Genomic DNA, 72,089 nt, shown 5'->3' on the forward strand with positions numbered 1-72,089 from the left:
CATTGATTCTCTGCTGCCTGTCTCTCATATACATGAATATATATGTATACACATAAGTATACATACATATTAATATAATAGCTATATTGATAATCTAAATAGTTGAGAACCTTAAATGGTGATTTATGATCAATTTTATGTAAGTATTCACAATTTATTTTCATATGTTTTCAGCTTTTATATTGTATATAGCATTGATTCTCTGATGCCTGTATCTCTCATATATATGAATACATAAGAATACATATAAATATATATGCATATTAATATTAAAGTTAAAATCAACTATCTAAATATTTGAGAAGTTTAATGATGGTTTCTAGATTTTAGCACTTTCAATGGCAATTAGTAGAAATATGTGCAGCATAGGTCGCTTTCCTTAAATTACACTTATACTTTAGAAGGACATGTGGACACTCTTGGTATTGGTATCCACAATATGTTTAGATACCTGTAAAGTATTTGTGCATTTCTCATGTAAATTCACTTGTGAATCATTCTTAGAGATCATTAGCATACTTTGTGAACATGTTGCTTGATACCATTATTTGGTAGATTTTCAAAAGGAATTATTAGGCATTATGAAACCATGAGAGCTTCCCCGGTGGCTTAGCAGTAAAGAATCCACCTGCAATGCAGGAGTCACAGGAGACATGAGTTTGATCCCTGGGTTGTGAAGATCCACTGGAGGAGAGCATGTCAACTCACTCCAGTATTTTTATCTGGATAATCCCATGGATAGAGGAGCCAGGTGGCCTACAGTCCATAGGGTTGTGAAGAGTCAGACATGACTGAAGTTACTTAACATACACATGCCTGGAACCAACAAGTAAAAACATGAACTTAAATTTTCATGTTAAGTAATGCAAAAAGAAATTTAGGGGTTCAGAGGCCTCATTAATATATGTGAAAATGATATAAGTATTTGGTTACAGAATATTTTGTTATTTATATAAATCATTTTAATATACATAAATGTTCTGAATACATTAGAATGACTTATACTCTAAATTTTAGAAGAAATGGGAAATATATGAACAAGTAAGTGTATGATTGGCTATTTTCTCAGAGAACATTCAGAATGTCACTGACCTATATTAATTAGATTTGGGTTGACCAATTATTTCCATCATCAGTTAGTACTTTTAATCCTAAAAAGCTTAAATAGCAAAAGAGTAATGTTCTCTCCATGTTAGCTCAACAGTGAAGCATGAGAAGAGCTCATGTTCAATGACTAGATTTCCCAAGTAGCAATTATAGTAAGTGAAAGCAGAGTGAAACATGTGGCAAGAAATCAAAGGACATTATGCAGAGTAATAAGACTGATATTAAACAAAAGACACAAATCTAAGATGAATAATGAAACTGGAAGAAATGAAGAATGTACATACTTTTGGTGAAGATACAATTATTACTTTAAAAACTGGAAGTTAATATTTATTCTTGTCTAACCCATTTATTGTTGTCTGTCTTGATTATGCCACAAGATTTGCCAAAAATCAATAGCCAGAAATGAGAAACAGATCATCAGTGACAGATTTAATCCTACTGGGTCTGACTGATAATATAAAAATACAAGCTGTGATTTTCTTCTTTCATTTCTCACATATGTGCTGAGTGTTAGTGGAAATCTGACTATCATCATTCTTTTACTGCTGGATTCTCATCTGAAGACTCCCATGTATTTTTTCCTCAAGAATTTCTCCTTCTTAGAAATCTCATTTACTTCTGTCTGTATCCCTAGATTTTTGATGAGCATTCTAACTGGAGACGATTCTATATCCTATAACACTTGTGTAGCTCAGCTATTTTTCTTGATTCTATTCAGTTCAACAGTTTTTTCTCCTGGCATCTATGTCCTATGATCGTTACATGGCTATCTGCAAACCTCTGCATTATATGACCATCATGATTAACATATCTGCTACCAGCTTGTAGGCGGCTCTTGGCTGGCTGGATTCTTGGTGATCTTTCCTCCACTGATCTTGGGGCTGCAGCTGGATTTCTGTGACTCCAATATCATTGACCACTTCACCTGTGATTCTGCTCCTTTGCTGCAAATCTCCTGCACAGACACCAGCACACTAGAACTCTTGAGTTTTGTTTTAGCTGTGCCGATGCTCATGTCCATCTTGATTCTGGTAATCCTCTCCTACTTCTATATCCTCAGATCAATTCTGAGAATCTCCTCTGCTCAACAAATGAAAAAGGCTTTTTCAACCTGCTTCTCACATATGATTGTTGTCTCAATCTCTATGGAAGCTGCATCTTCATGTATGTGAAAACCTCAGCAAAAGAAATGATTACTTTGACAAAGGGGGCTGCTGTACTTGATGCCTCCTTGGCTCCTATGCTGAATCCATTTATTTATACCTTATGGAACCAGCAGGTGAAACAAGCATTTAAGGATATTGTGAGAAAGATACTGTCCTCCAAAACATTGATTTCATGAAAATTTATAACAAACACACAGCAACTTTTACCAGAGAAATGATAAATAATTGTTTTATCTCTTCTGTCTTCTTTTATTGAGTCTTAGAAATATAATTGTTTATGGTGTCTTGGATCCAATATTCTTAAAATACAATTCTCCAGATATGTATATAAGCACAAAATCATTATGGAATGATCCATAGCATTTCCCTATGATATAACATAAGGAAATGGCTGAAGCTAGTCTTCTATTAATGTAGGTACTTCCAATAATATTCATTGTGATGATATTTATCACAACCTAATTTATTCAAACAGCATATGGCATTAGTATTTTTAGCTATAAATGTATAAAAGGATCATTTAAGTGTATTAAGTCATATAAATGTATAAAAATGATGTACCTACACAATGTGGATGATGACTGAGGCCATAAAATGAAAAGATGCTTACTCCTTGGAAGGAAAGCTATGACAAACCTAGACAGTGTATTAAAAAGTAGAGATACCAGTTTGCCAACAAAGGTCTGTACAGTCAAAACTATGATTTTTCCAGAAGTCATATTTGGATGTGAGAGCTGGACCATAATGAAGGCTGAGTACCAAAGAATATGTGCTTTTGAACTGTGGTGCTGGAGAAGACTCTTGAGAGTCCTTTGGAAAGCAAGGAGATTAAACCAGTTAATCTTAAAGGAAATCAACCCTGAATATTCATTGGAAAGACTGGTGCTAAAGCTGAAGCTCGAATAATTTATCCTCCTGATGCAAAGAGTCAACACTTTGGAAAAGACCCTGATGCCGGGAAGAATTGAGGGCAGGAGGCAAAGGGGGCAACAGAGGATGAGATGTTTGAATGGCATCTCTGTCTCAGTGACATGAGTTTGAGTAAACTCGATGAGACAGCACAGGACAGGGAAGCCTGGTGTGCTTCATGGTGTGTTCATGGAGTCACAAAAAGTTAAATATGACTTAACAACTAAACAACAACATACACATGTACTTACATTGTATATATATTTACTTGTATATGTTTTTCTTTATTTATGTAAATATATATATCCATTGCCTTAATTTTTTCTTTAAAAGAACTTGGAAAAAATTTATGGAATATAGTAATATCTGATATACAAGCAAATATCAAATTTTATGTGTCAAACAATGTTAACTAGAGAAATATGAAAACAGGAAAAGCACCATCTTTGCTATGAAAATTACCTGAGATAATTATCCTAGTGATGAAATCAGATATGGAGATTGCTCTTACAAACCATCCTTTCCACATGCATGTCTGAAACTGCCAGCATTAGCAAACTATGCACATCCCATGGGCTTTCCAGGTGGCTCAGTGGTAAAGAATCCACCTGCCAATACAGGAGACTCAAGAGACATACGTTTGATCCCTGGGTCTGGACAATCCCCTGGAGAAGGAAATGGAGCCCTACTCCAATATTCTTGCCTGGGAAATCCTATGGAGAGAGGAGCCTGACAGGCTATAGTCCATGGAGTCAAAAAGAGTTGGACATGACTTAGTGACTAAACAAAAACAAACAATGGAAGAACTAGAGGCAAAGGAAGTGATTGCTGTCCAACTTTTTACTAACCCCGTGGTCTGTAGCCTGCCAGACTCCTCTATCATATAAAGTTATGAAGTATCAAATTTGTAAGATACAGAAAAAGTGATGACTAGCAGCATATTTGGAGTCCAAATCCCATTAGAAAAAAAAATTAATACAATCTTGAAACCAGTTATATAAGCATTAATGCAAAGGAGATAAACAAGACATTAAACTTAACTAAACTTCAAAGAAAAAAGTAGTAAAGAATAAAGCAGAAATTATAGAAAAAGAAAATAGAGAATAAGCATAAAATGAAGGACAGCAAGGCAAAAGAAAATAAGTGGACTACTGGGATAATTAAATCTTTTTTGAGTGATTTAAAAAAAAAGAGAAATCCAAGCACTGTATTGAGAAATAGCACATCACTGCACATAAATATAGACATGAAAGTAGGATAATTATAATTTTTCCAATAAGTCTGTAAATAGTGTTGTTCTATAAAATATAACTGGTACAGAAAAATATAAAATTTGAATACTTGTATAGTTATTACAACTCATTAAAAATTCAGAATCTAGTGGTTTCTACAAAGTATTTAGCAAATGCATACAAAAAAAAAAATAATACCACTTCTACACAGAGCTCTCCAGGCATAACTAAAAGAGTATGTACAAATTTCAAAAAATGAAAGCAGTATAATCTTGATATAAGACTTGACAATGATATTACAAGGGGATCTCAATGGTTAAACAAAGTCAAGTCCACTGGAAAAAGGAGCTTGTGCCTAGTCCTCATGGGTCAGCCTCCTCCAGTACAGAGCAGGTTGAAGAAGAGTGCAAACAGTAACTAAGTGGTCCATTACTTCATCAGTCAGCAGTTGAGAAGGATGTGATTACAGAGGACAAACAGGAGGTTTCTAAGGTACAGGGGATGTTCTGTTTCTTAACCTGTAGTGTGGATACCTCTATGACTGTACACTGTTTTTCACGCATGATAGATTTCATAAAAAATAAAAGTTTCTCTTTAAAGCTGTACAATAATATAACTCTATGGTAAGGTAAATTCCATTGGCAAACCCTTATAAAGAAACTATAATTTATTCCTAATGTGGTTACATGTTTTTGAAGAATCTTAGAGCAAAAATATAACTTGTTATAAGATATATTTATTAAGATTATGGTCTTTACTAATTGCAAAAATACTGATTAGATATATCACATATATACATTAGCAAAAAAAAAAAAAAAGAATAGTAAAGGGGATAAAAATAGAATAATAAAATATCTAAGACTAAATCCGTGTGTAGTTACATAATAGTACTTTCTCAATATGATTCATGCTCACATTAAGTTCTACATATAAAATCGTAACTTTTATAAATTTTAATCAAATGCACTGTTTTTCTTTAACCTCTTCTATGGCCTAGACCAAAAATTTGAATAGTTCTTGACATGATAATAGCCAAATCCTATAATATAGTCTTCAATAACATAAATCCTAATAATAAATAAAACTAGATTACATTAGATTGATCAAAAATTTCATAAGATGTTATTGAAAATCCAAAATGAAAGCAAAACAGGTTAATTATTAAAACCTCATATTTTTAGGAAATGTAGTAGGGGGTTAAATCTGTTTGTCTGTTTGCTTTTCTATTAGTAAAATGGGAACCTGCCCTCTGTATGATGCTGTTTTTCCATCTACCCTCTTGAAAAACAGCGTCCCTGCTGTCGCCTGTTTTTCTTGCTTTGCCAAAGTTCATTAAGCAAAAGGTTCGTTAGTGATGTCAGAACCTACGTTACTGAGGATTTTTTACTTTATTCATTCAGATGATCCCAAAGCACCTCCAGAAGATTGAACAGAAGACTGTGGATATCCTTAATGTTGGAGTAGGAAAGCCAACTCCCTGCTTAGAACTGTCAGAGTTCTTCCAAATCCCAAAGGAATTCCTTTTGTTCTCCTTCCTTAATTCTGGTCCTCCTTGCCTCATGACAAAGTCCAAAGGAAAGTGTTTCCAAGGTTTAAAATATGAGAGTCTCTAATGAAAGTCTCTATCTGATATGAAAATGGAAGATGCAGTATTGAAGACCCTCCAAAGATGACCAGAGAGAAAGTGTACAGTGAAGATCCTGTGAGACCAGTGCCGAGGGGCATCTTCCTTATCACACACAGGCAAACACAGTAAGGAGCTGCCAGCGGAAGCCAGGAAAAACTGTCAAATGAATAAGGACCATAAGGAAGCTAGGAGAACTACTTTCTCTTTTGAGAGATAAGAGTAAGAAATATGTGTTGTTTTTTTCTTGTATGATGTGCTTAAACTTATTTCAGTTTGTAATATGGAAACTTGCAGCAGACATAGTATGAATTATCCAATAGTCCTTTGTAAAATTCAGGTCATAACCAGGGCTATATTTTTACACTGAGAAGTTGGCAACCATGCAGTTTAATTCAAGAATACACAGAAATACACCTTTCAAATCCCTGGGATTTATAGCCCGAAAGAATATTTAATGCTTAAAATATCAACATTTTCTCATGCTCTGCTTGCTGTGGGGAGTTGGACTTCAGATAGATGTCCACCACCTCCCTCCCACTTACCAGCATCTGAAATAAAGTAAACTTTGCTTTCAAAAAATAAATAAATAAATTATAAATCTAAATTCTAGATTGTATTTTATAATGAAAAATTTAACCAGAAATATTTTAATTTTTCCTCAGCATGTATTTTCTGCATGCTAAGTCTCGCTTCAGTTGTGTCAGACTCTAGGCGACCCTATGGACTGTAGTCTGCCAGGCTCCTCTGTTCTTGGAGATTCTCCAGGCAAGAATACTGGAGTGGGTTGCCATGCCCTTCTACAGGGGATCTTTACGACCTAGGGACTGAACCCTAATTTCTTATGTCTCCTGAACTGGCAGGCAGGTTCTTTACCACAGGAGCCACCTGGGAAGCCCTTTATATCTAACTTATTCAACAGACAGTAATTTGATGACTCAGCAAAGAGATACACTTTTTGCTGTTTATGAGGCACTGCAGAGGATAAAGCAAGGTTGAGGAGAGTATTTCACTAACAATTTTGGCATGGTGTATATTCAGAAGGAGAAGTATGAAAAAAAGACCACAGCAAGGATAACAGATTTTAGTACTTCACAGCTTATTCTACTTATTATGGCCTTTTTGCTGTCTTGAAGTAGTTAAGAGAAAATTAATTCTTAGCGAAACCACAATCAAGGACAAGTCAAAGAATAAGGCATCATGGATTAGTAGTATGCTGTTTTATTTGCTTAAAAGAGAAACTGTGAATAAATTGATCTTACTTAACAAAGGCAAAATAGGAATTACATAGCAAAAAAGGATTGAAGAGATAGGAAAAACCTCACAGAGTTTGAAAACAAATAACATTTTTTTTTTTACTTTACAATATTGTATTGGTTTTGCCATACATCAACATGCATCCGCCACAGGTGTACACATGTTCCCCATCCTGAACCCCCCTCCCACCTCCCTCCCCATACCATCCCTCTGGGTCATCCCAGTGCACCAGCCCCAAGCTTCCTGTATCCTGCATCGAACCTGGACTGGCGATTTGTTTCTTATATGATATTATACATGTTTTAATGCCATTCTCCAAAATCATCCCCCCCCTTCCCTCTCCCACAGAGTCCAAAGAACATTCTTTTACTCTCCTTGTATAAGCTATTGATTGGTATGAGAGGCTCACAAAGAGACCACTCCTTTGGAGGGCAGAAGGGTCACCAAAGGAAACAGTTTCCATTACTTATTGATGTATTGAAAAATCTTGAGAATTTAAGAGCTAGGGTGTCACTAAATGATGTTGGCCATTAGCTTTGTTAGTGTCTTCATCTTAGTTGTGCCAGATCTGCACTTTTTACTTTTTAGAGTTTTTCATTAGTTTCTTTGCATGAATGTCCATTTTCCTGTGATGATTCATTTAAAGCAAGATTGGCTTTGCCATATGTACCTCAAGGGATTTTATAAGGCACATGTCCAAAGGAAGAGAGGACTTAGTCTTTTCAGATGCAGAGGTTCATATGATTTGCAGGAAATATTTTAAAACTAATGGAGTGAACAATTGTAGATATAACCAATTGATGTCTCCAGGGAGATACTATTTAATTCAATTATGGAGAAACAGCAGGAACCCAGAGACTGTTTTCAGATGGGACATATTTTCCTAACTGTCACTGTAAATAATTAATACCAGTTATTGTTCCCTGAACAGAAATATAATTTTTTCTTCTTGCTGAAGAATATACATAATTGTCACAGATAATATCAACAAAATAAAACTTATAATACAGGGGAAGAAGCTACCTTGTCCTCTTTCATGTGTATCTGAAATTATAATGTATATATATATACATATATATATATATATATGTGATTGCATGTGATATCCGGGCAGCCTGATTGGAAGGCAAGTGTAGATAGATGTAAGTGACGATGTCCAAGTAAGGCAACAGACTTCCTTAATTGTCTGGGTATATCTCAAGCATTAATATGCATATAAAACCCTTGATCATCATACCAAAATAGTCTTATTTTTATTCTTTCATGGGCACCTAACCTCTCCACCCCACTACCTGGTTAAAAACATTTAGGTCTCTCTGAGAAGAGGAATCTATACTGTGAACCTCCTGATGAATCCTATTCAGAGTAACATATGTTAAATAATGTAGTTAAATGCAAAATTTTTATGGACGAAGCTGCTAAGTCACTTCAGTCATGTCCAACTCTGTGCGACCCCATAGACGGCAGCCCATCAGGCTCCTCTGTCCATGGGACTTTCCAGGCAAGAGTACTGAAGTGGGTTGCTATTGCCTTCTCCAATGGAAGAAGAGGATAGCACATTAATAAATAGCTACAGTGAGAATTCTAGTATAAGTTCAATGAGTTTTATAATACAGAATCTAGCTCTGTGCTTGACAGGTAGTAGACACTGGATGGAATATTTCCATTTAAAATAGGCTGCCTCAGATTTCCCAATAACCAGGTGGAAGCAACTCCTGACATAGAAGTAAATGGATGTGCTTTAATGGAAGGCAGGGTGACAGAAAAGTTTGGTGTTGCTTCATTATATAAAAAGAGTAAGTTCAGGAGAATTTCAGAGTGTAGGAGTACAGGCGTGGTTTGCACAGGTCTCAGCCTATGGATAAGACTGGACCTGTGGCTCTTATGATTACAAGACTCCCTTTAGCCATAACCATCAGAAAACTTAAAAAATATATATTTCTTACAGATCCTAGAAAGCATACAACACACTTGCAGCCATGCACTGAGGTGATGGGAAGAGAAATGGAAAAGGGTTAGAGGATACTAGGTATTCTTCTTCTATCGTGGTTCAAGGTCAGGACTAGAGTCTCAAGGGCTCGCTCTTTAATGGTGAACTTAAGACACAAGTGAGGAATTTTAAAGCCTGAGAAGAGAAAAAACAAGAGAACCAAATGATCAGTTATTCAGACAGTAAAGAATCTGCCTGCAACCTAGGAGACCCAGGTTCAATCCCTGGGAGGGGAAGATGTCCTGGAAAAGGGAATGGCTACCCACTCCAGTATTCTTTTATGGAGAATCCTATGGACAGAGGATTCTGGTAGGCTACAGTCCATGGGGTCACAAAGAGTTGCACAAGATTGAGTGACTAACACTTTCACTTCACTTTCAAGCTCTCTAAAACAAAAGAGCCTGACAGGAGGGGTGGAGGGTGATGTTAGCCTGGATTTTTACCTAGTCTGGTGGCTGGCAATGTGTTTATTGAAGCCTTCTTTGAAATAGATGTCCTGACTGTCAAAGCATAAATCAGGCACTTGCGTTTTGAAAAGAAAAGTCAACAGTCAGGGCTTACTTTACAATACCATCAATGCACAGCCCAGTAAACCACGAGAAGTCAGGCAGAGAGAGGTAGGGCTTTCAGGAGGTTAGCTGGGAGGACAAAGGCCATTAAGACAAACATCACCTTTGCCCTTGCATTTGTGGGAAGGTTTCTGAAAGGATAAGACTAGTATAAAAAGGATTCATTTCGATATTTGGCAAAACTAATACAATATTGTAAAGTTCAAAAATAAAATAAAATTAAAAAAAAAAGACTAGTATAAATTAGGAGAATGACAAGACTCTCATCTTCTGAAAAATGAGAAGATATATTCATACTTATTTAATAAAATATGAAGATGGAAAACATGACTAAAAGTGATATTGTGTTTCTGAAGAAGAAAAATAGAACAAAAGCTGGTTAAATTTAAAGTTGGGATAAAGGATCACTTAGAAAACAGGAAAAATTAAAAAGCAAACTACAGGTCAAATAAGTAGGTAAATTTTGCCATTAAGACAGTCAGTGAAAAAGCTGGCTTAAAACTCAACATTCTAAAAACAAAGATCATGGCATCTGGTTCCATCACTTTATGGCAACAGATAGGGAAACAATGGAAACAGTGAGATACTTTATTTAGGGGGGCTGCAAAATCAATGCAGATGGTGACTGCAGCCATGAAATTTAAAAAAGAAAAAAAAATGCTTACTCCTTTGAAGAAAAGTTATGACCAACCTAGAAAGTGTATTAAAAAGCAGGACATTACCTTGCTGCCAAAGGTCCTGATAGTTAAAGCCATGGTTCTTCCAGTACTCATGTATGGATGTGAGAGTTAAGCTATAAAGAAAGCTGAACAGCAAAGAATTATGCTTTTGAACTGTGGTGTTGGAGAAGATTCTTGAGAGTCCCTTGGACTGCAAGGAGATCAAACCAGTCAATCCTCAAAGAAATCTGTCCTGAATATTCTTTGGAAGGACATGCTGAAGCTGAAACACCAATACTTTGGCTACCTGGTGCAAAGGACTGACTCATTGGAAAAGTCCCTGATTATGGGGAAGATTGAAGGCAGGAGGAGAAGGGAATGACAGAAGATGAGATGGTTGGATGGCATCACTGACTCAATGGACATGAGTTTGAGCAAGCTCTGGGAGTTGGTGATGGACAGGGAAGCCTGGAATGCTGCAGTCCATGGGGTCACAAAGAGTGCGACATGACTGAATGACTGAACTGAACTGTAAACAATCAGAATTAACATCCTGTTCTTCGTTCCAAATAATATTGCTTCTCTAATAAGAGAAGAAATATTAACTGTGTAGCTGTGATTTAGTCACAGTCGGTTCATAAGATAATGAGATCAGTAGCTGTGGAAATTGAACAGAAAACTATTTTGCAGTATGAATAACAGCTTAATAATAACTATGACATTTATAATTTATTGAATGTTATTATGGATCTCTGTATAAGTCAGAGTTCTTTTTTGAGTGTGTCTGATTCCAAACTCTTGATATTTCTACTATATTTAAAAAACTCAACCGTACTCCCACCACCTAGGGGTAATAGAAAGGCCATTCTATATTTGGCTTCTAATCGAGAATCAGTGCAAAAGAAACCAATCCAGTGCTAATATACTGCTAATATTGTTCAGTTTATTCTTGAACAACAAAACTTTGAACTGTGTGGGACAATTATAGGCATATTTTTTTCAATAAATATAGTGGGAACACTTAGGGAGATTTGCTACAATCAAAAAATTAAAAATTCACAGAGGAGCCACGTACCCTAGAAATAAGACATTTACAAAAAAGTTGTGTGTGTCATAAATGCAAAAATATATATGGATACTAGTGCATCTTTGTATATGCAGAAGGCATTGTTGTTGTTCAGTCACTAAGTCATGTCCAATTTTGGAAACATAACCCACTTACCAAATTGTTACTGTTCAGTTACCAAGTCGCCTCTTTGTGACCCCATGAACTACAGCACACCAGGCTTTCCTGTCCTTCACTATCTCCCAGAGTTTGCTCAAGCTCACATCCATTGAGTTGGTGATGCCCTCCAACCATCTTGTCCTCTGTCACCCTCTTCTCCTCCTGCCTTCAATTCTTCCCAGCATCAAGGTCTTTTCCAATGAGTCAGTTCTTCGCATTAGATGGCCAAAGTATTGGAGCTTCAGCTTCAGCACCCAATGAATATTCAGTGTTGATTTATTTTAGGATTGACTAGTTTGACTTCCTTGCTGTCCAAGGAACTCTCAAGAGTCTTCTCCAACATCACAGTTCAAAAGCATCAATTCTTCGGCTCTCAGCCTTCTTTATGGTCCAACTCTCATATCCATACATGACTACTGGAAAAACCATAGCTTTGACCATCCAGACCTTTGTCAGCATAGTGATGTCTTGCAACATCCCTGCCAGTAGGCCACTGACCCTGTCCCTCAGGATCCAGAGGGCAAAGCCTTTCATCCTCATAGTCTATGAGGTTTCTGTGAAACATCTAACTGGTGATATGAACTTAATAATGATTTTTATTTGGAAAACTCCTGACCTTTGTAACCCACCAAATAAAAGACAGATCAATTCTACTAACTGAAATGTGCTTGGAGAATATGCAGAAAGAAGAATACCAAGCAGAAAACAAAAAGGAAGAGCTCTCAAGATCGAATACTAGGAAACAGCGATATTTCATAGATGAGTAGAGAATGAAAAGACTGTGTAAGACACTAAAAAAAAAGAGATTCAAAATTAGAAAAATGAGAATTATGGTGTGGGATCCCTTTGAAAAATGACTAATTGGGTCCCCAGTTTCTTGCTATGATCATATACTGGTTAGTACTCTTAGATGTGAAAAATGACTAAAATTTAAAATTTATTTATTTATTTATTTTTCCTAATTTTATTTTATTTTTAAACTTTACATAATTGTATTAGTTTTGCCAAATATCAAAATGAATCCGCCACAGGTATACATGTGTTCCCCATCCTGAACCCTCCTCCCTCCTCCCTCCCCATACCATCCCTCTGGGTCGTCCCAAGAACATATTGACTCCAGGTAAAATAGCTACAAAAACGTGCCATTGATTTCAAACGTAATAAAAGTTTTATAAGTGTTAGAAGATCAGGGGGTCAATGGAATTGAAAGTCAGGTTGAAGAAGCTTAAAGGATAAACTGAGCAGGGATGAGATAAGATAAGACACTAATATCTTTTCAAAGGCATTGAAACCATAATGAAAACAGGTGCAGCATAGAAGAATAATTTTGATGATATTAAAAAAGTTGTCACTTCAAAGCTTTAGGAACCACAGTCAATTACCCGAAAAATAACATGAATGCACATGAGCATATTTCTTTTGCTAATAGCACAATCTTACTTCACACTATAGGTAAAACGAGTGCTCAGTCATCTCCGACTTTTTGCAACCCCAAGGACAGTAGCCCACCAGGCTCCTCTGTCCATGGGATTCTCCAGGCAAGAATGCTAGAGTGGGTTGCCATTTCCTTCTCCAATAGATAAAATAGTAGTGCTTGAAACCAACTATGAATTAAGAATAGGAAAACAAGTAGAAAAGAATAAATGGACAGCGGAAAGTGTCAGGACCCAGGCTTGTGTTTTCTTATCATTCTTTTTTGTTTTCCAGGAGAGATACATCTTACCCTTTAAAGAACCCTTATAAAGTAACAGTTGAAGATAATTCATCTTCATCATCTGGATATATCCCATATCCAAAGTTTGTCTTGGATAAAAAAAAGTAGTATTATCTTTAGTAGTAGATAATGAAGTAGTATTATCTTTTTTCACTACTTTTTTGTAAATTTAGTCCATGTCATGAATTAACAAACATTTGTAAATTTTGAGGGGCCAACAATGATCTTAGAAAGAGTTGGTTTGATAATAAAATAAATCCTAAAGGAATAATCCTCTCTCACGCTTGTAAATTCAGAAAGACTGTCAGAACAGTGATGATATTGATTATAATGTGAAGGGCTAACTAAATGTAGACCAATGTGAAGGGATAAATAAATGTAGACTGATGAGAAGGGATAAGTAAATGTAGACTGGTTTGTTTGGCTGTAACTGCAGTGTTTTGGTAAAGAATTCATTTATGAACCTCCTTATAAAATCTCTTTGATTTTCTTTTGTCAATTGGATAGATTTCAAAACTCAGTGATGAAAAACCACACAGCAATAACAACTTTCATCCTTCTGGGACAGACAGATGACCCACAACTGCAAATTCTGCTTTTCATCTATTTCTCACTTACCTGTTGAGTGTAACAGGGAACTTGACGATCATCACCCTCACACTGGTAGACGCCCATCTTAAAACTCCTATGTACTTCTTCCTCAGAAATGTTTCCTTCTTGGAAGTCTCATTGACCACTGTCTGTATTCCTCGGTTTCTATACAGTATATCAACTGGGGACAATACCATCACCTATAATGCTTGCGCAGGTCAAATTTTTTTTGTTATTCTGTTTGGAGCAACAGAATTTTTTCTGCTGGCAGCCATGTACTACAACCACTATGTGGCCATCTGTAAATCCCCGCATTGCACGACCATCGTGAACAAGAGAGTCTGCATCTTCTTAGTCCTCAGCTGTTGGGTTTCGGGTTTGATAATCATCATCCTACTCCTTAAGCTCCAGCTGGAATCCTGTATTTCCAATGTCATTGATCATTTTAGTTGTGATGCTGGTCCCCTCCTAAAGATCTTGTGCTCAGATCGTAGGTAATAGAACAAATAGTTATCCTTGTGGCTGTATTTGCCCTCATTATCACCCTAGTGTGTGTATTTCTGTCCTACACATACATCATTAGGACAATTCTGAGGTTTCCCATGGTCCAACAAAGGAAAAAGGCCTTTCTACCTGCTCATCCCCCATGATTGTAGTTTCCATCACCTATGGAAGCTGTATCTTCATCTATGTCAAACCCTTGGCAAAGGAAGAGGTGGCCATAAATAGAGGTGTCTCAGTGCCCACCACTGCTGTGGCCCCTTTGTTGAACCCCTTCATTTACACCCTGAGGAGTAAGCAAGTGAAGCAGCTTTCAATAACTCCATAAAGAGGATTGCATTCCTCTCAAAAGAATCCAAGTTTTCATCAGAGTAGAATGAAACTCTTCTAAATATTTAACTACAGCTTCTAATCGACTTCACTTTCGCTTTTCACTTTCCTGCATTGGAGAAGGAAATGGCAACCCACTCCAGTGTTCTTGCCTTGTGAATCCCAGGGACGGAAGAGCCTGGTGTGCTGCCGTCTATGGGGTCGATAAGAGTTGGACAGGACTCAGCGACTTCTCCTTCTAATTATTTCATTGCTTTGTATCTATAATTTCATCATTTTATCCTTCTCAAAGTCATTTAATACTGCTTCCTAATCTCACTGTAATCAAACTTCTCTCAAACCAAACTCATATATGTTTTCTTTTATTGTGAAACTATAAAATATACTTCCAAGTAATTAAACTTGTCTCCAGTTCTGACCTAGTCTTTTCTTCAATGATCTAAGAGAATTAGGTGAGTAATAATATTTAATGTACATAAATTATACAGAAGATACATTATGTAATAACACTAATTTTACCAATAGTACCTTAAAATACTAATAATCAAATAAAAGAAGTCAACAATAATAAACATGTATTAAAAATAAATTTGTCCAAACAGGTATTCCAGGCTAATTAAAATAATGAAACAGCAAACAGGAAATAACTATATCAATGGGAGTTTCAGAATGATCTGAATTCTAAAAAATGGAAGCATTTTCACAATCACTAATAAGAGGCATTAGTTATATAGTTTCTATTCACTTAAAAGGGATGCATCTAATTTAAAATAAATTTAAACATGACATCACTTATTATGAGTTACAAAATTAGATGTATGAATGATTTAGAATATAAAATGTTAAATGCTCATAATACAACTACACATTAATACAAGGGCAACAGAATGATTTTAAAAGATATCAGAGATATCCTAAACAACAGAAATAGAAAGTTATAAAAGCAAGTAAATATTAGAATTATGATCAAGGGACAATTGAAGATAATATTGCTAAATTTGATAACTTAGAATTTAAAGCAAGTAACAGGTGGGCTTGTCAATTAAAAAGAAAAAGGAAAGAAGGAAGGAATGAAGAAAGAAAGAAAACCTTTCTTGATAATACATTCACTTTTTCATTATTTTCATTGAATGTGAACAATTACTTCTACTGGCTAAGAAACAAACAAACAAAAAAAAAACTGTTCTAAAAATTTGAGAAATTGTGCCTGATATTAAATGAAAACCTCAGAAACTATTTATTTTTAAATGTAAAGTGGGCTTTGAAATTGCCAATATTCTTTTAAATTATTTCTATTGGCATAATTCTGCCTTTACCAATCCCATAAATATTTCAGTTATACTAAAATGTAGACGGAAGAAGACTGAGTAAATTAACCAATATATTACAAGTAGCAAAGAGTGGAGTCTGGATTTTAATTTCAAGTCATGTTTAATCTGCTGCAGTACATAACCTATCAAGAAGCAATGTGGTTTTGGTGGGGCAGGGTTGGCAAAAGACATTGTAATTGAAAACTAAATGAAAGTAATTGAAAGACACTGCAATTGAAAGTATACACACCAGCTAGTAGGAGAGATCTTTACCTGCAATAATACACTCTTAAGTTATGTATGGTTGTGAGAGTTGGACTACAAAGCAAGCTGAGGGCAGAATTGATGCTTTTTAACTGTGGTGTTGGAGAAGACTCTTGAGAGTCCCTTGGACTGCAGGGAGATTCAACCAGTCCATCCTAAAGGAAATCAGTCCTGGGTGTTCATTGGAAGGACTGATGTTGAAGCTGAAATGCCAATACTTTGGCCACCTGATGTGAAGAGTTGACTCATTTGAAAAGACCCTGATGTTGGGAAAGATTGAAGGCAGAAGGAGAAGGGGATGACAAAGGATGAGATCATTAGATGGCATCACCGACTCAATGGACATGAGTTTGGGTAAACTCTGGGGACTTGGTAATGAACAGGGAGGCCTGGGGTGCTGTGGTTCATGGGGTTGCAAAGAGTCGGACACGACTGAGCGACTGACATGAACTGAACTGAAGTTATCAATATGCCTAATTATCTCTGTTAAATTTCTTTATTGACATCAAAGAAAAATATTGTTGTCTAAACATTTCAGAATTTATATAATAGACTTTACATAGCATGATCTGTCCTATTGCAGCATATTTGGAATTTATGTTTTGATAAGAAGGAACATGAGATAAAAATGGAGTTATCACCTCCCTGCAACTTTGAAACATAAACCATTAACATGACCTCATGATACATACAACAGAGAGCTCTTATGTACTAAAGTCACTGTAAGAAATATTGGAATAAACAAATCTGCACAAGAGACACTAAAGTAGTCATAATTGAAACCTGAGTAATTATGTGACACTTAGAAATGTGTGGCTAATAAGTCAATAAATGATGAATATAATTATGATATTATATATAATTCCAAAAGAGACAAATAATTTTAATTACTTAATTTAGATTAGGCTTTCCTGGTGGCTCAGATGGTAAAGCATCTGCCTATAATGCGTGTAGACCTGGCTTCGATCCCTGGATTGGGAAGATCCTCTGGAGTAGGTGGCAACCCACTCCAGTACTATTGCCTGGAAAATCCCATGGACGGATGGAGCCTGGTAGGCTACAGTCTGTGGGGTCACAAAGAGTTGGACACGACTGAGTAACTTTACTTTCTTTCACTTTCACTATAAAAGCTATATGTTAAAACAAGAACAAGTTCAGGACATCAATATCTAAAATTCAGAAAGTACAGGAGTCAGAGACAAAAGTTGCTCTTTTTCTTTATATGTGGAATTTTAAGTGTCATATGGGCAGTGTGTGCTCAGTCATGTCTAACTCTTTGCAACCCCATGGACTGTAGACCACCAAGCTTCTCTGTCCATGGGATTCTCCAGTCAAGAATAAAAGAGTAGGTTGCCATTTCTTCCTCCAGGAGATTTTCCCCAACCAGGGATCAAACCTGTGTCTCCTAAATTGCAGGCATATTCTTTACTGCGGAGCCATCAGATAACCCATCAAAACAATGATAATAAGCAATTAATATTTGAGCTACTGAGATTTTATTGTCTTGAAAAGTAGCATCCTTTTAAAATGGAGGTGAAAGAAGTGAAATGGTGGCAGCATTGTAGTTTGAAAGGAAGAAGGCTAAAAAAGCTTAATACAGAGAAGGTCCATTTGGTTAGGATTGCTTACTAGCACTGTTTTTTTTTTTTTTTCTGGTGTTATGTTTCCCTAATTGTTTGTAATGTCTGTGGCCTTTGTTGATGTCTGTACATTTGAAGAAGTGAGCACCACTTCCAAGCTTTACAGATTGGCTTTGAGATGGAAAGCCCGTGACCACTCAGCCCTCCCAGAGATCCTGGACTCACCATCTGGTAGAGTTCATGGATGAGATTGATGCTGAAGTCCAGTACCACTTATTGAAGAGTATTGTCGATCAAAAAAATAACACACACGTGAGAGTTGTGGGTTATGTTTCATTTGGGGCATAATGAGGGCTGTAGCCTGGGAGACAGCATTACAGATAGCACTGAGAAACTGACCTCACTGTGGACCCCAGCATTAGGGTCACCCAGCTACCTCCTATGCCAGGCTGGGCCCATGGCCCAAAGCTCTAGGGCAGTGCCTGCTCCAACACCACCAGCCCATGTGGATCCAAGATCCAGACTTGACCTTGTGTTCCCATTCTCCAGGAATGTCCCCCACAGACTTAGGCTGAAAGTCCACCTCCATGTACACAGGCTCTAAAACCAATACCACAGTCTAAGACCAGGCATACTTCCAGAGACACAGGTGCCAGAGCATCCTAGTGGACCCCAACACCAGGCTGGTCCCCACAGGCTCCAGAGCAGGTCCATCCCCAGGCACCAGGCTCAACACAGCATCCCATCACCTCTTGCAGATTCAGGCTCTTGCCCCATCCTGCACCAGATCATCCTTGGGCACCTGTGTACCAGGATTGCCATAACAGATTCAGATGTCAGACCTGCCTCAGTAGACCCAGGCTCCAGGCATACACCTGCAGGCACAGACACCGGATCAGCCCTGGTGGACCTAGGCAGTAGGCCCACTTGATGGGAATGGAAATTAAATGGTAATGGAATGGACATGGTAATGATAATGGAAATTAAAACAGAAATAAACAAATGGGACCCAGATAAATTTAGAAGATTTGCATAGCAAAGGAAACAATAAACACAAGGAAAAGAAAATCAATAGAATGGGGGAAAATATTTGCAAATGATGTGACCAAAAAGGGATTAATTTCTAAAAATATATAAATAGCTCACATAGCTCAATATCTAAGAAACAAACAACCCAATCAAAAAAAAAAAAATGGGCAGAAGATCTAAATAGACATTATTCCAAAGAAGACACACAGGTGGCTAAAAGGCACATGAAAAATGTTGAAAATCGCTGATTACTAGAGAAATGCAAATAAAAACTACAATAAAGTACCACCTCATACTAGTCAGAATGGCCATCATCAAAAACTCTACAAACAATAAATGCTGGAGAGGGTGTCGAGAGAAGAGAACACTCCTATATTGTTGATGGGAATGTAAGTTGATGCAGTCACTGAAGAAAAGTATGGAGGTTTCTAAAAAAAACTAAAAATAAAACTAATGTATGAATCAGCGATCCTACTTCTGGGGACACGCCCAGAGTAAACTAAAATTTGAAAAGACACATGTACCCCAAAATTCATTTCAACACTATTTACAACAGCCCTTACATGGAAGCAAACTAAACGCTCATCAGCAAATGACTGGATAAAAAAAAGCGTGGTGCATATACACACAATGAAATATTATTCAACCATTAAAAAAGAATGAAATAATGCCATTTGCAGCAGCATGGATAGACCTAGGGATTATCACAATGAGTGAAGTAAGCCAGACAGAGAACAACAAGTATCACATGACATGGCTCAAGCGGTAAAAATCCACCTGCAATGCAGGAGACAGAGGCGACGCAAGTTTGGTTTCCCAGTTCAGAAGATGCCCTAGAGTAGGAAATGGCAGCCCACTGCAGTATTCTTACTTGAAAATCGGGTGCACAGAGGAGCCTGGTGGGTACAGTCCACAGAGGCACAAAGAGTCGGACACAACTGAGCAAGCAGTCATGACACACAATTGCTTATATGTGGATTTTTTTGCTGTTGTTGTTGGCAAAGAAATGTCTCTACTTTTTATTTTTTTAATGTAAATTGATTTATTTTAATTGGAGGTTAATTACTTTACAATATTGTATTGGTTTTGCCATACATTAACATGAATCTGCCACATATAAATTAACCTACTTACAAAACAGAAATAAACTCACAGACACAAAAAACAAACTTATATTAACCAAAGAGCAAAGGAGGGGTAAATTAGGAGTTTGTGATAAAATATGCACACTACCATAATAAAAATATATAACCAACAAGGACCTACTGTACAGCACAGGAAACTGTGTGCAATACTTTGTAATAACCTACAAGGAAAAGAGGCTGAAAAAAAGAACATATATAACTTAATTATTTTGCTGTACACCTGAAACTAATACAACATTATAAATCAACCATGCTTCAATTTAAAAATAGGAAATTATACATGTTTACTAAGCAAAGGATAAAAGGAAAGATATAAATATCTGAATGCAGAGTTCCAAAGAATAGCAAGAAGAGATAAGAAAGCCTTCTTCAGAGATCAATGCAAAGAAATACAGGAAAACAACAGAATGGGAAACACTAGGGATCTCTTCAAGAAAATCAGAGATATCAAAGGAACATTTCATGCAAAGATGAGCTCGATAAAGGACAGAAATGGTATGGACCTAACAGCAGCAGAAGATATTAAGAAGAGATGGCAAGAATACACAGAAGAACTGTACAAAAAAGATCTTCACGACCCAGATAATCACGATGGTGTGATCACTGACCTAGAGCCAGACATTCTGGAATATGAAGTCAAGTGGGCCTTAGAAAGCATCACTATGAACAAAGCTAGTGGAAGTGATGGAATTCCAGTTGAGCTATTCCAAATCCTGAAAGATGATGCTGTGAAAGTGCTGCACTCAATATGCCAGCACATTTGGAAAACTCAGCAGTGGCCACAGGACTGGAAAAGGTCAGTTTTCATTCCAATCCCAAAGAAAGGCAATGCCAAAGAATGCTCAAACTACAGCACAATTGCACTCATCTCACATGCTAGTAAAGTAATGCTCCAAATTCTCCAAGCCAGGCTTCAGCAATATGTGAACCATGAACTTCCTGACGTTCAAACTGGTTTTAGAAAAGGCAGAGGAACCAGAGATCAAATTGCCAACATCCGCTGGATCATAGAAAAAGCAAGACAGTTCCAGAAAAACATCTATTTCTGCTTGATTGACTATGCCAAAGCCTTTGACTGTGTGGATCACAATAAACTGTGGAAAATTCTGAAAGAGATGAGAATACCAGACCACCTGATCTGCCTCTTGAGAAACTTGTATGCAGGTCAGGAAGCAACAGTTAGAACTCCACATGGAACAACAGACTGGTTCCAAATAGGAAGAGGAGTTCGTCAAGGCTGTATATTGTCACCCTGTTTATTTAACTTATATGCAGAGTACATCATGAGAAACGCTGGACTGGATGAAACACAAGCTGGAATCAAGACTGCTGGGAGAAATATCAATAACCTCAGATATGTAGATGACACCATCCTTATGGCAGAAAGTGAAGAGGAACTAAAAGGCCTCTTGATGAAAGTGAAAGAGGAGAGTGAAAAAGTTGGCTTAAAGCTCAACATTCAGAAAACTAAGATAATGGCATCCAGTCCCATACTTCGTGGGAAATAGATGGGGAAACAGTGGAAACAGTGTTTGACTTTATTTTTCTGAGCTCCAAAATCACTGCAGATGGTGACTGCAGCCATGAAGTTAAAAGACGCTTACTCTTTGAAAGGAAAGTTATGACCAACCTAGATAGCATATTCAAAAGCAGAGACATTACTTTGCAAACAAAGGTTCATCTAATCAAGGCTATGATTTTTCCTGTGGTCATGTATGGATGTGAGAGTTGGACTGTGAAGAAGGCTGAGTGCCGAAGAATGGATGCTTTTGAACAGTGGTGTTGGAGAAGACTCTTGAGAGTCCCTTGGACTGCAAGGAGATCCAACCAGTCCATTCTGAAGGAGATCAGCCCTGGGATTTCTTTGAAAGGAATGATGCTAAAGCTGAAACTCCAGTACTTTGGCCACCTTGTGCAAAGAATTGACTCATTGGAAAAGACTCTGATGCTTGGAGGGATTGGGGGCAGGAGGAGAAAGGGACGACAGAGGATGAGATGGCTGGATGTCATCACTGACTTGATGGATGTAAGTCTGGGTGAACTCCGGGAGTTGGTGATGGACAGGGAGGCCTGGCGTGCTGCGATTCATGGGGTCGCAAAGAGTCGGACATGACTGAGCGACTGATCTGATCTGACTAAGCTGACAAAAATTTTAAAGTTGATTCAAAAAACACCTTACAAAATAAGACTCTACATTACACTTTTAAAGAATAAGTTCTCTTGGAGAATCTTAAGCATATTTAATAATTCAGTTTAAGAATTTTTAAAATTATGGCTTTTAAATGAATCATGGAACATTCATTTAAATTACTTAGAAATAAAATACTCCAAAAATTTATATTCCATAATACAACCAAATCCCTCCATTCATTTTATTCTAACATTTTATTAGAGAAAATAAATTTTGCAATTTTATATTTCTAACACAGAAATACTTCATTTTGAAGAACAGAAAGTTAAATTTAGATGTATAGAATGGAAAGGTTTTCTAAGCTCAAGTAAGCACAAGTTATATAATAAATTAAATATTAGAGATCAATTCTTGTACTAGAAACATCAAAAGAGTTTTTGTTCAATGTTTCTTTTATGCTTTCATGTTGATTATTTCAATAAACAGTATTACTTGTCTGAAGCAGAAAATATCTTTCTAAATACATCTCTGAAGGTTTGTTGAACTTGCTGGTTCCTCTGAGTATAAATGAATGGGTTCAACAAAGGAGCAATTGAAGTATTTAATACAGCCACTCCTTTGCTTAAAGTGATCCTTTCATTTGCTGAGGGCTTTATGTAGATGAATATAAAACTACCATAAGTGATGGATACAACAATCATGTGAGAAGAGCAGGTAGAAAAGGCTTTTTTCTTTTGTTGAGCTGAAGGAAATTTTAGAATTGTCTTGATGATGTAAGAGTAAGAAAGAATTATCAATAACAGTGTGACCACGAGGATTATCACAGCTAATAAAAATGCAATCATTTCTAGTAAATATGTGTCTGAGCAAGAAAGTTGTAGAATAGGAGAAATATCACAAATGAAATGATCAATAACATTTGAATCACAGAAATCCAGGTAAAGACCCAAAATCAGTGGAGGGAAAATGACCAAGAAGCCAGATGCCCAAGAACTGAGTACCAGCTGATGACAAATTGTGCTGCTCATGATGGATGTATAATGCAAAGGCTTGCAAATGGCAACATAGCAGTCATAGGACATAACCGCCAGAAGGAAAAATTCTGTAAGTCCCAAGAATATGTAAAAAAATAACTGAGACAGACAACCAATATAAGAAATCGTCTTTTCTCTGTTTACAGTGGTGATTAGGAATCTGGGGATGCAAGCATTTGTGAATGACATTTCCAGGAAAGAGAAATTATGGAGAAAGAAATACATTGGGGTCTTGAGATGGGACTCCAACAGAGTGAGGGCAATGATGGTTAAGTTTCCAATCATGCTCAATGTGTAATTTAGAAGCAGAAACAAAAAAATTAGGATCTGTAACTGAGAATCATCTGTCAGTCCCAGAAGGACAAACTCTGTGTGCCTTGTATGATTCTTCATGTCTCCTCTGTGATTTCAAACAATGTCTTGTAATAAAAAGGTATAAAAATAAGAAACTACAGGAATAGATTTATCTTTAAGATATGATATATTAAAGTATACATAGCACAAACATACCCATTTGCCTGAGTTTGAAGATATGCTCTAGAACTGTGCTACAAATACTATTATTACCAAAGTCAACTCAGTTTTGGAAATTGACCTATAAAATCCATAAGAGTTGATTTTTTCAGGCTTATTTACAAACTTCCAGTCAATTACAACTGCTTCCAATCTGTCCATTGTTAAATAAATTAAATAAATCCTTGGTTCAGATTTCAAAATAATTCATTAATTTTTAATTAATTTTATCAAAATAAAATTATACCAGTGAAGTGAATTAAAACCTACAGTTAAATTCTGATACTTTAAATTTCATATTAAAGGGACATTTGATTCAGTCCCAATTAGTCACCTAGAGAAGTAACTTCTCTAGAAACTACTGATGAAGGCATAGAAAGGACAACAAGAGAAAAAGAGAATATAATTTGTAGTACTCCAGCAAAATAAATAAAAGTTGAATCTAGGAAAACCTGAAAATGAATATAAAGCAGATATAATCACATTTACAAAAAATTAACAATGCATTTAGAACTTCAACATTTTGCCACATGTAATAGCGAACAAATAATAAAAGAGAAAACACAGAAAAGACAATCACAATCTCCACCCAGTTACACATATTCAGAGTCTAACATCACTTGCCATTAAATTATCTTTTAATCAGATATTAAATTAGAGTGGAAATCTTTCAATAAAATGTATTTTTATTCTCTAATTTTGTATAAAAGCAAAAGAATTTTAGTGAAATCAGAGTACTAATTGGTTATATATTTTAGAGGCATATGTTCAACTAAAATATACCCAATGATGCACTTCATTTTCCTCTTACTCTGAAGAAATGTTTGTCAACCATTTGTGAAATAGGTAGACTATTTCCAAATAAACATAGTATATAAGCACTGAAAGAAAAGGAAAATAGACTGCATCATAGAGTATACAATGTTTTCTTCATTTTAAAATAAAATAATGTACTTTGCATTCCTTCTCAGCAATTATTTTGCCAATCAATATCTTTGCCTGTTCTAAAACTTTTCTTTTTCTTATTGAATACATAATGTTTTTCCTTCTACATGATTTAGCCTGTTACTTCACATAGGAATTCACAAACCCCACATTATTTAGATAAATAATTTTATTAATAATCATTAGCACATCTTTGTTTTTCATTTCACGTATATTAGCATATTCTTCTCCTCTTAGATTAATACTCCAATGAATTAGCTCCAGGCTGTTAATGGAAAAGGCAGCTCTTAGAGAACCACAGATGAATCTAAACCTTCCTTCCTTGATCTGGTCTTCATTTGGCCCTGTTTGTTTTGTTAACATGCTCTTCCCCTAATTTCTACTTTTTTCTGAAAAATATATTAAACTTTTTTGTAGGTTAATTGTTGGTATCAGAGTAATTTCAAAATCAAGAAGCAGATATTTGTTCTGCAACCAGTACAGATTTGAAAATCCATAATTATAAGTGATAAATTGTCATACATCAAAGTGTTGGTCAGAATTAGTACTCCTCAGGGAGTTAATTTTTCTGTTTTTTCAAAAATGTATTAAAACATGTGATATAAATTCTCCAAGAAAAAGATTCCCCAACCTTTTAATGTTTGATTGACATCTAGAGTTGCCAAGGTTCTCTTTGTCTAGAGCAGTACAATAATCATCATTCCCTTCACATTCCCACACAGCACAGTGTCTGGTGTAATCCATGAAGTACTGGAAATGTAAGTGCAAATACATATCTCAAGCTTCATGTTCTTGCATTTACAGATTCATAAATAGATGAGAAATAATCAATGCTTTATTCAAAGAGAATTAATATCACCTTTAAATCACTGTTATTTATTTGTATGTTATTTACAGGGTAGCAATAATTATTCTTAAATATTTAAGAGAAAAGTAAGACACTACTTACCACCATTAGTAAAATATGTTGGTATCTTTTTTTTCTCTAGACTATGTAAATAAACATCAACCATAATATAGTCAAACATATTTATTGGAAAATAATATTAAATAAACTCTCATATTAATTCCAATCAGAGAGTAAAGTGTGACTATATTAGTAATGGAATTTTCTTCACTATCACATGAAACTGAATATATGTCTTGAATAATAAAGATTTCTAGTAAACTTCTCTCTGTTACTAGAAAATTTATATCTGTTCAACCAATCCCACTGTACCAACATCCATAATAATTATCACAGCTGAGGTGACTAGCTAGTTTGATACTTGAGAAATATCTGCCAGGTTATTCAAATTATTTAAATGGAGTGAGTGCTTCTTTACAAGAAACCTCAGGGGATAGTGTCTCTATGGGAAAGTAGAAAAGATGAAATAACACTGAAAAAGCCACACAAAACACCATTTATCCCTTGTTTTTATCATTTAATTAAAAATAAGCTTATTGATTCAAGCATGCTGATATGAAGTATTATGAGACTCATCACATTAAAAAAATACTCATTTCAACACAATCATGTATACCCTGTAAACCAGCAGTTACCAAGATACAAGGATAAATCCTCTTGAGGTTTTTGTTTTTTCCAAAATGTGAATTGTCACTAGAAGATCAGCATGTTGCTACCTACCACAAATACTTATTGTTTTTTATAAAAAAACAACTCTATTCAATATTAAAAAAACTGAACTTCTGTTTATTACTATGATTTGAGAATGGATATTTTATTTGGTGATTTGAGGGTGTGCACTTACATTCAAGCTTTTTGAAATATTACTAATTATTATAATGTCCACCTTTTGTTGAAAATTTAGTATGCATGAATCACTGCTAATTTTTGTGTTTACAGTATTTAAATTAGTCATCAATAGACGATGGAGGAGCCTGGTATTTGCAGTCCTTTGCTAAGAGTCGGATATGACTGAGCGACTTCACTTTCACTTTCATGCATTGAAGAGAAGGAAATGGCAACCCACTCCAGTGTTCTTGCCTGGAGAATCCCAGGGATGGGGGAGCCTGGTGGGCTGCCATCTATGGTGTCACACAGAGCTGGACACGACTGAAGTGACTTAGCAGCCACAGGCAAAGTACACATATTTACGACCTTTGCTTTTGTAAAAACTAATACTTAGGGAAATCATTTCACTAATTTACACTCATGACAAAGTTTAAAACCCTATGCAGGATACAGAAAGCTTGGGGCTGGTGCGCTGGGATGACCCAGAGGGATGGTATGGGGAGGGAGGTGGGAGGGAGGTTCAGGATTTGGAACACGTGTACACCCGTGGCGGATGCATGTTGATGTATGGCAAAACCAATACAATAAAGTAAAATAATAATAATAAAATAAAAATAAAAGAAATGTAGTAGAAATAAAACAAACAAACAAACAAAAAAAAAAAATGGAGTCATGATTGCAATCAGATTCATGATTCCAAAGTGTAGCTTGTTACCCATTATGCAATACTTCCAATTAAGTAAATGAGTGGTTAGTTGACAGCAGACTATAGCTAGATATTATGATAGATAGATAGGTAGGTAGATAGATAAACAATCTAATGGTTTAAATCAGACCCAGAATTTGAATGCTTAACTTTTGAGTGAATAAATATATGATAAAAAGAGTGACATTTTCATATCACTGTCAACGGAAAAAAAAAATGCACATGAGAGTTGTGAATTAAGTTTTACTTGAGGCAAAATGAGGACAATAGCTCTGGAGACAGTATTTCAGATAGCTCTGAGAAACAGCTCCAGAGAGGTAGGGATGAAGGTCATCATTATACATGATTTTAGTGAAGAGTGATACCTGCAGTCAAGCACACATTTTGGGCAAGGCTTGCTGCTAGTCCCAAGGAACAGATGTCACCAATAATGATTTTAGTGCTGTCTAGATACAAGGAGATGCAAAAAGATGGGCTCATAAAATCTTTTGAAAATATTTATCTGAAGGCCTGTTCTATTGGTTTTTTTCCAGAGCTCAGGGTGCCTCAATCCTGATCTCCACCCTGAAGTCCTTTCAGGGGTGTTGAAGGTCAGCAGCTGCAGTGGCTCATGATTTAATCCTTGTAGAGGTAAATTGCAAATGCCAGTTTGTAGTTGTCATCATACATGCAAATATTTTGTCAGGAAAACGTTTTTTTCCTTTTAATCAAAACTGGGATTTTTTTCAACCATATCATTATTTTATGTAAAGTTTAAAGTATCATATTGCAAAAAAAAAAACACTGAAATTGAATAAAAATCAAATGAAATAACAGTATTATGCTGTGAATAAAACTGGGAGGACCCAGAGGGAGGGTATGGGGAGGGAGGAGGGAGGAGGGTTCAGGATGGGGAACACAGGTATACCTGTGGCAGATTCATTTCGATATTTGGCAAAACTAATACAATATTGTAAAGTTTAAAAATAAAATAAAATTTAAAAAAAAGAACCATAGGAGTTGAAAGCAAAGAAAGAAAAAAAAATAATTTAGTATGTGACTTTTTAAAATATCATGCTCTGATCATGGACCCACTGTGGGGCAGTCTAAAGGGTAAAAGGATTACAAACATAGCTTTAAATTCATACATTTTGTATTTTATCATTGATAGTACTGACTAATTCTGATTTCACCTTGTCTGAATTTTAGCATTGGGTAAACTAGTAAATATACTGATGTTGAGAACTAGGAATTTGACTGAAGGGATAAAAAGGAGGGGGGGAGAATCAAATTGATGAGAAAATAGTTCAGTGGTGCTGAATTAAAATTAAAATTAAAAGCAACAGTGTAAACTAATGATTTCTTAACATGTTTTTTTCTTAGCTTTGTCTTTTGAAAGATTGACAACACTACTATGCTCCAATACTAAGTGGGAAATTCCATGATGACATAGAAGACTTCTTGAAGATCAAATTCGAAAAATAGTGAATGCTGGAAAAAAATCACCTTAGAAACAAAGAGTCATAACAGCTAAGAAAATAATTCATAGTGACACCAGTACTAATATACGTGGATAGTAATGTGTATGTGTAATGTTTATGGATAGTAATGTGTATGTGAATTTATAATGAAGAAGGAAACTCTATAGGGAAATTATAATGCCAAATTATTCACATATAAAGAATGTAAAAAATTTAAAAATCAACATTTCCAAACCTCATGGAACATGAAACCCTTTACATTTGTTTTCCATGATACCATGCTCACCTAGGGTTTGTCTCTCCTACCTCACAATGGACTTTTTCTATATATTTTCTTTTGATACTGCCTTATTTTATTGACTTCTGCATGTTGGATGCTGATGTTAATGTAAAGAAAATAAATAATAAAATAATAGGAAGAAAATGTAAGCAAATATATGACAACATCAGAAACAGTAAACCATAATGACAAAAGATTCAGAAACAATAAAACAAAAGGAAGCATATTTTACTACAATTCAACTAAATTTTCAGGATACCACCAGCACCGTAAGTACTGGTTTGGCCAAAACATTCCATTTTTTTTTTTTTTTTTTCTGTGAGCTGACTCTACTAATGCTTAGTTATCTTTAGCATCATTCAAAACAATTAGATTGTAATGTGACAGCTATTATATCAATATGCATTTTTTAAAAAACATCAAAATTGGTGAATTTTTGTGAGGTATTTTAATACTGATGATTGAAGAAAAAACATTTTCAGCATATTATGCTTTATTATATCAAGAAAGATAAAAATGCAACTGAAGCACACACACAAAAAGATTTGTGCAGACTATGAAGAAGGTGCTGTGACTCACTGAAGGTGTCAAAAGTGGTTTGCAGAGTTTTGTGCTGGAGATTTCTCACTGGATGACATTCCACAGTCAAATAGACTAGTAAAGTTGACAGCAGTCAAATAAAGACAATAATGGAGAGCAATGAATGTTACACCAACAGGAGACAGCTGACATACTCAAAATATCCAAATCAAGCACTGAAAATAATTTTCAACAGCTTGGTTATGTTGAAGTGAAGTGAAAGTCACTCAGTCATGTCTGACTTTTTGTGACCCCAGGTACTATAACCTGCCAGGCTCCTCAGTCCATGGGGATTCTCCAGGCAAGAATACTGGAGTGGGTTGCCATTCCCTTCTCCAGGGGATCTTCAGAACCCAGGGATCAAACTCAGGTCTCCCGCAGTGTAAGTGGATTCTTTACCATCTGAGCTCTGCTGCTGCTGCTGCTAAGTCGCTTCAGTCATGTCCGACTCTGTGCGACCCTATAGACGGCAGCCCACCAGGCTCCCCAATCCCTGGGATTCTCTAGGCAAGAATACTGGAGTGGGTTGCCATTTCCTTCTCCAATGCATGAAAGTGAAAAGTCAAAGTGAAGTTGCTCAGTCGTGTCTGACTCTTAGCAACCCCATGGACTGTAACCTACCAGGCTCCTCTATCCATGGGATTTTCCAGGCAAGAGTACTGGAGTGGTGCCATTGCCTTCTCCAATCTGAGCACTAGGGAAGTCCATATTGGTTATGTTAATCATTTTAATGTTTGAGTTGCACATAATTTAAGCGAGAAAAAACTTCTTGACTATATTTCCATATGCAATTCTCTAATTAAAAATAATGAAAATTAAAACAAATTGTGGCAAATTTGCCACAATTGTGGATATTGTACACTGGAATCATACAGTGGATATTGTACAGTATCCACAGTACAGTGGATACTGTACAATAACGTGGAATGAAACAGATCATAGGACAAGCAAAATGAACTACCACCAACCACAGCAAAGACCCATTTCAAAGAAGGTGATGTGTATATGGTGAGATTGGAAGGGAGTCCTTCTATTATGAGCTCCTTCTGAAAAACCAAACTATTAATTCCAATAAGTACTGCTCCCAATTCGACCATCTAAAAGAAGCACTCAATGAAAAGCATCTGGAGTTAGTGAACAGAAAACCCATAATATTCCATCAGGATAAAGGAAGACTATATGTTTCCTTGAATGCCAGGCAAAAACTGTTATAACATGGCTGGGAAGTTCTGATTCATCTGACATAGTCCGTGGATATTGCACCTTCAGATCTCAAATTATTTCAATCTTTATGCAACCCTCTTAATGGAAAAAATTCCAATTCCCTGGAAGACAGTAAAAGGCACCTTGAACAGCTCTTTGCTCAAAAGTATCAAAACTTTTGGCAAGATAGAATTATGAAGTTACTTGGAAAATGGTGGGAAGTAGTGAAACAAAACAGTGAATATGTTGTTCAAGAAAGTCCTTAGTGAAAATGGAAAATGTGTCCTTTATTTTTGCTTAAAAACTAAAAAAAACTTCTTGGCCAACACAATAGTATTAAATGTTAAATAACAAAGAGTGAAATAGGATTTACAGCATTAGACTTTCAAAGATTGATAGCCTTGAATGTATACAAATATCTTAGAAAAGCGTAAGTCAGTTCAGTTCAGTTGCTCAGTTGTGTCCAACTCTTTGTGACCCCATGAACCGTGGCACACAAGGCCTCCCTGTCCATCACAAACTCCCGGAGTCCACCAAAACCCATGTCCATCGAGTTGGTGATGCCATCCAACCATCTTATCCTCCATTGTTCCCTTCTCCTGTCCTCAATCTTTCCCAGCATCAGGGTCTTTTCAAATGAGTCAGTTCTTCACATCAAGTGGCCAAAGTATTGGAGTTTCCGCTTCAATATCAGTCCTCCCAATGAACACCCAGGACTGATCTCCTTTAGAATGGACTGGTTGGACCTCCTTGCAGTCCAAGGGACTCTCAAGAGTCTTCTCCAACACCACAGTTCAAAAGCATCACTTCTTCGGCACTCAGCTTTCTTTATAGTCCACCTCTCACATCCATACATGACCACTGGAAAAACCATAGCCTTAACTAGATGGACTTTTGTTGACAAATAATGTCTCTGCTTTTTAATATGTTGTCTAGGTTAGTCATAACTTTCCTTCCAAGGAGTAAGTGTCTTTTAATTTCCTGGCTTCAATCACCATCTGCAGTGATTTTGGAGCCCAGAAAAATAAAGTCAGTCATTGTTTCCCCATCTATTTGCCATGCTGCCACACTTGTGTGCCCAGAAAAGCATAAGGAGTCACTTTAATTCAAAAACAGTGAAGGGACCATAACAGTCTGTTAATAAACAAAGCATAAATTATCAATAAATATTTGAAAACTATGATTATTAGCAATTAAAAATGTGAATTAACATGAAAAAGTATGATCTGGGTCATCATTTTGCAAAGATGTAGTACCATGAAGATACCTCCTTACCTTGGTGTTGTTAATGCCCCTCCAGTCTCATAGGACTATCCCAGTTCCTGGGTGTATTTGTTAGCTTTGCTTTTGCTTTTCTATATTATCATATTTTACATTCATTAGTGATTTTTAAGCATGGTCACCAAGGACACTTTTCTAACTTAGTTTATCTTACCTGTTACAGGTTGACCACATAAAGAAAGCATCCTCAATCATATCTTTAGTGATACTTTTCAGGGAACCACTCTCTGTTAAAAAATTGTTGGACCACAACATCAACTACTCAAGAATCAGAGAATTTCTGATTTTCTTTTGCCTTTTTACTAGTCTTTCCTTTTATCTAACTCTTCAGATTATATAGAAATACTTCATTTTTAAATTTAGACTCATATTGTCATTCACAGTAAATGCTAAACATTTGAATATAAAAATTTATACTGCCTGTTTATGCATTTCCATTGCTGTCTTTGAGTGCAAGTGAGAAAGAATCACTAGACTGTATCTATGTCACTATTAACAATTCTTGTTTAATTGTGAGACTATGTAGGGAGAAAACAAAAATTGAAGCCTGAATGACAGACTAAAATGTAAGTATGTGTATATTTCTCAAATCAATATTTTTCTATTCTGAAACTTGGAAAACTAATTAAAATGGTTCTTATAAATTTCCTAAGGATACATAAAAACATTTATATATAAACATATACTTATATGTAAGATATATATAACGTGTGTGTGTGTGTTTTTTTTAATTTGGATAGTTCACAGGATGTGAGAAATTCATTTCAATACTTGAAAGTCATCATGGATGTCTCTGGGCCTGTGGTGAATGAGGAAGTCTCTAGTCCTATGTTATAAATTGGTTAAGATGGGGACAATAGATGTTATATTATATGTAAACACACACACACACACACAAACACAACCTCAAATATATAAGTACATCTTATATACAAAGTGGTGTGCTTGTATATAACATCCAGGTAGGCAATTTTTTAAAAAATGCATTGTTATAATCTCTTTTAATTAGTATGGTATGCTTTGAACATTTATAGGCAGTGTATCATCATTTATGTTTGGACTTTGGCCTATCATTTTTTTACTTGATATTTGTTTGTTCCCATTGCTGTTCATTTTTTTGTTTCTCCTTTCTTGCATTCAACTGAATAATTTTACTGTTCAGTCTTAATTTATGTAATTTATACAATGTGCTTTTTACTGTATCACCTCTTACAAGTTTGTGCATGGTCTGTGAATGATAATCTACACAGTGAACATTTCACAAATGACTTGGAAACAATATTTACCACTGGGGGTAGAATGTAAAAAAAAAAAACTTCTTTGCCTTTACACTTCTGCTTCTCATGACAGTTACCATTTATATCTTGACTACTTACATTGACAATCACATCAGATAATACTATGATTTTTGCTCTCAAAAACTGTATGAAAGGATTTGTATCATACATGATTTTTCCTGTTTTTCAGTGTTTGATAGAAACATACAATTAAACCATCTGAGGCTACAGTTCTCTTTGTTGGATGATTTATGTACCTGTTTAATGTTAGAGATAGGGATATATAGGTTAAATATTTCATCTTGAACTAGCTTTGGTAGACTGTATCTTTCATAGCATTGATTCATTCATTTAAGTTGTCAAATCTACTTTGTAGAGACATGATATTTTTCTGTTTTTATATCTGCATAATTTGCAATGATTTCTCTTTTTTTCCAGACCAGCCACAATAACAGTTTATCAATATTAGACATCCTCTCCAAGAATCAGCTTTTGATTATATTCATCTTCTTTCTTGTCTCTCTTTTCCATTTCATTGTGTTTTTTTTTTCTTTTGCTTATTATTTCTTTTCATCTGTTTGGATAACTTTTCTTTGACTTTTTTACATGTAGATCATCTAAAACATCAAAGCTGGTAATGAGAAATCACAGTCATAACAACATTCATCTTGGGATTTACAGAAGACCCATAGCAGTTAGTTCTGATTTTTGTCTTTTTATTTCTTACGTATGTGATGAGTGTTACTGGAAATCTGACCATTATTATTCTTACATTCATGGATTCTCATCTTAAAACACCTATGTATTTTTTCTTTAAAAACTTTGCCTTCTTAGAAGTCTCATTCACAATGGTGTGTATTCTGAGATTCCTGTACAGCATAATAAGTGGGAACAATACCATTATTTATAACACCTGAAGAAGTGAAGTGAAATTTGCTCAGTCATGTCCAACTCTTTGAGACTCCAAGTACTGTAGCCCACCAGGATCCTCTGTCCATGGAGTTCTCCAGGCAAGAATAATGGAGTGGGTTGCCATTCCCTTCTTCAGGGATCTTCCCAATCCAGGGATCGAACCTGGGTCTCTTGCATTGCAGGTAGTTGCTTTATCATCTGAACCATCAGGGGCTTAATTACTGTGCTGGTCAAATATTTTTTGTTGAACTCTTTGGAGTCACAGCATTTTTCTTCTGGCAGTCATGTCCTATGACCACTATGTGACCATCTGTAAACCCCTTGTGAACAGTAGAGTCTGCATCATCTTTGTGCTCTGCTGCTGGATCTCTGGGTTGATGATTGTCATCACACCACTCATATGGGCCTCTGGATAGAATTCTGTGACTCCAGTGCCATTCATCATTTTGGGTGTGATGCAGGTCCCCTCCTAAAGATCTCAAGCTCAGATACATGGCACATAGAATAGATCATTATAATCTGTGGGGTGGTGACATTCATCATCACACTGATAGGTGCATTCATCATTACATTGATAGGTGTTCTTCTCATATATATATTTATATATATATATGTGTGTGTGTGTGTGTGTGTGTGTTCAGTTTAGTTTCTCAGTCATGCCTGACTCTTTGCAACCCCATGAACCGCAGCACTGCAGGCCTCCCTGTCCATCACCAACTCCCAGAGTTTATCCAAACTCATGTCCATTGAGTCGGTGATATCATCCTACCATCTTATCCTGTGTTGTCCCCTTCTCCTCATGCCCTCAATCTTTTCCAGCATCAGGGTCTTTTCAAATGAGTCAGCCTCCTGTCCATCAGGTGGCCAAAAGTATTAGTGATGTTTCAGCCATTCATTATCAGTCCTTTTAATGAACACTCAGGACTGATCTCCTTTAGGATGGACTGGTTAGACCTCCTTGCAATCCAAGGGACTCTCAAGAGTCTTCTCCAACATCAAAGATCAAGAGCACCAATTCCTTGGTGCTCAGCTTTCTTTACAGTCCAACTTTCACATCCATACATGACTACTGGAAAAACCATAGCCTTGACTAGATGGACCTTTGTTGACAAAGTAATGTCTCTGCTTTTTCATATGCTGTCTAGGTTGGTCATAACTTTCCAAGGAGTAAGAGTCTTTTAATTTCATGGCTGCAGTCACCATCTGCAGTGATTTTGGAGACCAGAAAAATAAAGTCAGCCACTGTTTCCAGTTTCCCCATCTATTTGCCATGAAGTGAAGGGACTGGATCCCATGATCTTAGTTTTCTGAATGTTGAGCTTTAAGCCAATTTTTTTTCACTCTCCTCTTTCACTTTCATCAAGAAGCTCTTTAGTTCTTCTTCACTTTCTGCCATAAAGGTGGTGTCATCTGCATATCTGAGGTTATTGATATTTCTCCTGGCAATCTTCATTCCAGCTTGTGCCTTGCATGTATCTCCCTACAAACTCCCTGAAAATGTATATTTAGTTACAACTCTCAAAATTGTATACCTATAATTCAGAGTCAGCTCACAGGTGTATACTCCCTATGCCTACTGATTTCTAGGTTTGGCCAACTGTATGAAATGCCCATCATTTGGTTAAACTCTTTTATGTGCCATAAATTAAGACTTTATCCCTGAAGTTAACAGTGTCTCTCAGGTGCTATTTTGCTGAGTCATCACAAGTGCAGTTTGCCTTGGATTCGCCTAAAGGTAGCCTTTCATTTTTGAAAACAAAATTTTCATATAAAAACATATAAAAAGTATATGTTTATAATTAAATAGAATTGCCATAGGTTGTATGTAAATGGTAGATTATAAGTGTTTACAGATTTAGTTATGTACTTTTGGTTGAGGGGAAAAATCTCTGATGTTACTTTTATAACATAATTTATGCTGGTAAATACTATGTCATTTTTTTCCTTTTTATTTTTATATTTTTATAGTATCCATGAGTTGTTTAAAGAAAGTGGATAAAGGCTTGTTATGCCTATTTAATTGCCTTAGAGACTGTGAAAAAAAAATCAAATATTTTATCATTTGACATTTATTATACTGCACCATCAGTGTGTCTAATGCTATTGTTGCATTTTCTTGTCCTCAAAGACAATGTTCCCACTGCTACCTTGTGGAAAGTTGATTGCCAAAACTTATATTTATACCATTCCTTAATGACTTTTAAACGTGGGTCTCCAGACACTTTTGTTTGTTGATTTATTGACTCATTATAGGTGGGATACATGAATTAATTAGCCATAACATTTGGTGCCAAATATATTTTCCTGACCAAAAAGTTCATCATATCAAGTACTCCTAATCAATTTTTCTCCCATGTTTTACCTTTAGCCCTTTAGACAAGACATTCCTTTATTTGAGCTAGTAAGAGAAGAACATATATTCTCAGTGTAAAATGGCACAGGGCCTCTCACAGAGGGAGCTCTGTATCATATAGGAGGGCTCTGGGCATTTTCAGGGATTTCCTAGCTGAATGCGATTCCCTGAGAAAACAGAATTCACATGTCTCCTCTAGCATATTCCTTTTCAGCATGTGTATCATTATGAGTATCTTCAAATAAACTGTCAACAGGTGCCATGAAATAACTTCATGGTGACAGGGTAAGTATGAAAATGTTTGCTCCTTCAGTTATTTACACACTATGCATGCATATTTTCTGGCAGAAGGTGGGAGGTGGATGGGGAATGTCATGATAGATTTCTCTCTTTAAGCAAAGTGTCAGACATTTTTAGTTGATATTTAAAAATTTTACTGGAGTATAAATTTACATTGTCATGTTAGTTTCAAGTGTACAGCAAAGTGAATCAGTTACTGTGCTCATTGTGTTCAGTGGCTCAGTCATGCCCAACACTTATGAAACCCCATGGACTATAGCCTGCCAGGCTCCTCTACATGGGGTTTTTCAGGCAAGAATACTGGCATGGGTTGTCATTTCCTCCTGCAGGGATCTTCCTGACCTAGGGATCAAATCCATGTCTCCTCTGTCCCCTACATTGATAGACAGATTCTTAATCACTGAGCAGTCTGGAAAAGCCCTGAATCAGTTATACACATACATATATCCCCCCTTTTTTTTTTAGATTCTTTTCCCATATATGCCATTACAGAATATTGAATAGAGTTCCCTGTGTTATATAGTAAGTCAGGGATTGGTTATTTATTTTATATACACTACTGTGTATACATCAATCCCAATCTCCCAATTATCTCTCCCCCTCCCTGTGTGAGACTTAAATAACCAACCAATAAGGTGAATATTAATGTTAGTATTTGATGGAAATATCTGACAGTCATTTTCTAGAATGATGGCCCCTAAAAATCATTAGCAGATTTGGTTTGGGAATAACACACACACACACACACACACATCAATAGCAGAGATTTTATTCATTTTTTAACCTTTTTCAAAATTAAAATGTTTTGTTAAAGTTAAATACTTAAAGCAGGATTTTGTGAATTTGAATATGTCAGCATTATTAAATATTTTTCTATGAACAGCTGGGCTCAGAGAAAAACAATATATTGATTACTAAAGCTAAGATCATTTCAAGACCCAAGCAAATCTGAATCAGATATGAAGGGAACTATTGGATAGTGAACTCCATTCATGAAAAGAAGGAAACAAGACAGGGACTCTGAGTGTGAGCTACAGGCACCATCAAATGACAATAAACTGTTCAAGAGGGTATCAGCCTTTCATCCAACTTTATCTACCCTTGGCCTCAATTAATATCCCTCCCTTTGATGAGGTCTGTCAGCCAGTGCACCTATAGTAGCAGAAGACAGGGTTTAGCTGCTTAAACTAAAGAGAAAGATCTGGCTCAAAACATTGGAAACTAAGTTAAGACAAACACTACATGATGTCACATACATGTGGAATCCAAAAACAGAAACAAAAACACACCAAAAAACCCCAAGCTCAGAGATATAGAGGACAGATTGGTGGTTGTCAGAGGTAGGGTGGGGGCAGGGGAACAATGAATGAAGGGGCTCAAAAGATACAACCTTCAATTATAAAGTAATAAGTTCTTGAAATGTAATTTATAGCTGGGAGACTAAGATAATTATATTGCATTACATATTTGAAACTTACTAAGACAGTAGATATTAAAAGGTCTCATCACAAGGAAAGTATTTTAGGTAACTAAGTAAAGTGGTGAATGTTGGTTAGACTCATTATGATGATTATTTTACAATATATACAAACAATGAATTGTTTTACTATACATCTTTAACTGAAATGGGGTCTTCCTGCTTGCCACTCAAAAGACATTAAATAGGCCATGTTGGTAGAAAGAAAAGTTTGTTTTATTTTGGATGCCAGTAACAGGGTGGGGAAATGATGATGCATGTCCAAAGACTGAGTCTGTCTCACTGACCATCAACTATTTAGAGCTTTTATACATTGAGGAGAGGGGCTACTGGCAGAAACCACAGTTCAGCTCTGATAGTCATATTGATATTGGTCACTGGTGATTTGATCAGCATTATCTTGATTTTGGTAAAACTAGTCTCAACATTCAGAAAATGGTTTGTTTCATGGCATCCTTCCCACCACTTCATGGGAAATAGATCAAACAGTACATGGCTGTGAAACAGTCTCAGGTTTCAGTTTTCTAAGACAGCTCAAAATCACTCAGATGGTGACTGCAGCCCAGAAAGGAAAAAAATGGCCTTACTCCTTGCTTAATGACTGAACCATTATTATTTGGTCATATGCCTGTTTTCCTTTGTTTCTTCATTTTCTCACTTCTCTGATTAAACTTATTCAAGGCTATGTTTTTCCACAGACAAAAAGCAGGTCAGGACATGGATGAAGGAGTTGGACTGTGAAGAAGGCTGTTTCACAGCTGAAACTAATATAAAGATAAATATTGAACTGTATATGTTATAGAAGACTCTTGAGAGTCCCTTGGACTCTAAGAAACAACAAACTGTTTTGCATATCTAAAAAAAGAATCAAAAATGCCTGGGTACATTTCTTTTTGGAAGGAATGATCTAAAAACACAAGAAAGTGCATTACTCACAGAAGATTCATCTTGCATTTAGTAAAATAAAAAGACTTGATGTTGGGAGGGATTGGGGCAGGAGGAGAAGGGGGTCACGACAGAGGATGAGATGGCTGGATGGCATCACTGAATCGATGGACGTGAGTCTCTGTGATCACCGGGAGTTGGTGAGGGAAAAGGCCTGTCCATCGGGTCGATTGATGATGCCATCCAGCCATCTCATCTTCTGTCACTGAGTCCTTGATCTGATCTGATCTGGTCTGCATCAGGGATTGTTTCCAATCAGCCAACTAGTCTTCAGTTCCAAAAGGTTGGTTTGTTTTTCAGTCCTTCCATGAATGTCCAGGGCTAATTCTTAGAATGTAATGGCTTATGTCATGGCTACATGGCTCGTCATCATGAGTCTTCTTCTTCACCACAGTTCAAAAGCATTCAGTATTTGTAAGACAGGCCCTCAGCTTTGGCACAGTCCAATATTATCCCAGCCCCACTGAAGAAAATTAAATGACTTGACAGGACTTAATGACTGAACTATTTTTGAATTTGCTCTCTAGGTTGGTCTTTTCCTTTGTTTCTTCATTTTCTCACTTCTCTGATTAAACTTATTCATTGGCTAAAGTTTTTACACAGACAAAAGGCAGGCTGAGGACATGAGGGTGATGGGACCAGATGCCATGATCCTTTTCTGAATTTGAGCTTTGAAACTAATATAAAGCTAAATTTTCACTTTCTTATTTTTTTAATTCCTCTTCACTTTCTGCCATAAGGGGGATGCTAGGAAAATGACAAACTGTTTTGAAAATTATCAAATATAAAAAAGAATCAAAAAATTCCTGCTTAGTACATGTCAGCCCAGCGTTTTTTTGATGTACTCTGCATATAAGTTAAATAAGCAGGTGATAATAACAAAATGACGTACAACTTTTCCATTTGGAACCAGTCTGTTGTTCCATGTCCAGTTCTAACTGTTGCTTCCTGACCTGCATATAGGTTTCTCAAGAGGCAGGTCAGGTGGTCTGGTAGCCCCATCTCATTCAGAATTTTCCACAGTTTATTGTGATCCACACAATCAAAGGCTTTGCATAGTCAATAAAGCAGAAATAGATTTTTTCTGGAACTATCTTGCTTTTTTCCATGATCCACGGATGTCCATAATTTGATCTCTAGTTCCTCTGCCTTTTCTAAAACCAGCTTGAATATCTGGAAGTTCACGGTTCACATACTGCTGAAGCCTTTCTAAAATATACATTACTTTACTAGCGTGTGAGATTAGTGCAATTGTTGGTAGTTTGAGTATTCTTTGGCATTGCCAGTTTTCTTTGGGATTGAATGAAAACTGACCTTTCAAATGTATTTGGCCACTGCTGAGTTTTCCAAATTGAATGGCATATTGAAAAGCACTTTCACAGCATCATCTTTCAATTTGAAATAGCTTTACTGGAATTCCATCAACTAGCTTTGTTGAAAGTGAATATACTTGAAACATTCCAGGATGTCTGGCTCTAGGTCAGTGATCACACCATCGTGATTATCATTGAAGGTCTTAAAATAAGTTCTTTTGTGTCTTCTTGCCATCTCTTCTTAATATCTTCTGCTTCTGTTAGGTCCATACCATTTCTGTCCTTAGAAACTTATATAATCTATCAAATGGAAGACATAAGAAAAATAACTCTCACCTAGATTGATCTTAACCCAGAATAATACAGTCCTTAGTCTTCAGCCTTAGTATTTCTGGAGACAAATATTAAACAAACATGGAAATATCAACATACTAACAGGAAAAAGAATAAAATGGAAAATTAGCCAGTTGAACTTTGTAATATCCATCAGTTCTGATATTATAGATGAACTCAGTGGTTGCATATAAACTGAGTGGCATACATTTAGTTTTTGTTCTAAATATCCCATTTATACCAGTTGTAGCAACATAATTATTACAACTGTCCCTCTTTTTTCTCAAGTTTCCTTTGTTTGACAATAAATATTATAGTAACACTACCTTTTTTAAAAAAATAGCAATACAAATACTGTTCATGAAACCAAGATATTCAGGTAAACGTGCATCAATAATCAGAATGCAATGATTCAAGCCTGGGACTCTGGAGTTGCTCTGTGTGGCTACTTAATATTAGAAAATCTTGAAAATAAACTTTATCTCTCTCTGTCTCAGTTCTCCCACTTTTAACGTGGAGCTAATATACCCATGGATAAGAAAATGGCAACCCATTCCAGTATTCTTGCTTGGAGAATCCCATGGACAGTGGTGCCTGGTGGGTTACAGTCGATGGGGTTTCAAACAGTCGGACATGACTGAATGACTAACACCTTAATATATCTCCTACCACATAAGATGTTCTAACTATTATATAGCTAACATATATAATAGACAATTGCATGGAGCATAGAAAGAAACATAAGTATATAGTATTATCAATTCAGTTCAATTCAGTTGCTCAGTCATGTCCAACTTTTTATGACCCCTTGGACTGCCGCACACTTACTCCTTGGAAGAAAAGTTGTGACCAATCTAGGCAGCATATTAAAAATCAGAGCCATTATTTGCCAACAAATATCCATCTAGTCAAGGTTATGGTTTTTCCAGTAGTCATGTATGGATGTGCGAGTTGGCCTGTAAGGAAAACTGAATGGTGAGGAATTGATGCTTTTGAATTGTAGTGTTAGAGAAGACTCTTGAGAGTCCCTTGGACTGCATGGAGTTCCAACCAGTCCATCCAAAACGAGATCAGTCCTGAATGTTCATTGGAAGGACTGATGTTGAAGCTGAAACTCCAATACTTTGGCCACCTGATGCAAAGAACTGACTCATTTGAAAAGATCCTGATGTTAGGAAAGATTGAAGGCAGGAGGAAAGGGGGACCACAGAGAATGAGATGGTTGGATGGCATCACAACTCAGTGAACATGAGTTTAAGTAAACTCTGGGAGTTGGTGATGGACAGGGAGGCCTGGCATGCTGCAGTGCATGGTATCACAAAGACTCAGACACAATTGAGCAACTGAACTGAATCCAACCATTTCATCTTCTGTGGTCCCCTTTTCCTCCTGCCTTCAATATTTTTCAGCATCAGGGTCTTTTCCAATGAGTCAGTTCCTTGTATCAGGTGGCCAAAGTATTGGAGTTTCAGCTTCAGCATCAGTCCTTCCAATGAATATTCAGGACTGATTTCCTTTAAGATTGACCAGTTGGATCTAATTGCAGTCCAAGGAACTCTCAAGAGTGTTCAACATCACAGTTCAAAAGCATTAATTCTTCGGTGTTCAGCTTTCTTCACAGTCCAACTCTAACATTCATACATGATACTGGAAAAAACATAACTTTGACTATATGGACCTTTGTCTGCAAAGTAATGTCTCTGCTTTTTAATATGCTATCTCGATTGGTCATAACTTTTCTTGCAAGGAGAAAGAGTCTTTTAATTTCATGTATTCAGTCACTATCTGTAATAACTTTGGAGCCCAAGAAAATTAAGTCTGTCACTGTTTCCATTGTTTCTCCATCTATTTGCCATGGAGTGAGGGGACCAGAAGCCATGGTCTTTGTTTTTTGAATGTTGAGTTTTAAGCCAGCTTTTTCACTGTCTTGTTTCATTTTCATCAAGAGACTCTCTAGTTCCTCTTCTCTTTCTGCCATAAGTGTGATTTCATTAGCATATCCTAGGTTATTGATAATTCTCCCAGCAATCTTGGTTGCCTCTTGTGCTTCATCCAGCCTAGCATTTTGCATGATGTACCTTTTATATAATTTAAACAAGCAGGATGACAATATACAGCCTTGACATACTCCTTCCCAATTTGGAACCAGTCTGTCATTCCATGTCTGGTTCTAACTATTGCTTCTTGACCTGCATACAGATTTATCAGGAGGCAGGTAAGGTATTCTGGTATTCCTATCTCTTGAAGAATTTTCAACATTTTCTTGTGATCTACACAGTCAAAGGCTTTGACATAATCAAGAAAGCCAAAGCAGATATTTTTCTGGAGCTCTCTTTGTTTTTTTATGAACTAACAGATTTTGGCAATTTGATATCTGGTTCCTCTGCCTTTTCTTAATCCAGCTTGAAAATCTGGAATTTCATGGTTCACATATTGTTGAAGCCTGGCTTGGAGAATTTGTAGCATTACTTTGCTAGCATGTGAGATGAATGCAATTGTGCAGTAGTTTGAGCATTCTTTGGCATTGCCTTTCTTTGGGACTGGAATGAAAACTGACCTTTTCAAGTGCTGTGGCCACTGCTGAGTTTTCCAAATTTGCAGTCATATTGAGTGCAGTGCTTTAACAGTATTATCCTTCAGGATTTGAAATAGTTCAACTGGAATTCCATCACCTCCACTAGCTTTGTTCATAGTGATGTTTCATAAGGCATTTAGTATTGTAATTATATTTAATTATATGAATATTTGACTTAGATTGAAGTAAGTCCTAGGAAGATACATGATGGAGTGCTTTATAATGTCTATTGAGGTTCAAATCCAGACAATAAGTGTCTGAGAAATAAATGCAACATATAAAAGTAAAGGCAAAAATGTGTATTTGAAAGAAATGAAAATGGAAGAGAGTTTCATGTTGAGGATAATCATCAACTTTTGTATTGATTTTTTAACCATAATAGAATATATAAATGTTCTTCAATCTGTGTTAAATGAAAGCATCAAGTTCACCTTTTACATCCTTCAGCAGTTCATTCATTGCACTCAGCATTACCTCACAATGTGATGAAGGGTGTAACAAAATAGTCAGATTGTACCACACAGTGTTATCCAATGAGAAGATCCAAGATACAGGTAGTTTATCTTAGACTTTAAACTTAAGATTACAAATGCAAATGCTTTAGAATAAAGACATGTTTTGGCATTATAATGAATTCTCAATCTTTAGAAAGCAAAATTTGTGTTTTAGATAAAATTAAAAGTTAAAAATCCCAGGTGGAACAGTGCTAAAGAACCTGCCTGCCAATGCAGGAAACACAGAGATGGAGGTTCAGTCCCTGGGCTGGGAATATCTCCTGGAGGAGGAAATGGAAATCCATTCCAGTTTTGTTGCCTGGAAAATTCCATGGACAAAGAAGCCTGGTGGGCTACAGTCCATAGAGTCACAAAGAAGTCAGACACAACTGAGTGAGCACACAAAATTTTATTTTAGGATTTTAACATTTCCCAAATTATAAAGCAAAGGAATGAAATTGAAGTTAATATTTTTTTTTAATTTATCTTATGAGTTAAAGGAAACATTTGGCCATATAAAAATAGCTATAATACACAAAATGAAAAATTAATGTAATTAATATGCCACCCAGGCTAAAAGTTAAATGCTTAATGAATTATAAATTAATTTAGGAGTTTACTAAAGGAAACGTTAGGCTGTAAATCAGCAATTTAAACATATTTAAAAGTTTCATTTCATCATTAGGTACAAACAGATGGGGAAACTCAGCTCACGTAAAACAAGAAATGTATTCCTTAGATCAACAAGTAAAGCCCATGGATCCTGGATGAGTCAAATAACCAAGAGAATTCTCATCATTGGTTGTTTTCATCACTGAATTCTGCAGTACAAATTTCTCTGACATTTACAGGTAGGTTTGGCAAAATCCAGGAGTCAATAATGAGAAATCACACCACAGTAACACTATTCATCCTTCTGGGACTGACAGATGATCCTCAGTTGCAGATTTTGCTCTTTATTTTTCTATTTATCACCTACATTTTGAGTATAACTGGAAATCTGACCATCATTATCCTGACTTTGGTGGATCCCCACCTTAAAACACCTATGTATTTTTTTCTCCAAAATTTCTCTTTCTTAGAAATCTTGTTTACAACCACCTGTATTCCAAGATTCCTCTACAATATATCAACTGGGGACAGAGTGATTACCTATAAGGCATGTTTCATATAACTATTTTTAACCGATCTCTGGGGTAGCTGGATTTTTTCTCTTGGCATCCATGTCATACGATCATTACGTGGCCATCTGCAAACCCTTGCATTATATGACGATCATGAGCAACAAACTGTGCAAAACAATGGTCATCTGCTGCTAGATGGCAGCACTTATGACTATCCTCCCACCATTCAGCTTAGATTTTCATCTGGAATTCTGTGATTCAAACATCATTGACAATTTTGCCTGTGATGTATCACCTCTCCTGAAGATCTCATGCTCAGACACATGGTTAATTGAGCAGATGGTTATAGTCTGTTCTGTACTGATCTTCATCATCACTCTTCTTTGTGTAGTTCTCTCCACATTTACATCATAAGGACAATTCTAAAATTCCCTTCTCTTCAACAAAGAAAAAAAGCTTTTTCTACATGTTCTTCCCATATGATTGTACTTTCCATATCTTATGGCAGTTGCATCTTCATCTATATCAAACCATCTGCAAAAGAAGAGGTAAAGCATTAACAAAGGTGTACTACTGCTTATTTCTTCCATATCACCAATGTTGAATCCTTTTATATATACTCTGAGGAATAAGCAAGTTAAACAAGCCTTTGATGACTCACTCAAAAAAAATGCATTTCTCTTAAGAAAGTAAAATGTACCTGTCAATAAGCCAACTCAAAAGATGCACATCTATCTCATTTTCATAAATTTAAGAAAGAACTCCATATTTTTTTAGCTTGTAAACCAATCAGGTTGACTTCAGAGCCATTTAATCATTAATTTTCCCTTCCATACATTTACTGAAGAACTAATTATTGAACATTGCTCTATGAAGAACAAAATATATCACTTTTAATTCTTTAACCAGACCTACCATGTTTAAGTCATTCCTTTAACTTCTTTTAAATTATACTTCCAGATATTTTATATTATTGGCATAGAGAAGACTTTCCTTGTTTAGAATTATAGTTGATATACACTATTTATTACCTTCAAATGCACAGTGACTCTATATTTTTATACATGATAAAATCATCGTCACAATATGTATAGTTATGGTCAGTCTGTTGAGCTTCCAGATGTCAACATATTAATAAGAGATGATTATTGGCAATGTTAAACCAATATTTTTAACATCTTAGATGAAATAGAATAGTTACTTGAAAGATAAATATTACAAACCTAACTCAAAAATAAATAAAGAATCTTTCTTTTAGTACCTTTCTTTCTGTTTCAGAAATTAAATTAATATCTAAAAATCTTTTCACAAAGAAAACTCCAAAATCATGTTGACTCAAAATCATGTATATGGATACTATCAAAAGATAAATAACACATTCTATGCAAATTGTTACAGAACATACAAAAAATAACACTTTTCAATCTTTATGAAATCCATATAAACTTGATACAAATACCAGGCCAAGAAATTACAAGAATAAAATTGTAGATCAACACTCCTTATGATTACACATGCAAACATCTTTAATAATTTGCTATAAAAGCTCAATGATAATTGTTCTTTTTGTTCAGTCACTCAGTTGTGTCCAACTCTGTGACCCATGGACTGTAGGCTTCCCTGTCCCTCACCACCTCCTGGAGTTGACTCAAACCCATGTCTATTGAGTCAATGGTATCATCCAACCACCTCATCCTCCATAGCCCCTTCTCCTCCTGCCTTCAATCCTTCCCAGCATCAGAGCCTTTTAAAATGAGTCAACTCTTTGCATCAGGTGGCCAAAGTGTTGGAGCTTCAGCTTCAGCATCAGTACTTCCAATGAATTTTCAGGGTTTATTTCCTCCTTGCAGTCCAAGGGACTCTCAAGAGTCTCCTCCAGCACCGCAGTTCTTTAGCTTTCTTTATGATCCAACTCTTATGTCACATAACTACTAGAAAAACCATAGCTTTGACTATCCAGACATTTGTCGGCAATGTGATGTCTCTGTTTTTTAGCACATTGTCTAGATTTGTCATAGTTTTTTTTTTTTTTTCCAAGAAGCAAGCATCTTTTAATTTCATGGCTACAATCACCATCCACAGTTATTTTGGAGCCCAAGAAAATAAATCTGTCACCATTTCCATTATATCCCCATCTATTTGCATGAAGTGATGGGACTGGATGCCATGCCCTTAGCTTTTTAAATAATGAGTTTAAGCCAGCACTATAATTACCAGATAAATTATAATTAACAGGTAAAAGATTAATTACCAGATTAAAATGACAAGAAAACTTAGCAGATGCTTCATATAGGAACTACATGAATAGTCAGCAGGAACTTGGAAAGAAGCTCAAAATCATTATCATTAGAATATTCAAATTGAAATGAGTCAAACATTCACTCTAATGGCCACAATTAGGATATAGGCTGACAATGTAAGTCACAAGGACAGAGAGCAACTGAAACTATCATTCAGTGCTGGTGGGAATATGTGAAATGATACAACTGCTTGGGAAAATATTCTGGGAGGTTCTTAAAAAGTTAAACATAGTTACCTTATGTCTCAGCTAGTACTCTCCTATTTACCTAAGAAATATGGAAATCAACATCCCCCAAAATGATATACATGATTTTTGGTAGCCACTCGACTCATAGAGCTCAAAATTGCAAATATGTCAAATGCTTGTTTAAAAAAACAGAGAAACATATTTTAGTTTATTCATACAATTAAAACCCCACTCAACTGTGCAAAGGTATAAACTGCTAAAAAATAATATAGAAAATTTTGAAAACATTATGCTGAGTGAAAGATATCAGACACAAAACAGTATATGCTGTGTTCCCTAAATTTAACACATTAGAAAGGGAAAAACAAACCTGCAGTGACAAAAAGCAGGTCAATGATTAAATGAGATCAGATCAGCCGCTCAGTCGTGTTTGACTCTTTGCAACCCCATGAATCACAGCACGCCAGGCCTCCCTGTCCATCACCAACTCCCGGAGTTCACTCAGACTCACGTCCATCGAGTCAGTGATGCCATCCAGCCATCTCATCCTCTGTCGTCCCTTTCTCCTCCTGCCCCCAATCCCTCCCAGCATCAGAGTCTTTTCCAATGAGTCAACTCTTCACATGAGGTGGCCAAAGTACTGGAGTTTCAGATTTAGCATCATTCCTTCCAAAGAAATCCCAAGGCTGATCTCCTTCAGAATGGACTGGTTCGATCTCCTTGCAACCCAAGGGACTCTCAAGAGTCTTCTCCAACACCACAATTCAAAAGCATCAATTCTTTGGCGCTCAGCCTTCTTCACAGTCCAACTCTCACATCCATACATGACCTCTGGAAAAACAATAGCCTTGACTAGACGAACCTTTGTTGGCAAAGTAATGTCTCTACTTTTGAATATGTTATCTAGGTTGGTCATAACTTTCCTTCCAAGGAGTAAGCGTCTTTTAATTTCATGGCTGCAGTCACCATCTGTAGTGATTTAGAAGCCCAGAAAAATAAAGTCTGACACTGTTTCCACTGTTTCTCCATCTATTTCCCATGAAATGGTGGGACCGGATGCCATGATCTTCATTTTCTGAATGTTGAGCTTTAAGCCAACTTTTTCACTCTCCTCTTTCACTTTCATCAAGAGGCTCTTTAGTTCCTCTTCACTTTCTGCCATAAGGGTGGTGTCATCTGCATATCTGAGGTTATTGATATTTCTCCCGGCAATCTTGATTCCAGCTTGTGCTTCTTCCAGTCCAGCGTTTCTCATGATGTACTCTGCATATAAGTTAAATAAACAGGGTGACAATATACAGCCTTGACAAACACCTTTTCCTATTTGGAACCAGTCTGTTGTTCCATGTCCAGTTCTAACTGTTGCTTCCTGACCTGCATACAAATTTATCAAGAGGTAGATCAGGTGGTCTGGTATTTCCATCTCTTTCAGAATTTTCCACAGTTTATTGTGATCCACACAGTCAAAGGCTTTGGCATAGTCAATAAAGCAGAAATAGATGTTTTTCTAGAACTCTCTTCCTTTTTCCAGGATCCAGCGGATGTTGGCAATTTGATCTCTGGTTCCTCTGCCTTTTCTAAAACCAGCTTGAACATCAGGAAGTTCATGGTTCACATATTGCTGAAGCCTGGCTTGGAGAATTTTGAGCATTACTTTACTAGCGTGTGAGATGAGTGCAATTGTGCGGTAGTTTGAGCATTCTTTGGCATTGCCTCTCTTTGGGATTGAAATGAAAACTGCCCTTTTCCAGTCCTGTGGCCACTGCTGAGTTTTCCAAATTTGCTGGCATATTGAGTGCAGCACTTTCAGAGCATCATCTTTCAGGATTTGAAATAGCTCAACTGGAATTCCATCACCTCCACTAGCTTTGTTCGTAGTGATGCTTTCTAAGGCCCTCTTGACTTCACATTCCAGAATGTCTGGCTCTAGGTCAGTGATCACACCATCGTGATTATCTGCATCGTGAAGATCTTTTTGTACAGTTCTTCTGTGTATTCTTGCCATCTCTTCTGAATATCTTCTGCTTATGTTAGGTTCATACCATTTCTGTCCTTTATTGAGCTCATCTTTTTGTACAGTTCTTCTGTGTATTCTTGCCACCTCTTCTTAATATCTTCTGCTTATGTTAGGTCCATACCATTTCTGTCCTTTATTGAGCTCATTAAAGGAGCATAAAATGTTCCTTTGGTATCTCTGATTTTCTTGACGAGATCTCTAGTCTTTCCCATTCTGTTGTTTTCCTCTATTTCTTTGCACTGATAACTGAAGAAGGCTTTCTTACCTCTTCTTGCTATTCTTTGGAACTCTGCATTCAGATGTTTATATCTTTCCTTTTCTCCTTTGCTTTTTGCTTCTCTTCTTTTCACAACTATTTGTAAGGCTTTCCCAGACAGCCATTTTGCTTTTTTGCATTTCTTTTCCATGGGGATGGTCTTGATCCCTGTCTCCTGTACAATGTCACGAACCTCATTCCATAGTTCATCAGGCACTCTATCTATCAGATCTAGGCCCTTAAATCTATTTCTCACTTCCACTGTATAATCATAAGGGATTTGATTTAGGTCATACCTGAATGGTCTAGTGGTTTTCCCTACTTTCTTCAATTTAAGTCTGAATTTGGTAATAAGGTGTTCATGGTCTGAGCCATAGTCATCTCCTGGTCTTGTTTTTGCTGACTGTATAGAGCTTCTGCATCTTTGGCTGCAAAGAATATACTCAATCTGATTTTGGTGTTGACCATCTGGTGATGTCCATGTATAGAGTCTTCTCTTGTGTTGTTGGGAGAGGGTGTTGGATATGACCAGTGCATTTTCTTCATTACGTATTCCAATGTCAAATTTTGCCTGTTACTCCGGGTGTTTCTTGACTTCCTACTTTTGCATTCCAGTCCCCTTTAATGAAAAGGACACTTTTTGTGGGTGTTAGTTCTAAAAGGTCTTGTAGGTCTTCATAGAACCGTTCAACTTCAGCTTCTTCAGCGTTACTGGTTGGGGCATAGACTTGGATTACTGTGATATTGAATGGTTTGCCTTGGAAACGAAGAGAGATCATTCTGTCGTTTTTGAGATTGCATTCAAGTACTGCATTTTGGACTCTTTTGTTGACCATCATGGCCACTCCATTTCTTCTGAGGGATTCCTGCCCGCAGTAGTAGATACAATAGTCATCTGAGTTAAATTCACACATTCCAGTCCATTTCAGTTTGCTGATTCCTAGAATGTCGACATTCACTCTTGCCATCTCTTGTTTGACCACTTCCAATTTGCCTTGATTCATGGACCTGACATTCCAGGTTCCTATGCAATATTGCCCTTTATAGCATCGGACCTTGCTTCTATCACCAGTCACATCCACAGCTGGATATTGTTTTTGCTTTGGCTCCATCCCTTCATTCTTTCTGGAGTTATTTCTCCACTGATCTCCAGTAGCATATTGGGCACCTACTGACCCTGGGAGTTTCTCTTTTAGTATCCTATCATTTTGCCTTTTCATACTGTTCAAGGGGTTCTCAAGGCAAGAATACTGAAGTGGTTTGCCATTCCCTTCTCCAGTGGACCACATTCTGTCAAAGTGAGCTATATACTGTCTGGAAGTAAATGAGGAAATGCTTTGGGGATTTGGGAGACATTATATATCTTGTGGTGTGGTAATTACTTGGATGGCTATATTTTTCAAAATTTATCAAATTTTACAGTTAAAATGGATGCATTTCATTGTATATAATTTATATCCAAATAAAATTGATTTGAAAAGCAAGGAAAATGAGCAAAATATCTTCAACATGTACCTCACACAAATAAATATTTTGGGACTTCCCTGGTGATCCAGTGGTTAAGACTCTGTGATTTCATTGCTGAGGGCCCAGGGTTCAATCCCTGGTCAGGGAACTAAGATCCTGCATGCCTCATGCATGGTCTGGCCAAATAAATATATATTTGGGAAGTAAGTATATGAAAATAACATATGACTGCAAATACACACGGAGAAGGCAATGGCACCCCACTCCAGTACTCTTGCCTGGAAAATCCCATGGATGGAGGAGCCTGTGGGCTGCTGTCCGTGGGGTCACTAAGAGTCGGACATGACTGAGCGACTTCACTTTCACTTTTCACTTTCATGTATTGGAAAAGGAAATGGCAACCCACTTCACTATTCTTGCCTGGAGAATCCCAGGGACCAGGGAGCCTGGTGGGCTGCGATCTATGTGGTCGCACAGAGTCGGACATGACTGAAGCGACTTCGCAGCAGCAGCAGCAGCAGCATTTGCATATATGAGGTTGTTGATACCAAATACATAGAAATAAAGAGAGAGAAAAGTAAGAAATGCATTTCAGAAGAAGGAACAGGACAAAACTCCACAAAGAAGAAAAAAAAAAAAAGGAGGTCTTACAAATAGCTGTGATAAGAAGAGAAGGGGAAAGCAAAGGAGAAAAGGAAAGATATAAACATCTGAATGCAGAATTCCAAAGAATAGCAAGAAGAGATAAGAAAGCCTTCCTCAGCGATCAATGCAAAGAAATAGAGGAATACAACAGAATGGGAAAGACTAGGGATCTCTTCAAGAAAATTAGAGATACCAAGGGAACATTTCATGCAAAGATGGGCTCGGTAAAGACAGAAATGGTATGGACCTAACAGAAGCAGAAGATATTGAGAAGAGGTGGCAAGAGTACACAGAAGAATTGTACAAAAAGTTCTTCGTGACCCAGATAATCACAATGGTGTGATCACTCACCTAGAGCCAGACATTGTGGAATGTGAAGTCAAGTGGACCTTAGAAAGCATAACTATGAACAAAGCTAGTGGAGGTGATGGAATTCCAGTTGAGCTTTTTCAAATCCTGAAAGATGATGCTGTGAAAGTGCTTCACTCAATATGCCAGCAAATTTGGAAAACTCAACAGTGGCCACAGGACTGGAAAAGGGCAGTTTTCATTCCAATTCCAAAGAAAGGCAATGCTAAAGAATGCTCAAACTACCACACAATTGCATTCATCTCCCACGCTAGTAAAGTAATGTTCAAAAATCTCAAAGCCAGGCTTCAGCAATACGTGAACCGTGAACTTCCAGATGTTCAAGTTGGTTTTAGAAAAGGCAGCGGAATCAGAGATGAAATTGCCAACATCCGCTGGATCATGGAAAAAGGAAGAGAGTTTCAGAAAAACATGTATTTCTGCTTTATTGACTATGCCAAAGCCTTTGACTGTGTGGCTGTCAATAAACTGTGGAAAATTCTGAAAGAGATGGGATACCGACCACCTGACCTGCCTCTTGAGAAACCTATATGCAGGTCAGGAAGCAACACTTAGAACTGGAAATGGAACAACCAACTTGTTCCAAATAAGAACAGGAGTACGTCAAGGCTGTATATTGTCACCCTGCTTATTTTACTTATATGCAGAGTACACCATGAGAAACGTTGGGCTGGAAGAAGCACAAGCTGGAATCAAGATTGCCGGGAGAAATATCAATAACTGCAGATATGCAGATGACACCACCCTTATGGCAGAAAGTGAAGAGGAGCTAAAGAGCCTGTTGATGAAAGTGAAAGAGGAGAGTGAAAAAGTTGGTTTAAATCTCAACATTCAGAAAACTAAGATCATGGTATCTGGTCCCATCACTTCATGGGAAATAGATGGGGAAACAGTGGAAGCAGTGTCAGACTTTATTTTGGGGGGCTCCAAAATCACTGCAGATAGTGATTGCAGCCATGAAATAAAAGACTCTTACTCCTTGAAAGGAAAGTTATGATCAACCTAGATAGCGTTTTCAAAAGCAGAGACATTATTTTGCCAACAAAGGTCCGTCTAGTTAAGGCTATGGTTTTTCCAGTGGTCATGTATGGATGTGAGAGGTGGACTGTAAAGAAAGCTGAGCACGGGAGAATTGATGCTTTTAAACTGTGGTGTTGGAGAAGACTCTTGAGAGTCCCTTGGACGGCAAGGAGATCCAACCAGTCCATTTTAAAAGAGATCAGTCCTGGGTGTTCTTTGAAAGGAATGATGCTAAAGCTGGAACTCCAGTACTTTGGCCACCTCATGAGAAGAGTTTACTCATTGCAAAAGACTCTGATGCTGGGAGAGATTGGGGGCAGGAGGAGAAGGGGACGACAGAGGATGAGATGGCTGGATGGCATCACTGACTCAATGGACGTGAGTTTGAGTGAACTCCGGGATTTGGTGATGGACAGGGAGGCCTGGTGGCATGCAATTCATGGGGTCGCAAAGAGTCGGACATGACTGAGTGACTGAACTGAACTGATAGAACCGGGGCAGTAATCTAGAATCAAAAGGAGAAATAACTAGCTCGTAATTAGGTACTCTATTGCATAGTATCATAAAGGAATTGGCCCTCTTAACTAAGGTGAGAAAATTCTGAAACTCTCAGTGTTTCACTGTAGCATTCTAACTCAGGCCATAGTTCCAGATCCTCAAACTTTCTTCACTTTCTAGTCACCAATTCTTTCCGTCTGTGATCCCAGATGTTAAGTGAGTGTTCTGGTAAACCGCTTTCGTTCGTTTATTTTATGTTTAGTATATTTCAAAAAATATTTTGCACTTATTATTAGCTCACTATAAGTTGATCACTGATTTTTTTGAAATTTGGCACTTTAAGCGTATTTTAATTACATGTTGGTATAAATCTGTATTGATTCATAAGAGTGATATCATATGGAAGGTTGCTTCTCTTTGTTTCTACTGTTCTAGTGAGTACCCATGAATTCTTTCAGAACATATTGAGAACCTATGATATGTCTGGTTCTACGTAGCTACTGAGAAGTAAAAGACTGAACAGATAACTGACCCATCTATAATGATGTATGCAATAAATATTTCCAGTGAGTCCAATCGTTTTGAATTTAGTTTTTCTAAAGCTAAAATCTGTTAGAAGTACTAATTTTCTTTTTATATATATCCAAATTAATGTATTGCCATCTCTGAGTTTTAAATAGATAAGTCTGATAGTTTGCAGACACCAAGGGACTAGAATGGTGAATGAAGAAAAAAACTTAAATTACCAAAGAACTTACTCCAATGGAAGGTAGTCATGACTTTAATTAGCTGTGTAATCATAATCATCTCCAAGATGAAATTGAAAGTATAAATGGTCTCAAACACATGCACAAATGCCCCTCTCTTGAGGACATACATATTCACAGGCAGTTTTTGAAGTGGATAGTGCTCTCTGAGTTGCCAACTGACTCTCATTAAGGTTCTATTCCATTTAGACCTATGAAGAAAGGTCTTATGTCTTAAAGCTGAAGTAAAAAAATCATTTATTTAAAATATCTGAGAAATAAAAGTTGATTCTTAGAAGATTTTGAAAATGGTAATTGCTGACGTCTCTCAGCAAGGATAGATTTTTACACAGTGAATAAAATGAATGTTTTATTGTCTCAGACTCTTATGTATGTGCAGGAGCCCGCTGTTTGGATAAAAGAGAGTCATTCCTGACTTAAGCTCAAACATGAATAATGAATTTAATGTGCACTGAATTTTGGCAACATACCTGACAGAGACAGCAATGGGAATCAGGTCCTTGAAGAAAATAGGATGCTGCCATTTTATTAGACACATTCCAAGAGTAAAACAATAATGTCCTGATGAAAACATATTTCTGGATACTCTTCAACCCATAGACAACAAGGTATTAAGAAAACACAACAAAGTGGCTTTATGTCTATGGTTTCAATGGAAAAATATTTACACAAGTACATTATATATATATATGTATATATGAAAGTTGTATACTTATAGTCAATTTCTAAGACAAAAACTGTAAATATTTACATGCAAAATATATATTTTTATTATAATTTTCTGTATTGTACCTCATATGAATACATAATTATTTAATAAAGCTTCTCATATTTAGCTATTATAAAAGTATATATTATGTATTTTGTATAAATGTCTTTATTTCCTTAGTTTATTTTATCAGAAAAGGAATTTCTGAGGCACACAACATTTCTGAGACACTTACATTTTAGAATTTTGATATGAATTTTCACATTTGGCTTCCAATTTGTAATATCACTTACATAATAAAAAGTCTCTGGGTCTCTCTTTCACACTGTTGGGATTATGGGTTCTGAAGGAATTCCACCTTATTTTTTTGCTTGAGTTCTGAATCAACTAGAATGTAGGTAAGTAAATGGAGATGAAAATACCAGTTTTATATAGAGGTATTGGAAACATAGCTTTGAATATCCTGTAAGAAAATCTTGAGTTATATCTCTAGGTAGGCAGTGCTAGAAATCCACATCTACCCCACCACCTGGGATAGATCCTTTTGCTAAATGACTTCAGAGAGTCTGACATCTGTCTGTAGACAGACAGTACATGACAGGAAATGGAATAGGATGGATCTAATATATCATATCCTTGTTCAGAATCCACCCATCATGCCAAGAATAGGTAGGAGGCAAGTCAGGACTTGGCAGAACTAAAAGACTGAGAAAAATGTCCAAATCTTAGAAATAAAGAATTACAGTGATTGCCTGTCTTTGCAATCTGATTGTAAATAGGCTCATCCAAAAATGATTTAATATACAGTAAATTTTGTAGGTATTTGACTTTACTATATATTCCAGACACTGTGAAGTGGCACATTAATTAATGATACCATAAATGTTAACCAGTCCAATATGTATTAGGTATATTCAGTTTCTTTCTTTATTTTTTTTTTGCATTTGCACCAACCTAATATTTATTTAACTTGATATAAATATGGCTACTTTTCCATGAATACATTTTATCCCCCTCTTCTAACTGAATTTTGACTTGAGCATATGGGCACAAAACTAAACAATAGTATTTCAACCTCTTCTTTTACAGATGAGTGTGACTTTAAGATTAAATAGTAGCCAAATGGATGTGAGCAAAGTGTAATGTTTCATTCTATGTTATGTTCTTCAAGGCACTGAACATGCCCTATATAATTTTTCCCAACATTGAGCAGTAGTCTTTTGATCATATATTTATTCCTTGATTTCTCCTCTGGAACAACAGACATACCATCTTACTTGTCCTACTGTTTAAATAAAAGAAAATATTTTGCATATGTTTATTAAATAATTGTACACTTCATATATGTAACTTTAGCAAAATTATTTCAAAATAGAATAAACACCCATTTGGAAAGAATATAAAGAGTAGGGACTATGTATTTCTTCCTAATATTTACCACATTCCTATCTTAATGTCTTCTCTTAATCAGATCTGCTTACTCTTAAGCCTTTGGTTAACATCACCTATCATCATATTTCTCAAGTGAGAAAATGAGTTCTTAAAACAGAACAAATTCTATCTTTCCAGCATTATTTTCCCATTGTCACTTCTTCTGAATATTTTTCTGGGACTATGGTAAACATCTTAGAATTTAGTCAAAATCAGGGTACTAAATAAATTACCAAGGCTACTCTAAACCTGAATTTAAAATTTATTAATACTTGCTAATATTTTCCAACACCATGTTTAGATATCTAATGCAAGTCATCTAAGATCAAGTAAGATCATTACTATGCTGACAAAGGTCTGTATAGTCAAAGCTATTGTTTTTCCAGTAGTCATATACGGATGTGAGAGCTGGACAATAAAAAGTCTGAGCACCAAAGAATTAATGCCTTTGAACTGTGGTGCTAGAGAAGATTCTTAAGAGTCCCTTGGACTGCAAGGAGATCAAGCCAGTCAATCCTAAAGGAAATCAAACCTGAATATTCAATGGATGAAGTGATACTGAAGCTTAGGTTCCAATACTTTGGCCACCTGATGCAAAGAGCTGACTCATTGGAAATGACCTTGATGATGGGCAAGATCGAAGGCAGGAGGAGAAGGGGACAATAGAGGATGAGATGGTTTGACAGCATCACCAACATAATGGACATGAGTTTGAGCCAGCTCAGGGGAATAGTGAATGACAGGAAAGCCTGGCATGCTGCAGTCCATGGTGTTGCAAAGAGTTGGACATGAATGACTGAACAACAGCAAAGATCAAATGACAGTATGGATACTCTAGTAATAAAGACCGTAACTTAAAGATAAGTCTAATTTGGATGTTTAAAACCTCTCACAGGGTATAGGTTCTTACACTATATAGGTTCAGAGTTCTTAGATTGTAGTCTTAACGTGCTATTTTGTGAAATAAATTTCTCTAAAGTGTTAATCACTCAGTCATGTCTGAGTCCTTGAACCCCATAGACTGTAGCCCACCAGGCTCCTCTGCCCATAGGACTATCCAGGCAAGAATACTGGAATAGGTTGTCATGCCCTCTTCCAGGGGATCTTCCAGATCCAGGGATTGAATCCTGGTCTGCTGCATTGCAGGTAGATTCTTTCCCATCTTCATTTCTAGGAAAGTTCAAATTTCTCTAATCCTGAATGCATTAAAAGTATAAAGATGATTACAAATTCTTCCTCCCCAGTTTATAATTTTTTCAGCATCAGTTATTGGAAGATGTTGTTGATATACAAAAATGTACATGCTTAACATATGCAATTTGATGAGTTTGTACTTATGCTACATCAGTTAAACCATCATCACAGTCAAGGTAGAGGACAACCCATCAAAAATTTATTTTCAAGTAAAGGATAGTTAATGTTTGTGTAGAATTTGGATTTTTTTTTTTTTTCAAAACCTAAACCTCAACATTCAGAAAACCAATATCATGCCATCCGGTCCCAACACTTCATGGCAAATAGATGCGGAAACAGTGGAAACAGTGGCTGACTTTATTTTCTGGGGCTCCAAAATCACTGCAGATGGAGACTGCAGCCATGAAATTAAAAGACGCTTACTCCTTGGCAGGAAAGTTATGACCAACCTAGACAGCATATCAAAAAGCAGAGGCATTACTTTGCCAACAAAGGTCAGTCTAGGCAAGGCTATGGTTTTTCCAGTAGTTTTGTATGGATGTGAGAGTTGGACTGTAAAGAAAGCTGAGTGCCAAAGAACTGGTGCTTTTGAACTGTGGTGTTGAAGAAGACTCTTGGGAGTTCCTTGGACTGCAAGGAAATCCAACCAATCCATCCTAAAGGAGATCAGACCAGAGTGTTCATTGGAAAGACTAATGTTGAAGCTGAAACTCCAATTCTTTGGCCACCTGATGGAAAGAGCTGACTCATTTAAAAGGACCTTGATACTGGGAAAGATTGAGGGCAGGAGAAGGGGACGCTAGAGGATGAGATGGTTGGATGGCATCACTGACTCAATGGACATGAGTCTGTGTAAACTCCAGCAGTAGGTGATGGACAGGGAGGCCTGGAGTGCTGCAGTCCATGGGGTGACAAAGAGTCAGACAGGACTGAGTAACTAAACTGAACTGAAAGCCTGATGCAAAATCTTCTATATTGAATTCCTTCAAGAGTTTAAAAAATATGAGTCTAACTTGCCTACTTTTAAAGATTCTGAAGTAATAATAAACCAAGGAATTTATTGTACCACTCTATTTATTCTTCATTCAAGCTAAAGGAAATTTACTAAAAACCCTCAATCTTTTTAACAGTTATGCCAGAAAATATTAATTTTTCAGAAATATTTGTTGTTCTTAAAATCTCTATATATTTAAACCCTGTAAGCTGTTTTCACTATTGCAGACACTGTGTATTCAACCTCCCAATTCACTCCTTATATTAATATCTATTTTTTGTTACTTATGGCATCTTCAAGAATATACCTCATTATGTTTCTTAGCTATAAAGAACATTTTATCATTTTTTATTTTAGGTTTGATTTTTGGTGATGAATTCACTTTGATTTTTTCCTGGAAAGTTCAGGATGGGGAACACTTGTACACCCATGGTGGATGTATATTGATGTATGGCAAAAATAATACAATATTGTAAAGTAAAAAATAAGAGAAAAGAAAAAAAGAAAATAAAGAGAAAAAAATAATTAAAAAAGGATAATGTTTCACTTTTTAAAAGTTTGATATATAACACATTACAATGAGGGCATGTCACCAGGTCTTCCTGTTTCCCATAACTGATAAGAATCTCTTGTATACAGTTTTTTTTTTTTTATGTTTACATATGTTACTCTTGATAATATACCTAAGATTTTAATTGCTGTGTATTTTACAAAGTGCATGTACCAATTACATTCCTATGGAGAGTGTATAAGAATTTCAGATTTTCACCATCTCATTTGGACTCTTTGTGGGTGCCTACATGTGTGTTTGCTGCTAAGTCACTTCAGTCGTGTCCGACTCTGTGCGACCACATAGATGGCAGCCCACCAGGCTCCCTGGTCCCTGGGATTCTCCAGGCAAGAATAGTGGAGTGGGTTGCCATTTCCTTCTCCAATACATGAAAGTGAAAAGTGAAAGTGAAGTCTCTCAGTCATGTCCAACTCTTAGCAATCCCATGGACTGCAGCCCACCAGGCTCCTCTGTCCATGGGATTTTCCAGGCAAGAGTACTGGAGTGGGGTGCCATTGCCTTCTCTGATCCTTAGACCTAGATCAAGTCATATTGGTTCTTATGTGGACTCAATATTAAAACTACCCTGACTCCTGTTTTGCCATATTTCTGATTCTAATTTAGGGGATTCTCGTTGGCATTTACATTTTGTGGAGAAAGTACCAAATGAAATCACGTTGTAGCCTGACTGCCAGCTCAGCATATACCTGGTATATTATGGCAACACAATATGTTAATACACAGGAGAGCTAAGTGATTTATCCCTATGTTCAGCAGACTGAATCTTTCCTTTTATGGTTTTTATTCATGCTTCCTCGACATCCCTGCCAGAAACTTTTAAAAACAAGATTAAAGACTTGAATTCTGTATGTTGACCAATATCTGCTCTGGGATTGTTCCTCAGCCAACACCAACTAAGCACATTAATATCTATTGAAAAGATTTCAGTCTTCAATGCTTGCTCAAGGTCATCAATGGAATTGAAAGAAAACATCATTTTAAAAAACATTTATTTATTTGACCATGCCATGCAGCTTGTGGGATCTCAGTTCCTAGGGATCAAATCAGGTCCACGGCAGTGAAGATACCGAATCCTAAACACTGGACTGACAGGGAACTCTCCCACAATCATTTGTTATAGCAATTCCAATTAACTGGTGATGTGAAGGCTTTTTTTGATTGCTTTCAAATGTTCGTTTTCCTGCAGAAGAAGGAGATAGTCTCTACTCACCATGTGCCCATTTCCCATAGTAAATCTCTCAGAGCTTACATGCTCCATTAGGGAGTCAAAAAGAGGACTAACCCTTGTCAAGATTTAAGATGAGCTGGTGGTACTCCCGAGAAAATGAGCATCATACGTATAACAATAAATTCAATAAATAATAATAATTGGTTAAATAACTAAAATAATTAAATAGAATAATAGACTCCAAATATAGGAAAGGATTAGATACACAACCCACCTACCTCTCCAGTCTGGAGACATGTAATTGGAGCATTACATAGCTCTGGAAATTTTAGACCATGTCCCTGCAGTCCATGGGACTCTCAAGAGTCTTCTCCAACACCACAGTTAAAAAGCATCAATTCTTCAGCACTCAGCTTTCTTTATAGTCCAACTCACATCCATACATGACTACTGGAAAAACCATAGCCTTGACTAGACGAACTGCAAGGAGATCCAACCAGTCAATCCTAAAGGAGATCAGTCCTGGGTGTTCATTAGAAGTACTGATGTTGAAGCTGGAACTCCAATACTTTGGCCACCTGAGGTGAAGAGCTGACTCATTTGAAAAGACCCTGATGCTGGGAAAGATTGAGGGCAGGAGGAGAAGGGGATGACAGAGGATGAGTGGTTGGATGGCATCACCGACTCAATGGACATGGGTCTGGGTGGACTCCGGGGATTGATTATGGATAGGGAGGCCTGGTGTGCTGCGGTTCATGGGTTGCAAAGAGTCAGACACGACTGAGTGACTGAGTTGTCCCAATATCATAATTGTTCTTATAAAAAGGATAAATTTAGATGCAAATGGACACAAATAAGGAGAAAATTATGTGACATAGAGGAAGAAGATGGCCAGGTTATAATGCAGGCAGAAACTAGAAATCTCAATTGTAGTGATGGAACACCAAGGATACTGACTGCAACAGAAGCTCAGAAAGAGACATGGAAGCGATCGTTCCTCAGCTTCCTCTACTACTACTACTAAGTCGCTTCAGTCGTGTCCAACTCTGTGCGACCCCATAGACGGCAGCCCACCAGGCTCCTCCATCCCTGGGATTCTCCAGGCAAGAACACTACCAACATCTTATTATGGAATTCTAGCATCCAGAACTGTTAGACAATGTATTTTTGTTGTCTTTTCCACCATAATTTAGATTATTACTGAAGTTCTAGCAAACTATTAATAATAGAGTACCTAACAACAAAACTTCAAAATACATGTAGAAAAAATTGACATGAGAAATGAAAACAGGCAAATCTACCGTTATAGCTTAAAATTTAAATAATCCTGGTGGCTCAGATGGTAAACATCTGCCTGCAATGCAGGGGACCTGGATTCAATTCCTGGGTCAGGAAGATCCCTTGGAGAAGGAAATGGCAACCCACTCCAGTATTCTTGCCTGGAAAAGTCCATGGACAGAGGACCCTGGTAGGCTACAGTCCATGGGGTTGCAAAGAGTTGGACATGACTGAGCAACTTCACTTTCACTTTCAGTTTCACTTAGTAGCAGAAAGAAATACTAGACAGAAAACCAGCAAGAATACAAAAGATACCTATAATCCATCAACCAACTGGAACTGTCATTTATAGAAAACTCTGTACAATAACAGTATACAGGGGAAAGTATTGGGCAGGTCTGAGATAGATGCAGGAATTCACCAAAGAGTCAGAGAAGAGCATATCCTTAATAACATATATAAGCATACACACATTTCAGGATGAACCTGGAACCAGATAACCATGATTCAAACACCAACAAAAAGAAAAATAGTTTTACCAAAGGTTTAAATTACTAAACTGATAGTTCATTCAGCACTGAAAAAAATGAGACTGAGCTTGTAGTTTGAGTTTCACAGAGCTGACTGCCAGCTTAAAGAAATTTATTCACATTTTCAAGGTGAATATAACATAATCCAGAGTTTTAACAATGTAATAGTCAAAGTGTGAGACAATTCAAAATAACTGCACATACAAAGAATAGGCAAAATGTGATCCACTCCGAAGATAATCATCAACTGAAATGATAATCTGTAGGTGCCAAGGCCAAGATGACTCAGTAATTAGCAGTATTATACAAAGGTGTTGAGCTGCCTAGGTGGCACAGTGGTAAAGACTGCCTGCCAATAAAGGAGACACAGGAAACTCTGGTTCAATCCCTAAGTTATAAAGATCTCCTAGAGAAGGAATGGCAACCCACTCCAGTATTCTTGCTTGGAAAATTCCATGGACAGAGGAGCCTGGCAGGCTACAGTCCATGGGGCCACAAAGAGTCAGATACGACTGAGCACACACACACACACACAGCACCACCATACAAAGATATTAAATCAGTCACACAACTGTGCTATATGAGATAAAGGAAGATGAAAAGTTAAGAACTCTCAGAAAAGACAGAGAAAATAGTATTAAAGGGAAAATGTTAGAAATGAAAAATATTATGTTTCTGCAGAAAGTCACACTTCAGCTTAATCACTGGATTGAGATTACAGAAGAAAGAGGTATGACTTTGAAATTAGATTTGAAGTATGAAACCCTTGTAAAACAGAGAAATAGAATTATTTTTCAAGATATTCTGGGACCAATGGTACAATGTTAAATTCTATTGTGTGTGTAATTTTAAGCCCAGTAAAAGAGAAAGAATGGGGCAGAAATTATAGGAATAATTTATGGCTGGAAATTTCCAAAATATTGGGAAATATTATATATATACACTTAAAAAGTTAAATGAATTCACAAAAGTGATATTCAAAGAAAATTACACATAGACATATAAAAATTAAGCCATACAGAAAGCATTTTAAGATGTGAATATATAACAAACTAAAAATATATAATCATGTAATATGGGGGCTTCCCTGGTGTCTCAGAGGTTAAGTGTCTGCCTGCAATGCAGGAGACCCGGGTTCGATCCCTGGGTTGGGAGGCTCCCCTGGAGAAGGAAATGGCAATGCACTCCAGTATTCTTGCCTAGAGAACATATTAAAATTAAGCCATACAGAAAGTGTTTTAAGATGTGACTATATAACAAGCTAAAAATATATAATCATGTAATATAGTGACTATCAATGCAAAAATATAGATTAAAATTTTAATGAAATAGAATAAGTTCATAAATAAATATAGAAATAAAAAGTCTCATGAGAAACAATCTAATGTCCATCAACAAATGAATGGATGAAGATGTGGTACATACATACAATGGAAGAATGAAATAATGCCACCTGCAGCAACACAGATGCAACTAGTGATTATCATAATAAATAAATCAGAAAGAGAAAGATAAATACATGTAATATCACTTATATGTGGAACCTAAAATATGAAACTTATCTACAAAGCAGAAAAAGACTCACAGACATAGAAAACAGCTTTGTGGTTGCTGGGGGATTGGAGGAGTGAGAGTGTGTAGATTTGGGGTTACCTGGAGCAATCTCATATAAATAGAATGGGTAAATAACAAGATCACACTGTATAGCACAGGGAACTATATTCAGTCTCCTGTGATAAACCATAATGGAAAGTAATATAAAAAATAACATATGTGTATGTGCAACTGAACTACTTTGCTGTAAAGCAGAAATTAACACAGCACTGTAAATCAAATATGGCTCACTTTTTCTAAAAAGCCCCATAAAAAACAGAGATATAAAAACAGAAGAATTATGAAGATCTGGGAGATATTTCTGAAAACTATCAATAGTAAGCTATCACTTTGTCTGTTGTTTTGATAAAAGGTATTTTTCTATTATTATCAAATTGAATAGTTTTAGTGATACTAAAAATTAATTACAAACTTTACAGGGTTAATAAACTGGAAAACTTGTCTTTATCAGGTTACAAATGCCTAACATAGTGTTGAAATAAAATAACAGATAGTTGCCTCTTGTCTTGTAATCTAATACTGATTTTCACATACTTGGCCTTCTTCTGATGCTAATGTTATTTACAAGTGCCTCTCTGAAGGCATTTTGTCCAGGTCTGTGTTTCCTGTTCTATCCCCAAAGTCTATTACATAAGAGATTTATTAGTAACATTTAAGACAAAACCACCAAGGACATGTTTGTTTGCTCACTTAACTGATAATTAGATCAGTTCCTTTTTTTTTTTTTTAAAGAAAAATTATGTCAGTTTAGAAATATGCCCTTCTGCCAGAAAAATCAGAAAATCACTCTTCCTCAACAACAGAAAGAGATTCCTACTTAGCTATTTAAGCTACTCTTAGCTCTGTAGTTCCAGAGTAGAGATTTCCTGGGCTCAGGGCAAGGCACGCTTTCTGTTGAGAAAATCTTCCTCTTGTGAGGGTGGAGGACGACTTAGTGAAAACTCTTCAACTACAGAGCCTTCTGTGAGTATGTCTGTGCTCCTAAAAATGGTCAGAGACCACCCACATCTCTCCACCATAACGCCTTCCTGGACAACTTTTGTCACCCTTTATCACTTTGGGGTTCAGCAAATATCTGAAGTTATGAGCATGAGAAAAGTATTTTTATAATTTTCTGTGCCTTTCATGAACTCTAAAATGGTGCTTTCCTCTGAGGAAAGTATCTATACCAAAACGACTTATATAATCTGTCGGTTTAACATTTCACAAACAGTTTCAACAGCCACTTATGAAATATGACTTCTCAGTCTTTGAGTAGCTGTTTTCATGTATCAATATGAAGAAGTTCTTCTAAATGCAGTGGAATTTCAGAAGGATGCTCTTAAGTGTTCTCTGCCTTAATATGACCTTCATTAAAAAAAAAAAAAAAAAACTATGTATAAAATAAGTGAATGTAGCTCCACTGAGTAACTTATTTGCTTATGTTTTATAAGACTATGACCCCATCTTCTAAAAGTCTCCCACATTTTAATAAAAACTCATTTTTCAATATATGTATCAATGTCAATGAATTTCATGAGAGTGTTATTAAGAAGGTGGAACACAAATGACTGAAGAAAATAGTGGCATTTTTGGAAGAAAAGTTTAGTCTCCTCAGGACATACAGGCTGCCTGAGATTCTTGGGAGAGTCAGATACCTGGAGTCCTTCTAACAGGACTTGAGGGAAGGGATATGGGCTGCAGAGACAATTCACTCCTATCCCACCACTGGAAAAACTATACTATCCCTATATGAACTTTAACCTGGTGTTGAGATAGGGAGACTAACTTTTAGGCAAAACATTCCCTGTGCTTCCCTTATTCTGTTTTTCTATGAATACTTTAGGCTAAACAGTAGGACTAGGCACCAAGTGGGAGCTGATATCTGCATTTCCTATGATTCAGTTCAGTTCAGTCACTCAGTCGTGTCCGACTCTTTGCAACCCCATGAACCACAGTATGCCAGGCCTCCCTGTCTATCACCAACTCCCGGAGTCCACCCAAACCCATGTCCATTGAGTCGGTGATGCCATCCAGCCATCTCATCCTCTGTCATCCCTTTCTCCTCCTGCCCTCAGTCTTTCCCAGAATCAGGGTCTTTTTAAATGAGTCAGCTCTTCACATCAGGTGGCCAAAGTATTGGAGTTTCAGCTTCAACATCAGTCCTTCCAGTGAACACCCAGGACTGATCTCCTTTAGGATGGACTTGTTGGATCTCCTTGTAGTCCAAGGGACTCTCAAGAGTCTTCTCCAACACCACAGTTCAAAAGCATCAGCTTTCTTTATAGGCCAACTCTCACATCCATACATGACCACTGGAAAAACCATAGCCTTGATTAGACAGACCTTTGTTGACAAAGTAATGTCTCTACTTTTTAATATGTTGTCTAGGTTGGCCATAACTTTCCTTCCAAGGAGTAAGAACATTTTAATTTCACGGCTGCAATCACCATTTGCAGTGATTTTGGAGCCCGTAAAAATAAAGTCAGCCACTGTTTCCCCATCTATTGATTAGGAAGGGAATTCTTTTTTTTTTTTTTTTTTTTTAAGCAACCAAGTGAAACTCCAAGTAATCATTTACATGAAGCCTCTAAGGCAAATGTCTTGTGATTCAGCAGTGGAGGAAAACAAAGTATTCAGTCAGTGACAAGGATAGGAAATATTTGAGTTAGCTGCTGGGTATATAATGAAAGAAAAGACCAAATACATAATAATTTTAATCAAAACAAAAAAATTTCAAATGACTTTCTTTTTAATCTAAGATGAAATATGACAGGTAGACTTTTTTTGCACTTCCAAGAAGCAAGGGATAGTTTTTTATATTTTAAAGACCTCATTTTTTAAAATGAAGGAAAATGGACAACAGAGGTTAAATATAGCATATATATTAAGTGTGTACATTCTTATGTCATTTATACCCCAAGAAAGATAAAACATGAAAGAATCTAAGTGACTTTTTGAAGGCAACAAATTGAAGACCATCAACTGGGATTGCATACTTATTGAAAAGTTACCCATAAAAGAAAATGGAAGTGAAAGTGAAAGTCTCTCAGTCATGTCCAACTCTCTGCAACCCCATGGACTATACAGCCCATGGAATTCTTCAGGCCAGAATGCTAGAGTGGGTAGCATTTCCCTTCTCCCGGGGACCTTCCCAATCCAGAGATGGAACCCAGGTCTTCCAGACTGAGGGTAGATTCTATACCACCTGAGCCACAAGGGAAGCCCAAAAGAAAGTGGAAATGTCACTAAATGAGAAAACAGATCGCTTGTTCTGAGTCAAAAAAGCACATATAAAATTTATGAATTTTACACTAAACATATTTATTGAGCTTTTGATAACCACTGAATAGTTCGAAGTGTTGTGGAATCTCAAAGAACAAGGAATAGCTCAATGCTAGTAAAATCACACTCACATATTTAGTGGTAACAAAGAGATAAGTATAGTGGACTAGAGGGGCAAAAAATAGAAGCCAATAACTTGCACAATGAAGTTTCAAGAAAGTTTTTTGCTAGAAGTGACACTAAGCCAAGACTTGAAATACCTACAGGTATCAGTATCAGTCTTGCAAAGGGAAGCACATGGGTGGGAAGCTGGTAATGAACAGAGCTGTATCAGGAAACAGACTCCTCGCAAACTTGTAAAGAATGTTGTTTTGGTATGTGGAATGTGAATGCTCCCTTTGGTGGAAGCACTCTGAAGAGCTGTTTCACAGGTAACATTCCTTTCTAAACATGAACATCCTCATCACACAAGTGTACTATCAAGGGGTCAAAGATCCCAAGCATTTTGGGTCCTATTGCTATGCTTAGTTGTTCCGACTCTTTGTGACCCCAGGACAGCAGCCCACCAGGCTCCTCTGTCCATGGGGATTCCCCAGGCAAGAATACTGGAGTGGGTTGCCATGCCCTCCTCCAGAGGATCTTCCCAACCCAGGAATCAAACCCAGGTCTCCCACATTGCAAGTGGATTCTTTTCCAGCCTGAGACACCAGGGAAGCCTGAAGTTAATATTATAATTTTGGATTTTAGATATAGACAGAATCTTCACAATTCAGGTATTGCTGATTAATATTAAACCATTAGTTTTAACTGTAAATGTTAACTTCAAAGGATATTTTCCATACTTATAGATAATATAAAATGGACATCACCCCCAAAAATATGGGTGAAGAAGCATAAAATTGGAGAAAAGGACATATATACCAGACAAACCATCCATGTGAAGATTTGCCCCATTCTTCTGCCAGGCAGATAGAAAGTGCTCAGCAATTACTATTCGCTTTTTTGGTTCTTTCTTTTTATATATCTATTTGGTAAATTTTTAATTGTGAAATAATTCTGTACTTAACAGAATAGTTGACAAAAATAGTGTGCCAGTTCCCGGATATTCTTCACTTAGCTCTTCCTAATGGTAGCAACCTGTGTAATCATATAAGAATTATTAAAACTAAGGAATTAACACTGTGTGCAAGTAATAGAGTTTTTTTTTCATGTGGGATCTTTAACTCTATTTTTTAATTGGAGGATTATTGCTTTACAATAGTGTGTTGGTTTCAGTCATAAAATAGCATGAATCAGTCATAATTATGTATATATCCCCACCTTTTGAACATCCCTCCCCTCTCCCATCCCACCCATCACAGAGCACCAGGCTGGACTCCCTGTGTTCTATAGCAGCTTCCCACCAGTTGTCTGAATTACACATAATAGTAGGCTTCCCTGATGGCTGAATTATACATGACTGTGGACTTCCCTTATAGTTCAGATGGTAAAGAATCTGCCTGTAATGCAAGAGATCCACGTTCAATCCCTGGGTTGGGAAGATCCCCTGGAGAAGGAAATGGCAACCCACTCCAGTATTCTTGCCTGGAGAATTCCATGGACAGAGGAGTCTGGTGGGCTACAGTCCATGGGACCACAAACAGTCGGACACGACTGAGTAACTAACACACACAACATTGTATTGTATACATGTAGCACATCTTCTTTATCAGTTTATCTACTGATGAACATCTAGGTTGCTTCCATGTCTTGACTGTTGTAAATAGTGTTGCAACACATAAGGACAGGTCTGAGTTATGGCCAGACTAAGCAGGCAGTGAGAGTGTCTCCACCTCTGCCTTTTGAGTCTCATATGCTCTCTGGGTTCCCCCCTGCAAGAAGTCAATGGGAAAATAGTGGCTCCTGACTCACTTTCCAGGTGCCCAGGAACTGAGCTTACACACTGCACTGGAGGACTTCTCTGTGAGTTCCCAGAAACACAAAGAGAGTGCTAGCAGCTCCAGCTTGGAGGGTCTCAGAGGCCAGAAGGATTCATTGAAAAAAGAATTAAATAAGATTAAAATAAATACATTTAAATATAGATTTTATTTGGAGCTTCACAGTTTTCCACCTATGTCATTTTTCTGTTGCTGGATCCAATTCAAATACTACCTGAAAAGGGATTGTCATGTGTCCTTGGTCTCCAACCTGTGTCTCATCCTGTCTCCCCTTCTCCTTCATGACCTTGGAAGTACAAACAACTGAGGTTAAATTCTTTCAGGATTTTCTTTTCCTTGTCATAATTTCTTTGCCCAGTATTGCATCAGGTAACTTGTTTATGTTGTATTTTTCCAACACTGTGTTCTATCAGAGTGCAAATGGAGGGAAGGTCAGATATTGATGTAGAAATTTCAAGGTAATAGCAATACTGGAAAGCTATGTTATTTAGATGACAATTCTGATACCAAAAGTAAAATACATAAAATGAGATAACTCTTTGGTGACTGCAGTAAAAGCATTCAGATGCTGCACACATGGCCTCCAGTTTGACACTTTATACAAATGCTATTAATTTGCATTTAACAGGAACCCACACTTCAAGCAACTTGTGAACTCATTCAAACCTGTGAGTAGTGAAGAATTACTACTCAGGAGAAAAAGAATACTATCAAATCCACAAAATTTTATGGCTCAGATGATCCTTTCTAATTCTATAGCTAAATACATTTCAGAATATAAGGGACAAAATTTAAATTGAAAAAATAGAGAGATGAGAACATGCAAAGAGTATAAACATATGGACTCTAGTACAAACTTATTTCAGAAAAACCTGAATTTGAGGATACCTATAATGATCACCAAAGGAGCTGACAATTCCAAAGTTTTGATCTGTCATTGTCGTCAAAGAAGAAAATGACTATTCATTGCATTGATTGGATTTTTTTACTCGGTAGCCATGGCCTTATAATTTCATACAGGTTTTCTCAGTTCAGTGTCACTTGACTTTGTGAGGAGCTTGAAGAAGTACAAGTCAGTGATGAAAAACCATACATCATTACCTACATTCATTCTCCTGGGACTAACAGATGATCCTCCAATGCAGGTTCTGATCTTTATATTTCTATTTGCTTCCTACACTTTGAGTGTCACTGGGAACCTGACCATCATTATACTCACTTTAGTAGATTCCCACCTTAAAACTGCCATGTACTTTTTCCTCAAAAATTTCTCCTTTTTAGAAACCTTATTCACCACCGTCTGCATTCCCAGATTCTTATACAGCTTATCAACTGGGGACAAGACTATTTCTTATAATGCTTGTTTTAGTCAAATATTTTTTATCTTCGTTTTTGCAGCAACAGAATTTTTTCTCCTAGCCATCATGTCCTATGACCGCTATGTGGCCATCTGCAAACCTTTACAATATGCAACCATCATGAACAGTAGAGTCTGTGGAGGACTTGTTATTTGCTGTTGGATAGCAGGTTGTCTGGTCATATTTCCACCAGCTTCCCTGGGCTTAGAACTGGAATTCTGTGACTCTAATATCATCGATCATTTTCTCTGTGATGCTTTTCCTGTGTTAAAAATCTCTTGTTCAGACACATGGTTCCTAGAACAGATGGTTTTACCATTGCTGTGTTGACTGTCATTGGGACATTTCTGTGTGTGTTTCTGTCTTATACATACATCATCAAGACTATCATAAAGTTGCCTTCGGCTCAGCAAAAAATGAAGGCCTTTTCTACCTGCTCTTCTCACCTGATTGTGGTTTCTATCACCTATGGAAGCTGTATTTTCATTTATGTCAAACCTTCAGCAAAGGATGAAGTGGCAGTTAATAAGGGTGTATTAGTGCTTACTACCTCAGTTGCTCCCATGTTAAACCCATTTATTTATAGCCTGAGGAACAAACAAGTAAAACAAGCTTTTGCTGACTTAATCAAAAGAATTTCATTGATTTTAAGGAAGTAAAGGAATGTTAAAATGAAGCATAAATTAATAATATAAATTTGAAAAGATCATTGAGACTTGAAGTCACAATCTTCATCTTAACTGTTGTATTCTGGTCTATTTTCTATTGGTATTAGCATGCTTATATCACTGTTATTATTAAATCCTGGATTTTAAATCATATTTTAAATATTTGATATAAACAAGTTATGTCAACTCCTGTTGAAAATAAACTTTATCCAAGATAATATCTCAAATTAAAAGAACATGATATTATATTTCCATGAGAAAAGTCTTTCCTGAATTCTAACCTGCCTTTGATCAATAAAAGAAATATTATCTTATGTGGAAAAAATCGAATCCTTTAACTCATAGGAAAATAGTGGAGTAATAGTATCAATTCTCTTCTAAGTACAAATATCCAAAAAGTGTGTGTGTTTATATATATCAGTTCAGTTAGGTCAGTTGCTCAGTCGTGTCCGACTTTTGCGACCCCATGAATTGCACCATGCCAGGCCTCCCTGTCCATCATCAACTCCCAGAGTTCACTCAGACTCACGTCCATCGAGTCAGTGACGCCATCCAGCCATCTCATCCTCTGTCGTCCCCTTCTCCTCCTGCCCCCAATCCCTCCCAGCATCAGAGTCTTTTCCAATGAGTCAACTCTTCACATGAGGTGGCCAAAGTACTGGAGTTTCAGC

At 36.6% G+C, this 72,089-nt stretch overlaps 3 protein-coding genes and 3 pseudogenes across 3 annotated transcripts; 5 read left to right on the forward strand and 1 right to left on the reverse strand.

The window, feature by feature from the left end:
• Window positions 1–1,512: 1,512 nt before the first annotated feature.
• LOC102275093 (olfactory receptor 6C76-like) lies at window positions 1,513–2,452 on the forward strand (annotated as a pseudogene).
• Window positions 2,453–13,978: 11,526 nt separating this feature from the next.
• On the forward strand, window positions 13,979–14,875 carry LOC102274817 (olfactory receptor 6C2-like; annotated as a pseudogene).
• A 7,949-nt stretch (window positions 14,876–22,824) lies between these two features.
• Window positions 22,825–23,763, reverse strand: LOC102268387 (olfactory receptor 6C70-like). The gene has a single exon (XM_014482170.2). The coding sequence runs from the start codon at window positions 23,761–23,763 to the stop codon at window positions 22,825–22,827; it is 939 nt and encodes a 312-aa protein (XP_014337656.2).
• Window positions 23,764–28,157: 4,394 nt separating this feature from the next.
• LOC138987884 (olfactory receptor 6C2-like) lies at window positions 28,158–35,886 on the forward strand (annotated as a pseudogene).
• A 9,045-nt stretch (window positions 35,887–44,931) lies between these two features.
• Window positions 44,932–45,868, forward strand: LOC102272803 (olfactory receptor 6C68). The gene is given in 4 exon segments (XM_005889077.3): window positions 44,932–45,242; window positions 45,244–45,572; window positions 45,575–45,726; window positions 45,728–45,868. Coding segments are annotated over 4 exon segments (933 nt in total).
• A 24,603-nt stretch (window positions 45,869–70,471) lies between these two features.
• LOC102267555 (olfactory receptor 6C2) lies at window positions 70,472–71,409 on the forward strand. The gene is given in 2 exon segments (XM_005907745.2): window positions 70,472–71,063; window positions 71,066–71,409. Coding segments are annotated over 2 exon segments (936 nt in total).
• Window positions 71,410–72,089: the final 680 nt, after the last annotated feature.

Source organism: Bos mutus, chromosome 5 (genome assembly GCF_027580195.1).
Source record: "Bos mutus isolate GX-2022 chromosome 5, NWIPB_WYAK_1.1, whole genome shotgun sequence".
NCBI lineage: Eukaryota > Metazoa > Chordata > Mammalia > Artiodactyla > Bovidae > Bos > Bos mutus.

What these genes read in the sequence shown, in the direction of transcription:
- LOC102268387 (XM_014482170.2), bottom strand. Translation starts at nt 23,763, where the DNA reads ATGAAGAATCATACAAGGCACACAGAGTTTGTCCTTCTGGGACTGACA.